Genomic DNA, 72,089 nt, shown 5'->3' with positions numbered 1-72,089 from the left:
TAGTGGTGAAAATGTTTAAGCTCACCGAGAAGGACGAGGCAGACATCAATCCGGAGGTATGGCACTCTAAAGGAGAGGTGGGGAAACTAGAAATAGACCCCATTCACATCATAATCGAGAACCCCGAGGACCCTATACGAGTCAAACAGTATCCCATTCCCTTGGAAGGGAGAAAGGGATTGAAACGGGTAATCGATGACCTTTTGAAGGGAGGAACAATAGAGCCATGCATGTCCCCCCATAACACCCCTATACTGGCTGTGAAAAAGGCAGATGGAAGTTATCGGCTAGTTCAGGATTTGAGGGCAGTGAACGCTCGAACCAGGACTAGATTTCCGATAGTGGCCAATCCATATACTTTATTGAATCAGCTCACGCCCGAGGATGTGTGGTATAGTGTAATTGACCTAAAAGACGCATTTTGGACTTGCCCCTTGGATGAGAAAAGCAGAGATTACTTTGCTTTTCAGTGGGAGGATCCCGATACCAACAGAAAACAACAGTTAAGATGGACAGTGCTTCCCCAAGGATTTGTGGAATCCCCTAATCTGTTCGGACAGGCTCTGGAGCACCTCTTGACTCAATTCACCCTGAAGGAAGGGACAAAACTGTTGCAGTATGTGGATGATCTGCTAATAGCTGGATCCTCTGAGGAAAGTGTGAGGGAATGTACTGTGGCATTGCTGAATTTCATTGGAGCTAAGGGTCTGAAAGTTTCAAAATCCAAACTGCAGTTCACGGAGCCCGAAGTGAAATATTTGGGTCATTGGCTGTCCCAAGGGAAAAAGAAATTAGACCCTGAGAGGGTCGCGGGAATTATAGCATTGCCCGCTCAAAAACTAAAAGGCAAATACACCAAGTGTTAGGGCTCCTGGGATACTGCAGGCAATGGATTGAAGGTTTCAGTGAAAAGGTGAAATTTCTTTATGAAAGGTTGAACACCGACAGAGTGAAATGGACTGAGCAGGATGAATTGGATTTTCAAAAATTGAAAGAGGTCCTCATGACTGCTCCAGCACTGACCCTCCCAGACGTGAATAAGGAGTTCCAATTGTTTGTAGATGTCAGTGAGCAAACTGCACAGGGATTCCTGACTCAGGAATGGGCCGGAAAAAGAAAACCCATAGGATTTTTATCAAAAATCCTAGATCCTGTGAGTCGGGGATGGCCTACGTGCTTGCAGGCCATAGTCGCGGTGGCGCTCCTGGTAGAGGAGGCGAGGAAAATCACCTTCGGGGCCTCTTTGATAGTTTACACCCCTCACGATGTGAGAATTATTCTACAACAAAAGGCAGAAAAGTGGTTGACCGACTCCAGGCTTCTGAAATATGAAGCCATTCTGATCAGCTCCCCGGGATTGGAGTTAAAAACCACCTCGGCACGGAACCCTGCACAGTTCATGTTTGGAGACCCCTCCGAGGAACTGTTGCATGACTGCGCTGAGATCGTGGAACTCCAGACAAAAGTAAGACCCGATTTGGAGGACCAGGAATTGGAGGGGGGAGAAAAATGGTTCGTGGATGGGTCGGCAAGAGTAGTGGAAGGAAAGAGAAGATCGGGGTATGCAGTGGTGGATGGCAGAACGGGAAAAGTGGTGGAATCGGGCCCCCTGAGACCCGAATGGTCGGCCCAGGCTTGTGAGCTTTATGCTCTCCTAAGGGCTCTCAAAAGGTTGAAGGGAAAAAGGGGGACCGTATTCACTGATTCTCGGTATGCGTTTGGGGTGGTTCACACTTTTGGAAAAATTTGGGAAGAGAGAGGTTTGATAAATACAAAGGGGAAAGGTCTGGTCCACAGGGAAATGATTCGGCAAATCTTGGAGGCAATCAGGGAACCCAAAGAGATTGCGGTAGTCCATGTGAAAGGGCATCAGACCGGACTGCAATTTTAAACCCGCGGTAATAACCTGGCTGATCAAGAGGCGAAAAGGGCAGCATTGCTCACGGTGAGCGTCCCCGAGGTGATCGGGGAGGAGGACTCCGAAATCCAAATATGTCCCTCAGAAAAGGACATTGAAGGATTCAAAGAGATAGGAGGGGCATTGGAGATGGGAAAGTGGAAATTGCCAGATGGGAGGGAATTGGTCTCGAAAAGTGCAGCCAGAGAGATCCTGAGACGTTTGCATGAACAGACTCACTGGGGAACACGGGCATTGGCTGACCAGTTCTTGAAGTTTTTCGGGTGCAAAAGAATTTTTAAATTGGCAAAACAGGAGGTACAAGGGTGTGTGATTTGCCAGAAGGTGAACCGGTCCAGATCCAGACAAACGGCCTGGGGAGGTCGTCCTCTTTCATATAGGCCGTTTGAAAGGATCCAGGTGGATTTCACTGATTTACCAAAGGTCGGGAGATATAGGTACTTATTAGTAATAGTAGACAAATTGACACGTTGGGTAGAGGCATACCCAAGGGCAAAAGCTACGGCCCAAACTGTTTCCAAAGTATTATTGGAAGAAATAGTCCCCAGGTATGGAATCGTGGATTGCATAGATTCAGACCAGGGGACTCACTTCACCTCAAAAATCATAAAACAATTAACCGAGGCTTTGGGAATCAGATGGCAATATCATACTCCCTGGCACACTCAAAGTTTGGGACAAGTGGAGAGAATGAATCAAACCCTAAAATCACAACTGGCAAAACTCATGCTGGAAACAAAAATGTGTTGGGTGAAATGCCTTCCCCTTGCTTTGCTAAATGTGAGAACCATGCCACACTCCGATACGGGGCTGTCCCCCTTTGAAATGTTGTATGGGATGCCATACAAACATGGAATGCCGGTGGGACATCCCCGAGTCGAAGATGTGCAATTGCAACCTTATCTCATCACTATAAACAAAAATTTACAGGAGCTTCGAAGGCGTGGACTCATTCCCCAAAGTGCCCCTCTCGGATTTGCAATCCATCAGATTCAGCCGGGAGACAAAGTGTTGATCAGAACTTGGAAAGAAATCCCTCTCGCCCTGCAGTGGGAAGGACCATTCCTGGTGCTGCTAACCACTGACACCGCAGTTCAAACCGCAGAGAAGGGTTGGACTCACTCGTCAAGAGTGAAAAAGATCGAAGACCCAAAAACCTCAGACTGGAAGGTCACCACTCCTCCAGGAGAACTCAAAATCAAACTCCGGCGTCAACCTAAATGACCAGTCAGATAAGTTGCAATACCCCAGACTGTGAATGCTTTCCTTTTATTCATCTTGAATGTGTATACTGTAAACAAGTTTGGGTCACCCATTGTTGGGGAGGGAATCAACCTAGGGGTTTGTGTACTAACTGTCTAATTGAGGAGCACAAGCCATCTCTTAATACTTGCCACTCGGGCCGGACTTTTGGAGTTAGACTCTCCTGAGTGGTACCAAATTTACAGAAAGGGAATAAGGGGAAAATTGGACGCTAAAGCAGAGGCTTTGGCAATTGAGTGCCGGAGGACCATCAAAGTACCTTGCCGAGGGGACACAATCAAATTATCCTGGTGGGCAACCTTCAAAAGAATGTTTGCCATCAGGACCACACGGGCCCCTGAAGCACACCCTTGCTGCCGAGAAGATGGTTTACCCCGCCGTATGTTTACATACGGGCGAAGGGCAAGGCAGAGGGGTATTTCGGTGGGGAATCCTGACGGTCCTGAGTCTAGCCATGTGCTGGACCAAGGGGGCCCTTCCAGGGGCGCTCCTAGGGGAGAATCCTCCCGCGAAGTGTGAATGGTGCTTAACAGCTCCAGAAACCGGGCAGATAATGGATTGTCCTCTGGAAAGGCAGTTGGGTGATTGTTGGGCCAATGGCACTCGATTTCACCTTTGTGAATTGGAAGGAAGGGTCCAGTGCCAACACTCAGGGGCAAGTCCTAAAGGCGGATCGTTCAGGGACCCTGCTCACTCACTCATTAGACAGAGGCGCGAACACAAAATTCCTTACCCAGTGCAAACATGTAACCAATGTAACAAAACTGTATGGGTGGGAGGAAAAAGGTAATCTACCTTCCTTGCCTATTTCAAAGTGAATCCCCTGTGCTACGACAAAACGAAACTGAAAATATGTAACATGGGCGGAAAATTCTATTGGGAAGGGAAGAATCTCAAACACGAGGAAATAGGTTCCTTTAATACTGAACCCATCGTTTTCGACTTATTGCCCCCGGGTGATAATCGCGTGTGTTTACAGTTTGATCAGACCTTTTGTTTTTCAAGGGACGAGGAGGGGATGTACCCTGAGAGTAAAATGAAGCAGGTAACTTTGGAACTAAGGAGACAGGAAGCTGAGGCCAGAAAGAGGAGGATTGAGCAAGAAAGATTGAAATCGCTCAGTGAACAGTATGAGCAATTGGAGAAACAATATAGTGATGGGGGATTTCCGGCTCCTAACCAAAACCTCTTCATAGAACTAATGCAGGAAATAGCCACTGAATTAAGACTGACAAATTGTTGGATCTGTGGGGGATTAAAGTCAGCCGAAAGGTGGCCCTGGAAAGGAGAAGGATTAGCCCCGGAACAACTCCTGAAATGGGAGAGTTCAAAAATATCAAAAATCATAAAAAGACCGGAGGGATGGATTTTGGAGAAAAGGATAGTCGGCACTATCTGCATTAGCCGGGAAGGGAAGGAGTTTACCGATCTGGTAGGTTATACTCCTTGCATAAACACCTTAACGGTAAATGATAAGACAAGGGTCTGGCAACCCGAACCACCCTCCGGATCTTGGAGTAAAATTCGAGAAAAGGATTGTGAATGGTTTGAGACCATGGGACTTTGTTGGCATAAAAGTCCCGGGGCTAATCCGTTTCAGGCATTAGTGGGTCTGAAAGAGTACTGGGACGAACCAGGCAGAACCAATGTAGACTGGAAAGCACCAGATGGAATATATTGGATTTGCGGAAAGAAAGCTTACAGTGAACTTCCCAGGAAATGGAAGGGGTCCTGTACCCTAGGCATGATAAGACCCTTTTTCTTTACCTTGCCCAGGGCCAAAAGCAATTTGTTAGGAGCACCTCTCTTTGAAACAAAGAAGGGAGATAAAGCGAGAGCTACCCGTAGCTGGAGGCAACCAGAAATGGGGGGAGGAAGAGTGGCCCGCGAAAAGAATCATTAAGTATTATGGGCCAGCCACCTGGGCGAACGATGGTAGTTGGGGATATCGGACGCCCATTTACCTCTTGAATAGGTTGATTCGGCTGCAAGCAGTGGTAGAGGTGGTTTCAAACCACACCTCAGATGCCTTGGAACTCCTGGCAAAACAACATTCACAGATGAGAGCTTTTGTGTACCAAAATCGGCTTGCCCTAGATTATCTATTGGCTGAGGAAGGAGGGGTCTGCGGCAGATTCAACGAATCAGAATGCTGCATTGAGATCGATGACTATGGGGAAACGATCAGAGGACTAGCCCAGGAAATTAAAAAGGTAGCTCATGTGCCGGTCCAGAAATGGAATTCGATCCATCAAGCTTCATGGTGGGATCAGCTATTCGGACAAGGGGAATGGTGGAAAAAAGTAGTGTTTTTCATAACATGCTCCATTGCAGGCATCATTTTCCTCCCGTGTTTGATCCTCTGTTTCATCCGACTGATTCATTCAGTCGTCCAAGGGATGCAGATAGCCTCCCTTCCCATGGACCCAGAGGCAGCACAAGGGAAAACTGTGTCCAAGATAATGAAGCTTGAGGAAGAAAAGGGTAAAGGGAGGGCTGCAGCAGCCCTGAGGAGATTCGAAGAGGGACAGAAACTTCAACCAGGTGATGAATCCTCACAGGAGGACTGGGAAGAGTGTGATCTCAATTGGAGTTGAGGTCAAAATAAATAAAGGAGACGAATTTTTAATTTGATGAATTATTAGGCGGGGGACTGTGATAAATTTGGGGCAAAAATTTGTGTATGAAACAATAATAATCCGATGTATAATAAGAACAATGTTAATAAAATGTAAAATCCAGTAGGAAGCAAATCGTTCCTCCCCAGCCTGCATGGCTTCAGTTGCAAAACAGGACAAGGATCATCAGACTGGACAAAGACGCTAGCCAGCCCCGATAAGAATCACTTCCTCGCCAATGCAAGGAGAATTCCTTCTTGACGACAATGCAGATTCCATCAACGCCCTGGCACAATATGCAAACTGAAATCAACATAAGACTGACCTGTATAATTGGCATAAGAAAGACCCTTCCCGGAATGGATTAACGGGACTTGACAAGATCCGGGAAGGCCATCGAAAAGAAATTCGGACTATTCAGCCCACCCTGGACACCTGGACTGCCTAAGGGCAGAAAAATCCTATAAAACGGTGGACTGAGAACCGCACAGCGTGGATTTGGGCGTCTTGTACCCTGGTGTGCAGACCCCTATCCACCCGGCGCGGCGCTGCTATTTTCCTATTTTGTGGTTTTCTCTCATTTTGCTGGTGTTTGATATTGTGTTATTAATAAATTGTCTTTTTATTAATCCGATATTTGCCATTGCATTTATAACATACACAAAGTGCTTATTCCCCTGATCATTTTTATCTGCTACAGGATTAAATTCCATAGTCTAGATTCAACTGCTATAAAAAATTTGTTTCTTGCATGTGTGACTGTGCTCTATTATGTAGCAGCATGGCAGGATGTTGAAATGCTGCTACCTTCTCGAAGCATCTCCTTCAGAAACCGCTCAGAGTGGGCCACAGGAACATTCATTTCCAGTCCATGCAAAGACACACTACAGATAGCTCAGCGAAGGAAAGACAGGAAGGGCCTTTATGATGAATTCCAGTCAGGGTTTATTATGTTTACCATGCCAAAGGGATCAAGGACAAAAGACAAGGACCATGCGGAGCTCAGTGGTGTCGTGGTTTGAAAGCAAAATGAGTGAGAGGCTCCAAGTCAGAAATACAATTTAATAGGAAAAAAAAAGGTAAAAAGGGTAAAAATAAAATAAAATAAAATAAATGCAATAACACAAAGGACTACTGACAGAGTCAGAATACAACCTTGAGCAGGATGGTGGAAGCAGTATAGATGAGGTGGTTTTCTTGAAGCAGTGATTCTGTAGAAAGATCTGGTAGCTTTGGTTTTTTGGGAATTTAGTAGGTAAGGGCTGCTTGCACTGTCTCAAATACCAGCTTATATCCAGGTGGGAATGCTTGGCTCCTCCCCCTGGGCAGAGCATCTCACAATGGGATGATGAGTTGTGAAGTGGGTCCTTGATGGCCCATTAAACAGAGATAACTCCTGGAGGGAGTTACCTGTGAGTCATGGGCAAGGCGTTAATGGGCCATTAGCAGAAGAGCCCAAAGGAAGGGGGCCTGGGAAAAACACTGCCCCACTTGGTTTAACAGTTCATGAAGATGGTGATAGAATAAATACTTTGTGTACATCCTACACTGCAACTCAGGACATAATTCACCCCTTATTCTATTACCATCTACATTATATTCAAATCAATACATTCTTACAAAGATATGCATACACATAGAGAATAAAACGTTACACACTGTTCTTACTTAAAATTAATTCTCCTTGTGGTACACAATGGGTTTCCCCATCTTTCTGCATTACCCACCAAGTGTGACCAGGTCCTTGAGCAAAGACAATCCCACGGATGGGTCTGCCCTTTCCTGAGGTGGGATTAATCTAAACAGTCTTTCCTAAAATGCCTTTCATATGTACTGCAGGGACTTTATCTCCATCCACTGTGTACAAGGGTTCAGACTGGGCAGGACTACTTCAATTGATAGACCCTCGGGTGTTGACTATCTAGGTTGCTTTGGCTAAATTCATTTCCTAATTCTTGAAGGTTCCCCCAGCAAGTGCCTTCAGGACAGTCTCTAGTAGTCCATTGCACCGTTTAACTTTCCCAGCAGCTGGTGCGTGATAAGGGATGTGATATATCCATTCAATACCATGTTCTCTAGCCCAGGTGTTTATAAAGCTGTTTTTGAAATGGGTCTCATTGTCCGACTTAATTCTTTCAGGGGTGCTGTGTCTCCACAGGACTTGTTTTTCTAGGCCCAGGATGGTGTTCCGGGCAGTGGCATGAGGCACAGGGTAGGTTTCCAGCCATCCAGTGGTGGCTTCCACCATGGTCAGCACGTAGCGCTTTCTTTGGCGAGTTTGGGGAAGGATGATGTAGTCAATTTGCCAGGCTTCCCCATACCTGTACTTCAGCCATCGTCCACCATACCACAGAGGCTTCACTCGGCCTGTTTGATTGCAGCGCAGGTTTCACAGTTCTGGATGACTTGTGAGATGCTGTCCATAGTAAGGTCCACCTCTTGGTTACGGGCCCATCGGTATGTCGCATCTCTTCCTTGATGACCAGAGGCATCATGGGCCCAGCGAGCTAGGAACAGTTCTCCCTTGTGCTGCCAGTCTAGATCCACCTGTGATACTTTCACCTTAGCAGCTTTGTCCACCTGCTCATTGTTGTGATGCTCCTCATTAGCCCGGCTCTTGGGTACGTGCACGTCCACGTCCACATGTCGAACCTTCACGGTCAGTCTCTCTACTTGGGCAGCGATGTCCTGCTAAATGTCAGCGGCCCGATGGGTTTTTCTCTGCGCTGCCAGTTGGCCTTTTTCCAGCGATTCAGCCATCCCCACAGAGCATTAGCTACCATTCATGAGTCAGTGTAGAGATAGAGCCTCAACCATTTCTCTTGTTTAGCAATGTCCAAAGCCAGCTGGACAGCTTTAAGCTCTGCAACTTGACGCGACCCACCATGTCCTTCGGTAGCCTGTGCAACTTGTTTTGTGTGGCTCTAAACTGCAGCTTTCCATTTCTGGTTAACGCTTACAATTTGGCAGGAGCCATCAGTGAAGAGAGTGTATCGTCTTTCAGTCTCTGGTAGGTCATTATATGGTGGGGCTTCCTCGGCACGTGCTACTTGCTTTTCTTCTTCTTCAGATGATAATCCAAAAGTCTCACCTTCCGGCCAGTTTGTTATAACTTCCAGAATTCCAGGGTGATTTGGGTTTCTAATACGGGCGTGCTGTGTAATGAGAGCAATCCATTTGCTCCATGTGGTGTCAGTGGCGTGATGCGTGGAGGGAACCTTTCCCTTAAACATCCACCCCAGCACTGGTAATCAGGATGCCAGAAGCAGCTGTGTTTCAGTGCCAATCACTTCTGAGGCAGCTTGAACTCCTTCATAGGCGGCCAAGATCTCCTTCTCTGTGGGAGTGTAGTTGGCTTCGGAGCCTTTGTAGCTTCGGCTCCAGAATCCCAATGGTCGGCCTCGAGTCTCCCCAGGCACCTTCTGCCAAAGGCTCCACGACAAACCATTGTTCCTGGCTGCAGAGTAAAGCATATTCTTCACATCTGGTCCCGTCCTGACTGGGCCAAGGGCTACTGCGTGAGCAATCTCTTGTTTGATCTGAACAAAGGCTTGTTGCTGTTCAGGGCCCCAGTGGAAATCATTCTTCTTGCGGGTAACCAGTTAGATAGGGCTCACAATCTGACTGTACTCAGGAATGTGCATCCTCTAAAAGCCTGTGGCACCTAGGAAAGCTTGTGTTTTTTTCTTGTTGGTAGGTGGGGACATGGCAGTGATCTTGTTTATTATCTTTGTGGGGATTTGGCAATGTCCATCTTGCCACTTGACTCCCAGGAACTGGATTTCTTGAGCCGGTCCCTTAACCTTACTTCGTTTAATGGCAAAACCAGCTTTCAACAGAATTTGGATAATCTTCTGTCTTTTCTCGAAGACCTCCCCTGGGGTGTTCCCCCATACGATGATGTCGTCGAGGTACTGCAGATGTTCTGGAGCCTTACTCTTCTTCAGTGCAGCCTGGATCAGCCCATGGCTGATGGTGGGGCTGTGTTTCCACCCCTGGGGCAGTCGGTTCCAGGTGTACTGCATGCCCCTCCAGGTGAAAGCAAACTGGGGCCTGCACTGTGCTGCCAAAGGAATGGAGAAGAAGGCATTGGCAATGTCAATGGTCGCATACCACTTTGCTGCCTTGGACTCCAGCTCGTACTGAAGCTCCAACATGTCTGGTATGGCAGCGCTCAGTGGTGACGTGACTTCATTCAGGCCACGGTAATTCACCGTCAGTCTCCATTCTCTACTGGACTTAAGCACAGGCCATATTGGGCTGTTGAAAGGTGAATGAGTCTTGCTGACCACCCCTTGGGTCTCTAGTTTACGAATCATCTTGTGTATGGGAATCACAGAGTCTCTCTCAGTGCGGTATTGGCGGCGGTGTACTGTTGTTGTGGCAGCTGGTACCTGTTGTTCTTCGACTCTGAGCAGTCCCACAGCAGAGGGGTCATCTGAGAGACCAGGCAAAGTATTCAACTGTCTGATGTTTTCTTTCTCAACTGCGGCTATCCCAAAAGCCCAACGATATCCTTTTGGGTCTTTGAAATATCCATTCCTGAGATAGTCTATGCCGAGAATGCATGGAGCCTCTGGGCCAGTCGCGATGGGGTGTTTTTGCCACTCGTTCCCAGTTAAACTCACTTCAGCCGCTAATACAGTCAGTTCCTGGGACCCTCCTGTCACCCCAGAAATAGAGATGGATTCTGTTCCTACATACCTTGATGGCATCATGGTACATTGGGCCCTAGTGTCAACCAACACCGTATATTCTTCTGGGTCAGATGTGCCAGGCCATTGGATCCACACAGTCCAGTAGATCTGATTGTCCCTTTCCTCTTCCTGGCTAGAGGCAGGGCCCCCCTATTCCTGGTCATGGCATACATTGTTCTCCTCCTGTACGTATGTTTTTGAGGTCCTTTCAAGAGGATCAGTTATATTATCATTCCTGTACCGTCTGCAGTTCCGAGAGACTGGGGCAACATTGATTCTAGATGGGCTTCTTGTGGTAGGTGGTTCTTTTTTCAGTTCACGTACCCGAGTCGCTAAGGAGGAGGTGGGTTTTCCATCCCACTTTTTTATGTCTTCTCCATGCTCTCGAAGAAAAGACCAGAGGTTACCTCGTGGTGTGTATCCTCTCTCCCTGGCTGGGGGACGCCTGCTCCTAATGGCAGAGACTCTCATCAGCTCTGGTGAGATATGGTAAATTTCTTCCTTAAGTTCTTTTTTCAGTTTCTGATGGCCTTCTTCAATCAAGCTCCAGACTTGCTCAGCCAGTCTTGTTTCCACAGATGAGACATGGGTACGAACTGGGGCAGTGACAGTGTCCTCGTAAATTCTTAATTTATTAGCCAAGACACCCACCTTGTCCTCATGTTCCCTCCATTGCAGTGTTGCCAGGTAATGTGAGTACATCTCTGGTCCAAGCCATGCAAATCTCAACCACATCCGTGATGTGAACTGGACATCATCTGGGCTTTTAGGAAATCTCCCGTCTTCTGAAGAAATGATCTTCAGCACAGCCAATTCCCTCAGGCATTGGATACCTTGTTCTATTGTGCTCCATTTGCCTTGGTGCACTTGGAGGTCTTCTTTACAAAGGTATCTGTCTTTCACACTTGTTAGCAGTCGCTGCCAGAGGCTGAGAGGTTCTTGGGTTTTCTCAATCCCCTTGTCAATGACCATATCCCAGGACAGCGATCTCAGTTGCCTGGCCTCAATTTCATCCAGAATGGTGTCATTGGCTGTAGTGTCCCAGATGCGGAGCAGCCAGGTCAGGATGGACTCGTTGGTCTGGCGGGTAAATTCCCTTCGCAGGTCACGCAACTCACCCAGAGATAGAGAGCGAGTGATGATCTCTATCTCTGTCTCTTCTGCTGGCTGTGAAGGTCCTGCTGCATCCTCGTCAGTCGCTACATGGACTGATTTGCTCCTTGACTTCTTCTGAGTGGTGGCAACTGCTACTGGTTTAGGTGATTCCAGTTCAGTGACAGTTTGTGTGGAGATGCTGACGGCACCTTTGGTTCCTTTCTCCTCTGTGACAGTCTGGGTAGATGCTGATGCTGTTGCTTTGCTTCTCTTTCCCTCTTCCTCTTCCTTAAGAACACGCTGCATCACACCATGTAGTGTTTTGATCCTAAGCATGGTACGGGCTGTGCAGAGAAGACAAAGCAGGACTAACAACAACATCATACTGTCCTTGGCATCCAGAGGGTACTCAATATTTTCAAAAACTGCTGTGTTATGTCTTAAAAGCTGGAAAAAATCATTCTTTACTCCTCCCTACAGGGGCTGGGTGAGATTGTTGAGGCCCCTAGACCAGAACACGAATACAAAACTGGGTATATATTCTGAATGCTGTTCATTCCCTCAGAGTTTATCAAGCAATGGACATAATAGACTAATAAGGCAATTTTAGTACCATACCCTGGTCTACGCAGGAGCATTAAGACTGGCAGATATTGCCCCATGTGTGGAAAAACATAGAGAGATAGGTATAAGACACATGTAAGCATATTGAGCATCATAGCGAACAGGTGTCTTCTTCAATACAAAACCGTAATTCTGACTTTTCTCAATGCCTCGTGCTCCACGTTGGGCACCAAAAAATATGTCGTGGTTTGAAAGCAAAATGAGTGAGAGGCTCCAAGTCAGAAATACAATTTAATAGGAAAAAAAAAGGTAAAAAGGGTAAAAATAAAATAAAATAAAATAAATGCAATAACACAAAGGACTACTGACAGAGTCAGAATACAACCTGAGCAGGATGGTGGAAGCAGTCTAGATGAGGTGGTTTTCTTGAAGCAGTGATTCTGTAGAAAGGTCTGGTAGCTTTGGTTTTTTTTGGAATTTAGTAGGTAAGGGCTGCTTGCACTGTCTCAAATACCAGCTTATATCCAGGTGGGAATGCTTGGCTCTTCCCCCTGGGCAGAGCATCTCACAATGGGATGATGAGTTGTGAAGTGGGTCCTTGATGGCCCATTAAACAGAGATAACTCCTGGAGGGAGTTACCTGTGAGTCATGGGCAAGGCGTTAATGGGCCATTAGCAGAAGAACCCAAAGGAAGGGGGCCTGGGAAGAGCACTGCCGCACTTGGTTTAACAGTTCATGAAGATGGTGATAGAATAAATACTTTGTGTACATCCTACACTGCAACTCAGGTCAAGTGGTTAAGTAAAGGGTCAGCGGCCAATGACCTGAGGACACAGGGGCGATACAAAGGGCAGGGCAAAGGGCAGCAACCTATAGAGGGGATGAGGGATGAACAATTGGGGTGGGCAGAGTCAACTGGCCAATGGGGGAAGCAATCTAAGGTAGATTGGCAATAGTGCTGCAGAGCACCATGGGGGAGAATCTTTTCTTTCAGCCTAGGTGGGGAAACTCTATGGTAGATCTTTCCAGGGCAAAGCCCGGGGAGTTTCCCTGAGGGGTTCATGGGTTTCCACTCTACTAGATGAAGGTTTCACTGCTGCAGGGTGTCATGCAGCCAGTCCCATAGAGGACCTCAATTATCAGGGTAGATACTTTAAGTACAATGCAGTAGGTAAGGTAAATAACATCTATATACAATAGACATTATTTTAAAACAGTCTAGCCTTTGACAGATATGCAACAAAATTAAGACTGAAATCCTCAAATTATTTAGGTGTCTCATTAATGCAATGGAGAACTGGATGTCTGACTGTTTAGGGACCTGAAATTAAATCAGAAAATAATGAACATTTTGAGGAAAGTATTATCAAAGATTAATATAGATCAGAAACATCTTCCTTTAAGTCTCACCATTTTCAGGATTCCTTACAGGTTTATTTGTGTTAAGATTAAGGGTAAATAAGATCATAAAATTCAACGTTCATTTTGATATGTGAAAAGCAACTGGTTGCATAACAGTCGAGTTATGAAATCTATATTTTTGTCCTTTGCATTCTGAATATCTGTGGCCTATATTTAATTGTAGTTTTCATCTTCAGGTTGAAGAAACAATGTTTAGCCTGAGGAAAAAAGTGATCTTTGTAGTGAAATCAGCTAAATAGTGTGGCTGGGTGTAGTGGTTTTGGTTCAAATCTCGGGTTTCCTGGCCAATGCACCATTTATGTGGTGGTTTCACGTTTCCTGAATTTTGTTTGCCAACTGGGAGATAGGATTTTGGGAGAAAAAGGCGAAAAAGGCTCAACTTAAAAGAAAACAGTTTATTAACACACAGTAAGGAAAGAAAAAAAGGAAAAGAAAATGAAACTTTCAAAACCCTTCTCCTCCCCCCACAAGTGTTCACTTTCCTACAAACAACATAGAGACAAAACCTGTGACATTCAGTCAGTTTCACCATTTAAATATAGTCTTTTATCAATTCTTCAGGAGAGGAGTCTCTTGTTTACCATGGAATTTTCCTACTGACAACCTAGAAAAGTTCTCTTGTGGGTTGGAACTCTCACAGAAACAGCCGCCCGGGGAAACCAGCTTCCATGTGGTCTCCTCCCATTAGCAGTTTCCCAAGCTGCTTATGGGTCATGGAACTCAGGCATCTAGGGTGTCACCTTTTAAAGATAAGCAACTTCAAGGCAAGGGATTCTTCATCTCAAGGAACAGAGATGTCTTCTCACTTCTTTCACTGGTGCAAGAGCTTCTCATCTCTCTCTCTCTTCAGGCATCTCATGGGACCATACAGTCCATCACAAACACCTTTGCTCAAAAATCCACAAATCATTTCCCCAAATGCATATTTTTCTATGATTTAAAGGACAATCTACCTATAGAGTTAATTTCTGTGATAGATGTAGTGTATAAATTCGTGTATAAAATATTATATTAAAAGTTTGGACTATTAAAAGCTATTCGGGGGCGTCTCCAGGATTCCAAGGCCCATTGTGCAGCTGTGAAACCACAAAATTTGCAACAGAAACGACAGGGCCTGGCTGGAGATGGCCCATTCATCAAGGATGGACTTCTACTTGACAGCTACTCAAGACCTGATATCAATCTTGGTGGAGGATCCAGAGGATGATCAAATCAGCACCTCAAAGGAAGAGTCTGGGAAGACTCTTGAGACTTCTTTCATACTTACGGGGAAACCCTTTCAAAACCTTACTTGGGAATAAAGAAATGCATGAATATTCAGACTTTCAATAGACTTAGCCTCTGGACAGAAAAACTGTATAAAAGCTGTACACCAAGACCCAGCATTTGTGGGCAAGGTTGGATGGCACCGTTGCTGCTGTTAACCTGTCCACCCAGCATTCGATCAATGTTGTTTGATTTTTTTGTGGCCTTTTAATTTGATCTTGGAAAAATGCTAAATAAATTCTTGTATTTTGGATTGGCTTTTAATCACTTATAACAATTTCCATAGCTCAAACAAGAAAGTCCAGCCACCAGGCAACTCCTTCATCCTTCCTCTAATTAATCCTTTTCTCACTCTCTCCATCTGACTGTTATGCTAAGTCTTCTCTATGCTCAATTACTTTGTTCTCACTCTGGGAAGAGCCAGTGCTTTGGAAGTTCCATCAGCTGGCAGGAAAGAGTTAAAACATGCCCAGACCTGCGGTGGTCACGTGAACTCTTCCAGACGGCAGCCAGGATTTTCAAAAGCTCAGGCAAGCAGATCTCAAAGCAGCCCGGCTGATGAAAGGCTCCTGCCCCCACCCCTCGGTCTCATTCAGGGTGGGCCCAGCTTGGAGTGGCTGCAGGCTCCTCTCCCCCGGCTGGAGGAAAGGGGCCAGGCCCACAGCCAGGCCTCGGGCCAGCTCCTCCCCATAGGGGGAGCGGCAAGGTGTTTCCAGCTGCTAAAACCCGATCCATTCCGGGATGGGGGCGCATCATCCCCTCCCCCAGCCTGGGAGTCACCGGGCCAGGCGGGCTTTCCATGAAAGCCCAGGCCCGGGCAGGCCGGACCATCCTGGCCCCTTCAAAAAGAGAGAGCCAGGCCAGCCTTACCTCTTGTGAAAGCGGAAGACAGAGAGAGAGATCCCAGGCTTCCTTCTAACTTTTAAGGCTGTGTGTTTCCCAGAGGTGTATCCCTGCATGCAATTGGCTATTTTGGTTGTCAGTTCAAAGGAAATCACCAATTGCTCCTCACCATCTGTGCTAAACAAACACACTGGGTCTCACTTGCTAATGGAAAAGGCATTTTTATACATGTTCTAACTTAGAAATTTTATTCATTTGATAGTTTAAATACAGTTAAGACTACTCTGCTATTCTAAACAATGTGAAGAATGAAGATATTAAGACATGGAGGGATTGTACCTCAAGAAGAACAGGTGCATAAGGATAGAAACATGGGGCCATACTGCAGCATTATTTTTAAGCAGAAATCTCTACTGATTCTAGTAGGAAATAATTCTGGTAAAATATTGATGAAATGATGTGATATGACCCATAGGCAGGACATAAGGAAATGTGCAATGTAAAGCAAGCCAGTAGAAGTAGGGAAAATAATATGAAATGAAGAAACAAAAGGAATGAGCAACTTCAGAAGTAATACTCCTGAAAAGTCTGGAGAATTATATAGAAAGAAGATTTTACATAGGGTGGCAACATGATAGTGTCATCACCTTTCCCTCAGCAGTCCATACAGCCAGATAGCTTCAGCCCAGATTTGCAGCTGTGATCTGTGTTTTGCAGTTGGTCCTTATAATGGACTGGATGAGGTTTCTATTTCAGTCAGTCTCCTTTTTTTGACATGAAATTCAAATCCAAATGTTAATCTGCATTTGTGACTCAGAAATCTCTAAGTGACATCCTTACCAAAGAAAGAATAGATGGAGCCCTCATGTAGAAATAGAAAGGTGATGTTTGAAGGATATTTCTTAATTTTTAAAATGCAGGTAGTCAAGAATTTTTGAGATGTTTGTGTTCAATTTGCTTCCACATTATTGTAGCTGTTAAATTCAAGGTCTCCATAGGCTACTTAGCCCATGTCTGAGCTGCAAATCAAGCTGTCTGCAAGTATACACTGCTGAAAACACAGCAGGTTAGGAAGCTTTAATTTAAAAAAAAAATCTGTTGTTAGATGTAAATCTCAGGTTTCCTAGATGCAATCTTGAGGAGAGATCTTGAGGTAAAATGACAGTTTTCTCTGAACACAATATATTTCTACAGAGGTAAGAAATTCTTAACTCCAGTTTCTGCCTGCACATCTCAGGAAATAGCTAGTTGGTTTGTCTGGCTTGGGATGGGCTGTTCAATAATGAGGTCTTGTTCATAGTCATGGCATTAAAGAGCCTTATTGACGAGGTGTCCCAGTTAACTGAATTGAAGGTGGACATATTACCATCTGCTATTAAAATGTAGCTTCTTATATTCTGCCAGAGACATTATAAGCATTTTGAGAGTTTTCTAACACATTGCCATTCATTTCCCCAGATTGGATCTGTAGATTGAAAAGGACACAAAAAAGGAACCCTCAAACATATGCCAATAACACATGCATATTCATGCAGCCAGCAGTTCCCTTGTTTAAGGAGAATACTCAAATAATTAAATGTCATAATTTTCTGAGATAGAAAAGACATTTAAAGAGCATCTGTGGATTAGTCTAAATAAGTTTGTTGTGTGAATTGCTTGAAAAGAAAACAGACTCTTCCTAGGTATTGCAACAAATCGTTCCCAGCACTTCAGCCTAATACAGTAAATGAAAATTCAGAGGAAGCAGCACAATATTGGATGAACCTGCTTCAGAATATTGGCTCAGGCCACAAAGCAAGTAATTAACAAGCTGAATGAAGCATTTAAACCCACGCCTTATCATTTATGTAACTAACCTTTGAGTTTTGGACGCACTGGTATGCTGCAGTGAAGCCTACACAGTGTCTCTTTTATTTGTGTGTATTGAGAAAATGGGAAATGCATACCCTGCCATTTGTTTTTCATATTTTCAGCACTTATCAGTGTTCTCTGGCTGAGTGATCTTATATTGCAAAAATGTACGCCTCTTGGTCCTTTTTTCTGTAGTGCAGTATGAATCTAGACAAACCTCAGCCTTGTTGTGTGTGTGGGGATGTATTCTACTTTTAAGGGTGCTTATGAGTTTGTTTAAAGCACCATTAGTAGCACTAGAAAAGATTTAATTGAATGACACTTTTCACCAAAGAAGTGAGCAACAAAAAGGGTGACGAGGATTCTGCAAAATCCTTGTTTAGGGAGGCAGCCTTCAAAAAAATCTTTTGAAAACAAATAAGAAATGCTGTGAACCAATGAGGTCTCAAAAGATGTAGTTTCCATCCTTGTCACATATCTGTTTTTCTCATCCTGAGAAATACTAGGCATGTTAGGAATGCTGAGACTGCTGATGACAACATTAGTTTCCTACAGAGCTCATAAGATAGAAGTGGAGTTCCCTCTGCACTTGGGAAATGAGTCATTTTGCTTATCAATGCTCTCACTTTTGTCTCTCCCTCCTGTTCTTTTCTCCATCCCTTTATAACCTGACTTCTTTGGAACACTTGTGAGACAAGCACCATTTCTCCTTGGCGGGAGGAAAATAAAATAGCATATTTAACATGGTTATATAACACACTGCTACACATGCCTAAAATTAGGTCATTTTGATTAATATATTTATCTGGTGTGCAGCTGCCACAGGACATGTAATTGTGATTAAAAGACCACCATTTTCTTCAGTCTCTTTGCAATAGCCTTTGGTTTTTGTAACTAATATCACTGAACCTGATGGGAGTTAGTTGCTGGTTATATCATTATTTGTGTCCTTGAGCTATGGTCCTAGCCTTCCAAACCTTGGAAAATTGTAGTGTGGAAGTGTAGACGAAGATGATGACTCAGAAGGATGTTGAGATATCAGGCAGCTCTTTCAAATGCTGTTTATTGCATAGATGGTGTAACAGCAGTCCTGGGTCATGGGTGCCAGAGCCAAGCCTATAAGCTGTCAGCATCAGCTTATAGGTGACACCTGAAGCCCCCTTAGTTCTCGTTACAATGCATTATATATTTTTCTTTACAGAGCATCTTAATACATACAACCAATCAGCATCATACACAATACCTTTACCATACCTTCTAACCTATCCCAGCTATTATCATTACCATACAATAGTTAGTACTACGCAATCACAAAAGTTAGTATGTTACAGTTTAAGCTTAAAGTTGTTTTTTCTGTTTTCTGCAGTGGAATATTCCTAAATCTTTTCTCTACTCGCTACATCAGCATGTCTGTTTACCTATGGTATCTCCTGTTTTTCTTGGGAATTGTCTTTACTTGGTAAAAACATCTTTGTGGTCAAACATACCTTTGCTCTAGCTGAAAAACCTCCTTTCAGTTCGACTTAACCTTTGCTTTCTTGGGTTATCCAGTAACTGCTACTTCAGCAGTTTCTAGCTTGAAGCTTCTTTTATTCTTCTATATCAAAACTAGCTTTCATTTCTAAAGAGCCTTCTGCTAAGCATTCATTTCTGTAAAACTTTCCTGTTAAACTTTCATCCTCTCCAACATGGAAGCACAATTTCCTTCCTCTCTTCTTTCCTCTGTCAGAAGTTCGGTATTAATTCTGCATGAATCATGTTTATTAGAAGTAATCCAGCAACATATGCATGGAAGGAGGAAAGAGAACAGGGCAAACTGTGGAATTCCTTAAAGTTGGAAATGTTGCTGGATGATGGAGAAAGTAAAAAGATGAGATAAATGATAAAGCCAGTTACAGAGAGCCAGGAGAAAAAGTGGAGCAGCATGCTGCAAATGTCTCTAGTATCATCTGTGGGAAAGAGAGAACCGGTAGAATCTGCTTTTGGAATACAAGCAGATGCATTTTTCTTTTGGGATGTTGAACTGCCATTCTTCAAAGTTCTGACGCATCTGGTTCTATTTTGGTTTGATGACTCCTAACTAGACATGTTAGGTGGCTGCTGCTCAGAAGCCAGCATTTAAAAACACTGTTTTTTTGTTTGACTCTTTCTGGAAAAAAGCTCATTATTCAAGTACTTGCTCTAACCTTTAGTTACCCTGGTTGCATAACTGGAAAGCAGCATCCCACCATGCACTTCTGTGACCCAGTTGTGCCTTTCCAGTAGTGACTGTATGAGTTATGAAAGGTGTGTCTGCCACATTGCTACAGAAACATTTACTCTACTGACCTTGATTTCCTAAATATTATATAGTCATTGTTCACTAAGGAGTAAAAAACAATGTAAAAGCATGTGGAAAAAAAACCCTAATCTATCGCCACCCGCCTCTGCCTCCGGCTAGCTCTTCTGAGGGCAGCGACCTTCCCTAGCGAGTTGCCTTGAGTAAGGCAGCCTCAGCCCAGGTGGCGCAGGGCACTTCAGCAGATTTCAGCTCTTTTGTGAAGTCCAAGACTATCAGTCCGGACAAGGCTCTAGCTGTTGGAGGCTGCTCTTCCTGAGGGGGTGATCCCAAGCGGCGCAGAAGGAAACACAGGAGCCAGGGATGGTCTCCGTGAGGCTTCTTTACTTCATCTCCGCCGACAGTCAAAGACCCCGAAGGGCTTGGCTGTCAGGGTTTTATGCACCTACCAAAGGGAGTGGGGTTTTACCAACAACCAATGGGGTTAGAAACTGAGGAAACAGACCAATCAGGGAGAACATTAATAAACAAATTAGAGGATCGAAACTTGGACCAATCAGGGGAAGGATACAGAAGTGACCAACCAGGGAACAGAACTGGGGTAGCCAATCCATAGCTGGGGGGTGCTCATGCACTATCTGCTCTCCAAGGGAGTGCAGGGTACATGACTCTTTCAATGTCCTCTTCGGAGGCAGGGGCCTCCACACTAATCCACTATGTTGAAAATCTCTGTTATGGTCTTTAGCCTTGATAGTGTTTGGACTTCCCATTGATAAAAAAAAATACTTGTAGAACCAATTTTAAAATCATTAATGCTTCAGTAATCTTTCAGAATGAATTTTAGATGGTACATTCAGTACTAATACTCACAGTACAAACCATTGACTCATCCAAGGAAGGGAAGAGCCTGAATAACAATTGCTTTGTTGAACTGATTTGCAGTCTAAATTGTCATGTGCAGCTTTCACATTTTCTAGACTGTCTACAGACTTGCTAAAATCCTTCCACATTATCATATCATCTATTATCCTGTATTCTATTCATGATAAAACCTCCCTGTGGATGAGAATGAATTTCTAATGTCACATAGAGATAACTGTGTATTGCTAGCATTACTTTTACAAAATCTTTCTGTAGCTCATAGAAAACACAAGAGACGTGGTTGCTTTTCTTTGCCATCACATAATACAGCATAAGTCAGTTATATAAATAAAGTCACTTTAGCTTAATTCTCCTTTCATTTATATGGAATTATAAATTAAGAGCAGATCTACTGAAACAAAAAATGTTACACTGGCATAAAAGCGGTATTGACAGCATGTGCATACTTTCATTATATAGATTCTTTCAGCCAGTGATTTTAACAACTTGAAAATCATCCTATCCAGAAAGAAGTATTTAGTATGTGTCAGATGAAGGCTGGTCTTCATAGATAAGCTTGTTCTTTACATCAGTTTTCTAGTAGCCTCTGTATATTAATTTTTGGTATCAATTTTATCTGCATAGTTAAAATATAATATTACTCTTGTCTAGCAAGCATGATGTAACCAGTTCTTCTGTTATGTAGGTTTTAGCGAACCTGATATTAGTGACTGATGACAAAAGCCTGTTTGAAAATCAGAAAGACCTTTAAAAACCTATCCTAGCCCTACAATAGTTTAGTAAAGAGTAAAGCAGTTTCTAGTCTTCTTTCATCTGTTCATGTGGCCAAGAGGCTGAGGTGGCATTCCTTACCTTGTCCTTGGTTGTGAGAAGTATGGAGCAAAGACCAGGCAATCCATGGTTCCTACAGTAGAGGCTAAAAAACTGTTGAAACTAAGAAGTCAGCACCTCTTTTGAAGATAAAAACTGTTACCATTATAGCTTTCACCCAGTCACACAGAGAACCACGGCACATTAAGAGATGCTCCAGGATTTTGTGGTATCTCATTCACAGAAAAAAAGCATGTTACTGACAACATTTCAAAGCTGTGGCAGGTCACAGCCAGGAGCTGTCCCATGCCATGCCCTTCCCTTTGCCCAGTATGGCACAGGGTCCTGATCCCATGCACAGCAAAGTGAGTACAGGGTCATGTGTCAGGAAACTGGGGAGTAAAGGCTGACTGGAAGCAGTGGCTTTCCTTTAACTGCTTTACAGGATAGAAATCATCCAAAATTGCTAATGATCATTTTAATATGAAGCATTATGTAAATGTAGATGACTTTAGCATATTTCAAATACAATTGGAATCAATCTGTATAGGAACACATAAAATGAGGACATAGTGAGAAAGTAGTTGGGAAATATTTTGCTATCCTATATTTGGGTTAAATTCTGTTTCATATTACATCAAAATCCCTCTTTTTTATAACCACTCTTAAAGCTTTCAAAACTAAAGTTATGACTTAAAAACAATAGTTTAAATCAACACATTCCCAAGAAAAGGTCCAGTTCTGACTATTCACTATTTCCTGATGAAAATGCACTTCAACTAAAACTTCCTCTGATCAGAGACAAATATATTTTGTTACAGATGAGGCCTTGTCATAATGAGTTGTAGGCTCACCATAGGCCTTAGCCTGTGCCCTGGATTCTAAAGTAAATGCAGATCCTGAACAAGCTTACCTAAGAGGCAAGCAAGGCAACCTCTGACCCCAGCAGTGGCTGGGGCTTAGGCAGCAAGTCACAAGCATGCCACATCTTGCTTAAATGACAAGGCAAAAGAAGCAGCCCATACATATGTAACTTGCAAAAAAATTTCAAATCTTCATATTTTTTGTAGAATAAACTCTTAGTATTAGGTTTATGAATAAAGGTATTCTCTAGCTTTCTCTGTGAAGTTGAGTTTGATAGCCCTATGGAACTTCTTAAGTGGTCATCACTGAAAGCAGTCCTTTCATCACCACACAGACAGCTTAAATGTGGTTGGTTCCTGCCTGAGACTGTAAATGAAAAGGTATCCTGGTCATAGGTTTAAATCACAGCAACCTGTAAAGCAAATAGTAATGCATCAGAGGCACCAAAGCCCAGAGAAGTGCAGGGTAGAGCAGTAAGTCAGGCCTTCTTCAGCTCCCATTCTTTTTACTGCAGCAACAAAGGAAGAGAGGAGGGGAAATAAAACCAAGCCTCAAAAAACCCCAAAAACCAGCAGCACTTGCTGTTCTCTTTTACAACATCTGAGGTTTGAAAAACTTAATTTCTATGGTTTGGCTTCTTCACTTCAAGTGTTGTTGTGTGACTGCAGGATATAGGAGTTGTTCTTTGTTCCTTTATCTAAAACACCTACAAAAAGCAGATCTCGTGTAATATTTGTTCACCTCTGTAGCTGTTATGCAGGCCAAAGAGTAAAGAAGACAAATATTTTAATTAGGAAACAACTCTCTACACAGACTTTGTTGGTACAACATAGTTATAAGTACATCTACAAACACATACAGATTCTTTGGACTATGAGTTTTAAAAATATATTTTATATGACAATGCAAGCAAATCCAGAAAAAACAATTTACTTCAAACTTACATAGAGGTAGCTGAACAGTACTCTGTCCAGTGATATGAGAGTTTAATTTAAGTTTCAAGTTCATTACAGTGCACAAAATGATGTTTTGCAAACAAATGGAATATACAAGTCCACAAAACTTTTTATTTAAAATAGCTTGACAGATATATTTCTGTCACTCTTGTAACCACATAGCTTGATGGAATTAAATTGGACAAGTGTACGGTTCCAAAATAAGACATCTTACACATATAGTCTTTTGCTCCTCATTTTTGTTCTTCTCCCATTCCTTATCAGGGAATTATAGAAGCTATTACATTGTTTTTGCTACACTTCTGCTCTGTAAACCTTTGTTCTGCAAATTTAATGTAAAGATTAAAAGGTGCATATGTTTTATATTTATAAAATATATGGCTATGACTTAAAAAACTCAAAAATGGCAATAACAGAATACAGGCACTTCTATGTGAGGGTTACTTTAGACCTTATGAAAATCCAACATTAGTAAGCACTTCACATGATACCTGGATGAGCAAGTCAATATAATAGTTCAGGTTTTTATTATCCACCATTTTAATCCTCTCTAAGCAGATCAGTTTCTTTCTTCTTTCAGACATTATTTATTTAGCAGAATGTTTCAAGAGAGTAACTTTGCTAAAGCTACCATTTTGCTATAGCCATAAGACTTCTAATGATTTACTGGGCTTTGGAAATAAACCCCAGCTCCTAAGCTACATGCTGCACTAGTTACAGTTTCAGTTGTGAATTAAATGAGAACTAAGCAGGGGTTCAAAAGACGGATTGTGTTCATCTGATGTAGGACTTGGGGGAAATGGGGAGCACTACTCAAAGTGCATATAGGTCCATGGGGTTTTTATGCACAAAAACTCCAAGTTAATTTTCACTTTCTTTTTTAAATAAGTGTTTGTGAACATGTTCTCCATTCCTAAACATTGCATTAAAATACAACTCCTGTCATTGATTTAAACACCAGTAAAACTTCAGCACCAAGTAGAAATCATTAAAATTTTTCACAATGAGAACAATCAGCCATTGGAATAATCTTCCCAGGGAAGTGTTGGATTTCCCAACACTGAACACTTGTAAGATTTGGCTGATTTTTTTTTTCTAAGATTAAAACAATCTTTGGATTAATAAATCCATGGTTGAGGTGTTCTGTCAGTAAGCAGTCATACAGGACAGAAGGATGGACCAAGCAACACTTCAGCCATTCAGTCTGACAGCTGGTATCTCTTATTGCTACATTGTAATGGAAGATAGCAGCACTTAAAGTAATTACAGAAAAAAAGCAAGAGGAACTTTTACAACTAACACCAGAATGTCACTTAAGACTTAGCATAAAGGCCTATCACACCATTTTATCATTTCATTATTAAAACTACTGAACTACTCTTAAGCAGCCTATGCATTACTTATGCCTCCAGAACGATTAATCAATATTTCTGACCACACAGGAAATTCAAGTTTGAGTCATGATTTGGTTTGTTGGTTTTTTTGTTTTGGGCAGATGAGCAAGACTGGTTATAAAACTGTGGGGATGCTGGAATTGTTTTATAGGTTTTTAGTTATAAGTTTAGTATGGCTTGGACTTTAACCCTAGCTAGATAAGAGCCCCTGTCCTGGAATTTTTTTATCAGAAGTTGATAAGAGTTTCCAAGACAACCTAAGCCTCTGCCTGGAGACTGATTTTCCCATTGTCTTTTCCCCCATCCCAATGTATCTTCTCCCCCCTCTTGTCCATCAATCTCCCAGGCCTAAGACCTTCTGAGAGGTGTCGGACAGTGGTTGGTGGATCCCCCAGAGACCCCACCCCAATTTACCTGATTTGTTGATGTTTGTGTATTGCAGTTGGCATTAGCCACCTTGCTTTGTTTCATTGGTTTACAACTTGTACCCAGCCCTGAGACTTCTGTTGAACAAAGACCCATTGCAGACCAGGTCCTGGGTCACTCTCCTGAGGCACAGGCCTGGGACCAGGGACTGCCCCTCTGATCCCCGAATAAAACCTTTGTTCCTCGAGCCTCGAGAGTGTCCCCTCTTTCGAACCACGGCTGTGACAGCAAAGGTAAAGGTGCTGCGGAGCCAAAGACCCACGCAAAGGTCCTGTTGAGGCGTATCAGAGCTAGCAGGGTGGTCCAGCCAAACACTGGGCTGGCCTGAGAGACAGATACGTGAAGCAACATAAAACCAGGTTTGGTGTCTAGAAAAATGTGAGCAGCTTAAATAAAATATTACCGCAATTAGTATTTTATCTGATCAATGCTATTTCTATAATTTAACTGAAGGAATTTTAAAATCGGTTCAGCTGTTTATTCATGCCTGTGATAAATGTTGCATTTACATCCTTGTACTTATTTATGCAACTGAAAAATCAGCAATAGTGTGGCATACCTAATTTTTTTTGTTTGTTTGTTTTAAACATCATTACTGAAACTTTACCATCTCATCATAATGAAGGCTAAGGGTACTCCTTGTCCAGTTTTTCCTGGACAGGTTTGTGTTCTTTAGCATATATCCTTCTCAGTATTGGTTTTCATTTCTAATGGAATTCGCAGACTTTAGCCATTAATCTAGGATGTGTGGACATAGAGTAGCCCCAGAGAGAATGCTACTGTACCTGTACAGATGGAATTTTGATTTGTTGTGCATATGCAGATCACTCGCTTGCATTACATGCAGTAGGTCCAGTGTTTCCAGGCTGCAACAAATGCACTGGGTGTTCACGATGCAGGGCATGTACACAAATCTCTGCTTGGAAATTCTGGCAGCTTTACTCAAGGCTAACAGAAAAGACAATATTCATCTCTAATATCAAGAATTCTTTCCATGACAGTTTCTAAAACAACAAAATAGGCAGAATGAGTATGTAGAAAATACAGCATGCAGGATAAAAATATAATTACATCAGTGAGAAAACAGTTTAAATTAGTATTTAAGCTCCTTTACTCACAGATAAGAGTAACAAAAGTGGAAGCTTTTTTCCTGTGGGAGCAATATGAGACACTTATGCTCTGCAATAGTACATAATGATTTGTGGAAGCATTGCATTTAATGCAGCTTCACTTCCAAACAAATAGAAATCACTTTGTTGTTGACTTATGAAGACAAAATGCCATAGCAGGTGTCAGCCACCATCACTTGGTACTGTTCAGAACATGTAGGTGTTTTTATACATTGTTTACGGCATGCTAAGTACCACTCATGGAGGAAGTGCAGCAATCCAGCAGTATGGAAGGATGTTACAGCATTTCCAAATTTGCTCAATGCAAACAGGATACAGATTCCATGTGCACAAGGGTGAAACATGTTTGTGTTCCATTTGTTTCTTTGGTACCCTCAAAAAAAAAGTTCTACAGAATTTAACAAAAGGGGAACAAAGATAGCTATGTGCAAACTACTTTTAACTAATAAATATTTCTGATGAGATAATGGAAAAACATGCAGAAAATGACATTAAATTCTACTGCATTTTTTTTTCATAAAGGCATGAAATGGCAGAGTGCTATCCTGCATTAAAAAAACCCAAAGAAATTTATAGCATTCCATAACATTCTCACTTCATTCTAGTTTTTGCCACTGAAAAGGAAAACAGTAGCTTAGAATATAAGGCCCAGTTCTGCTCACATTGAAATCAGTGAAAGTCAAAATCAGATGGAGGTAAGAGCAGTCCCAGAAAGTGGTATACTGTAAGCAATAAAAGCAGCAAAAGAAGTATATGAATTGTTGATTAAAAAAAAAACAAAACCAAGATACTTCCTGTTTTCATTTCTGCCTTATTTTTACCTGCTTTATAGCTAGAAGTAATCACGCTAAAATTCACTTGCTTTCCTTGGGAGATAATTATTATTAGCAACACTACCCAATCTTAAGAGAAAAGCAATGGCTGGGTAGAGACTTGAAGCTAACAGAAACCTGAAGATTAGGGTGAAATAAATAGCATTTAGTACAACATATTCCTTCCTATGTGACACAAACTACCTTGAGTCCTACAGTTCAAAATAACTCCCCCCTCCCATACACACACTCCAAAGCCAAATCCCACCAAACAATTAAAAGAAATAAAACTCAACAGCAACAAGAGTTGATGGGGGGAAAAAAAAAAATCTATGTATTAACCCACAATGAAATGACACCAGTACTTCCATTTTTTTCTAGGATAAGCCACTTTCCATATATTGCAGCTTTCTTCGCAGTTGTTTGTAGCCATTGTCCATTTTTGCAAGAAAGAGTTCAGATATAAATTCAACTTCAAGTTATTCTGTTCTGTAAAATATTAGGGGATAGATCCTTCTCTCACCACTATGGTCAATTCCCACTGACATCAACCATCAGTACTTGAATTTACCCAAGCACCTAAACACAAGCAGGTGCTTGACTTTGGTTGTATCAGGAACCTCGCCAAAAGCAGAGGATGAACCTTCAACAGCTGTGCTTGAATTAACTCAGACAATCTGTGTATTCATAGACTTCAAGGCAGGATGTTTTGGGGGCATTCTTAACCTACAGTAGAACTAGGGATGAGTAGAAAAACATTTGAAGTATTTGAACACAAATAACTGAAAAATTATCAAAGCAGTTGCTTGTGCACTGCTAGAATCATCATTTTTGCCCCAGTCATAAATACAGAGTAAAAGACTATAAATAGAGCAGCTCACTTTCCTTTAGTGAATGAACACATAAATATTATACATTTTGAAACAAAAAAAAAATCATAGTGCAAAAATAAATTATCAAACAGAAGTTGTGAACATTATTTTACACAATGCTATATAAAACCTGAACCATTTGAATAAGACTTTGCAGTTCACTGAAATAATGCATTAAACTTATTATTTCTGCTTCACATTAAACTGCACAGTTTATCCTTTATCCACTAAAAAATAAAAATAAAATAAATTTTATAAACCTTTAAGATTTTTAAAAGGTTTATGGCAAACAAGATCACTTTTTGTTCTATCACATTTGTTATTAATTTAGCAGTGCAGTGATTGAATACTCGTCTCAATTCCAAATGGAAACTATTGAAGTATCCATAAACATCCCCTGCTCTTTATAACTCATTCTCTTTCAAATTCAGGTTTGAAACATCCTGACACTCAAATCTGTAAGACATTATTGCAGTTAGATGAAGTTACAAGACAGTCTGCAGTCAAGGACTGTGGGAGACTCCCCAGCTCTGCTCCTCACCGTCACCGTGATCTCATACGAGACATGAATGTAAGGACACGTCTGATGCCATTCAAGCGGTCTTTGAGGGATTTCATAGCAAGGAATGGGAGCTGAGCTCTGTTCTCAAGTGGAAGGACAGCTAGGACCCACCAGCACCAGGCTGGCCCATTGGGGTTAGCCTGCAGTCAGGGAAAAAAAAAATAAAATTAGAAGTCAGGATTCATACAGCTGGTAAGGTCCTGGTTTTGAGGATTTAACTCTGAAAACACAGTTTTTGATAGCAATGTAGCAAGTATATAATTTCATTGCCAGCCTAATGGCTTGTGATTACAGGTTGGCCTGAAACAGATTACAAACAAGTGGCACCTTTCCTAAAAATAGGATGTTAAAGGCATTTCTATTACTAGCAACAATTTATAGGCTGGGCCTTCTGGATTTATTTAAATCTATTTTTCCCCATGTTATTACTGACCCAGGTCTTTAGGATTCCTGTCTTCCTTCTCCATACTTTATGATACTACCTCATATTTAGCTCTTGTTGTTATATTCTGTTATTTTAGGACCCTGCCATTTGCAGTCCTTTAACAAAAGGAACAAGTTTCCAGTTGCCTATTTACTCTCAGTCATTTAATTGGGGAAGTAGAGCAGCCAAAAAGGCAGTTCAGTCCCCTGGGATTAATGCAGCGAGATAAATAGTCTCAGAAAGTTATCAGCTTTAAATATGAGCTTTTTCTTTGCAACTGTGCTACCACTGGAGCGTGGCAAGAGAATTTAGAGGCTCATCTTACATGGGGTAAATGCAGAGTATTCATATTTTCATCTTAAAACACAATGCCTGCCAGCTTATTGGATATCCCTGCTATTTCTGTCTCTAAAAGTTACATAAGCCACTGATTCTGGATACCTGTGGTTCAGGATCCTTAGCTGGCATTGGACCAAAATGACTAAGAATTCGACTTTTGAGTGCTTGCTTGAGGGAGTTAAACCACATATAAGCCTGATCATAGACAGAGTCATGGAGAACAAGTAATGCAGCATACTCTTGTCCTTGCACCTGAAATGAGAAATGAGAGGGGGAAGGTTACTGTTAGTTCAGCCTGCATGTTGGGGAAGGCATAGGATTTTCAGGGTTGGGTAGGTGTAGAAACATCTGATATCAGGAACAAGGTACTCTGCAAACCTGAGATATTCTAGAATATGTGGTTTTATTGCAAGGGTCGTGGGTAGAAAGGGCCTTCCCTTCAGCCACCAGCCTCGGCTGAAGGGAAGTCCCAGAGAGAGAGAGGGAGAGAGAGAGCAAGAGGGTAAGCTGGCAAGAAGAGGGGAGAGAGCTAGAGAAACGTGGCAGGGGTCAGAGTGCAGGGGGAAGAGAGAAGAGAAGAGGGGCGAAAGGTAGGAGAGCCAAGACAAGAGAGCGAGGTCCTGGTTACAATACCTTATATCTCCTTTTGTGATGAATATTCTAATTTACAGTGACCAACCAATACAAGACACAAAACCCTATAGAATCTACATACAGCCTATAAGAACTACTACATTACCATGTGTTATATTTTAAACTAAAAACTACTCTTTAGACTTTTCTGTTTTGCTACATTGACCTTTGGATCCCTTAGCCAGCAGAAAGGTATTGTTCAATCAAAAGGGATTCTCCTTCAGCTGGCTAGGCTATTGTCTTTAGGTTATATAGTAACTAAGACTCGGTATCCTACAACTCAAAGTACGCTTTCATTTCGATTACAGGTTTCATATTTTCAGAATCTTTTGCTAAGCAATCATATTTATAAGGTTTCCCTGATTCATCTTTCCCAACAGGTAGGGGCAAGGAAAAGGAAAAAAAAAAGCATACCAAAAGAGTTCCGGAATAAATACTGAGAGCTCATTTGGTGTTTCCCCTTCTGATGCCCCTCCCCTATCCAAATTCTTCATTTTGACTGTATTCTAAACCAAAAATATCTATTTGTAGAATTTGCACTTTCTGTATTGTTGTATGAAAAAAACTTTACACAAACACCACACAAAAATGGAAAAAAAAGATTATGCAAAACTTAAAAAAAAAAATCAGTAAAGCCTTAGAGTAGACATTTTATCTTCCCATTACATACCAAAAGCTCTTAAGAATTAACGCAAGCAATTTTGAAGGGTATGGTGCACCCAATCCTGCTGCTTCTTACCTGAATAGGGATTTTCTAACTGGCTTCCATACAAATGATGTCAGGTACCCTCTTATAAACTGCAGTTATTCTGTCTAGAAGAGCAGTAAGATCTCATCCTGGATTCACTTAGTCTTGTCCTCTGATAAATACCTCCAGGAAACACTCTTCAGTACATGGGCAGTGATTTGCGGAAAAAAGACTCCGCAACTATTAAGAGTTAGTTGAAGAGTAGGTATGTATTTCTGTTGGCACCGAGCACGATGCGGGATCTTTCCCAAAGGCATGCGCAACTCCAAAGACCCACCTTTCTCTATTTATTCTCTAAAATGTTACATATGCATTAAGTTGTCTATATATATTTATCACCTAACCCTGCCTATTCTTACTTTGTATTAAAATGAGCTTATCAGTCATTTGCGCCTGCACAATGCCCTCTGGTGGTCGTCAGTGGTCTTCATGATAAAGTAATACACGTCTTCCTCTCATTTGAACTTTTTACCCCGTCCTCTTGTGCATGCTCACTGGCTTCTTGGTCACAGTTTGAGCTGCAAGGCTAGTCTTGGTCATAATAGTCTTTCTTATCACCACCTCAAGCAGACAGTTTCTTTCTTATCCACTAGCCTCGCATTCTTTTCATCTTGCTGTTGCAAGCAATGGCCTTGCCTCCTCTTGCAAGCCCAGCAAATGTTGAGCGAGATACATTGTTCAGACTATTACCCCTAATTGATCACCCTTTGACTTTTAGCCCCTTTGTTTCAGGCAGTGTGTGTGCATGCTTGTGCTAACTATTATGTGCCCCACCTTTACCATGAGCAGTTATTAAATACTACAAATTTGTTTTATTAGAAACTTCTGCAGAAAAAAGAACTCACCAAAAACATACATACTTAGAATGTAATATGGTTTAAATGAAATATTTCTAAATTTACCTTTTGATCCTCAATGTACTCAATATCTGCTGTATTATATCCATCACGCTGGCTGTGCTGGATCACCTTAAATCTCCTCTTGCCAATGCTGTCTACAACAGAGCGACCATCAGCAAAGAATTCAACATTTCTTATCTCCAGAATGCAGCCATAATCTGCAAACCTATTGAAATCAGAACAAAAGCAAGCAAACAAGTCTTATTCTCTCCACCCTGAGTTCCACAGAGCTGCCATACAGCCAGTCCCTACCACAAAGGTATTTACCAATGTCAGCTCATTCCTATTGTTCATAGCACCGACCTGTTGTAGTTCAAATTATTCCACAATTGTTTGCAAAACTATCAGGAAGATTCAGACTGTCTAATCTGATTAATGTTAACTGGATGTTTTGGAAACTGAAAGATATACAGATCAGAAGCAAACTTTCTCCATAATCCTAATATGTTCAGTCAATTTGTACAAAAGGACAAGTGCAATTCAGAATATTAGCATTATGGGAGGACTAGGAAATCTATGAAGAAAAAGGTTTTTGCACAATTTCAGCAGATTTTACTTTGCAGGTGGGTATTCTCTGCAAATCATACTTTTCACAGAGTATATGTACCCAGTAGGTTTATAGCATAAAAAGAAGGGAGAAAAGCTAGAGTCAAATGTTGAAGTCAAATTACCCAAGATTGACTGTAAATGGCTCAATGTAAATGCTCAGTCAGTTCTTATGAAGGTCCTGTTACACCTCTGCAGCCTCCACTATATTCAGAACAGTGAGGCTATAAACATATCCCATAATTTAAGGCAATTTAGCCCAAGAACACACCTTACTGCTACTTCAATTTCTTGTGCCAAAACATTCAGCAGATTTGAAAGCAGGAGAAAAATACACTTTCTTTTCATATATTACAGGAGGTCTGCAGCTCAATCATGTTACACACATTCAGTTAAGTGTTTTGAGAGAACAGGCCATCATATTTGTCAGAATCCAAGTTCTCAAGAGAAAAACTTCTGTCTCCTCAATGTCTTTAACCTGCATGATTAGGAAGAAACTTTTTCTACTGGAAAACTACCACAGATATTACAGCCATGGACCTTTCTGCATCTCTCCACTGGCTCCAGACTAAGTGGGTACTTCACATGGTCCAAGCTCTTCACTCACCCCTTGACAGGGTCGCTGATGCACATCCCAAACTGTTTGGTACCAGTCTCCATGCACCTCCGGATCATCAGCCGATAACATGGCTCAAAGATGTGCAAAGGACATGGGACTGTAGGATAAGCCATTGTGCACACAAATATGGGAACATTCTTATTTAGGCTGTAAGAAAGAAAGGAAAAACCAGATATGACATTTTACCAAGCTACTGACACATAAGTCTCATATTCTTTAAAATTATGACATCTTTAAATAGAAATTATAACATCCTTAGAATAAAATTCTTATTAGAATAAGTAAAAGCCAAAATTATTTTCCCTTTAACTGACTAAATACTCTGGAAAATTATATACCACTTAATAGCAGACATTTTTCATTAAGCTTTCTGGATTTGCTAATGAAAGCATCACTGTATCTCTAGTATTGCTTTTATTTTTTATTTCCCTTAATCACATTTCTTCCCTATCTAGTATATTCCAAACCCCATCCTGTCAGACTACTTCTACCTATTGTCTCACTCTGTGCCTTTCATAGAGGCCCACTGAAAGCAGACACATTGCTTTGTACTTGGTTTATAAAGCAACCTTCTGGATTTCTTCTACTTCTCTTTATTCTTTAGCACAGTCTCTAGTTTTGATGCTCACTCAAGCACAGTTTCACCTGGATTCTGTTCTCTGAAATCACATGATATAGAGAAAGAAGCTCCATCAGCATCTCAGCTCGTGTTCCACAGCAGGCAGAGCCTTTCACAGCTAACAGCAGCAGAATTAGAAATGGGATTTTACATAAATGGATTACATACTTTGAAAGCTCTGCTATTTCCTCTTCATAAATCTTTCTCCTTTCAGTGAGTTCTTCTGGAAGATATCTGGCTATTAGCTCCTCCATTAGCACTGTTTTACAGTATTTCCTCATAGCCAAGCACTGCAGTAAGAACACACAAGCAGTTAGAGAGAACATCCAGCACCTCACAGAGTATGGTGCCTGTGCAAAGGGCATCATCCAGTACCCCCATTTTCTGATGTCTGTCATTCTATCATCTGTTAAACTTGCCACTGAAGAGTTGTTTTTTGAACTATTCCCTGTGTTACAGACATTTGCTTAGGAAATCTGGAAAGTAAAAATCACCTAGAGATTTTCTAAGTACAGGCCTGGTCCTAAGGTTTGAACGGAGACTAGCCATGCTTCGCAACTCACAAGAGCATTTAAAAAGTCACATTCTTCCTGAGTTATGCAATATTTTTTTTGTGTTGGGAAATATTAAGGCTGTCTGAAGGTGAAGTTGTTCCTATCACTTGCACTTGAACTTATGCTGAAAAAATCCAAGGATTACCTCTGAGAGCCCTTCTTTGCACAGGGGACATTTTGGGTTGTGATCCAGGCATCTCTCCAGACATTTGAGACAGAAGGTGTGTCCACAAGGTGTAGTGACAGGTTCATAGAAGAGCCTGGATTGGAAAATCCAAGAGCAAAAAGACAACAATATCGTGTACTAAAGTAAAAGAAAAAAGTTGCTACCGAAAAAAGCTGAATTCATTCACTAACTTAACTACTGACTACTACAGGGATAAAGTTGCTTCTTGCTTTTAATTTCTTCAACCAACTTTTGTATTTATTCAGCTTACAGACTTTTTTATTGCCACCCAACATGAAAGGCAGCCCATGAACTCTGACTTCAGTGAATGTGAGGGACAATACTGTCACGAACTTCCAACAAGTCAGCATTTAATTTTCCTCTCTGTGTGCAATAAACAGAACCAGAAGCTGGACCATCAGACTTCACTAATGAAATTGAGCAATACTTGCATAACTATTACTGAAATTTAGTGATTACTTGTATGTGTAGAGCTAAGCACAAAATACCTATTTGCAGTAATAGCCCATATCAGTAATTGCAATAAACTGGGACTTGGCAGCTCTGGAATAAATGGTGGAACTCAAAGATCCTGGAGGTCTTTTCCAACCTAAACAATTTTATGATTCTATTAATGCCGGCTCTAATGGGTGCTCATATTTTTTTTTTTTTTTTTTTTTTAATTGAGTTTTTAACCTTTAAGTGACTGCTTTTCTGGAAAATGAGTGATAGGAGGTTCATGTTTCATATATATAAGGCCAGGTCTTCAAAGTATCATGGTACCTATTCTTTACTCATTTCAAGGACCTCTATGACACCTATTTTCATGTAAAGATTTTTTTTCCTTATTATGATTATGTGATATTGCAAAGTCATGCTTCCTTGTCAATTGAGACCTTAAGGAGACGTAAATAATACAGATTTTTTTTTTTTTTAAATAGAAACAATTCAAATCTAGAAACTAAATTGTCTGGAATATACTGTATTTTACAACATACTGTCTAAGTTTTTTAAGGTCTTAAATACTAGCCTCATTATAATTTAAGTGAATGAATAATTTTTCTTTAAAGTATTAGTTTATCAAACAGTACACTATGTTCTATTAAACGTGGAAATTACATGTGGAAACCCACATTTATTAGCATCTTTGACAAGATGAGTGTATTTAAGAATGCAATTGGCTTTTAACAAAACTGCTATAGAGAGCTCATTAAATGTCATTAGTTATTAAAAACATTGACATTTAAGCAATGGAACATATGAAATAGTATCTAAAATGCCCCACCTATCTTATTGCAACTTGATGGTGTAATTGAAAACACTTGTTAACTGTTTCATGAATAGAAACCTCACTTAAACTATGTGAAACACTGAATTCTACCCCATGTTCCAGTAAGCACTGCATTGCATATGTAATTATTTGGTAGGGACTGACTTCATCTGAAATGTAGCATAAAGACAAGATACTCCTGTTAAAATTCCTGAGTCTGCCCTAGTTCTCACAAAAGCCAGCATCAGCTTTTCCTAACAACTCTAAGAGGACCTGGACAAGCTCCATGACTTGCAGAAAGAAACACTACACACCAAGACTTCTCATGACGTTACTTTGAGCAACTATAACAGCACAAACTAAATTGCTGTAGATTAACGCTCCTTTTCTCACCAGTATGTGTCGCCCTGATCTTTTCCAGCCTTCTGATGTTTGCATTTTTGTAGTGGAGTTTCTCAGATTTTCATGTAAACAAAGTAGTGTTATTGTAAACTGTTATTTTTGTTTATCATTCCTCTCTTGAGGAGGGACAATTGATGGACTTCTAGTTGGACCAGTGTGGTTGGAGAGGTGTCAACCTCATCTTCCAATCCGTGGTCATTGTCCAAAATCTATATAAATCGAAGTAGAAAAATAAACTTTCCTTTTTTTGCCCTGACGACTTGACTGCGTGAGTGTCATTCATTTTGTGTCCTATAATGACATCTGGTGACCCTGAAGTGGAACTGCAGCCTGCTGACCATTGGGTAAGTGCTGTGACCCCCCCCCCCCCACCCTCCCCGAGCTAAACGAGGGTGGCTGTGAGCCTGCCCGTCAGGGTTTGTCTGTAGCCTTTGTAAAAATGATAGTTCCTGCATTCTCCGGCAGAAGATGCATTGGTCTTGGACCTTTGGTCGGACCTGCTGGAGAGGAAGTGAGCTTCCGCCTCTGGGAACGATTTTCAGCGTTTATATTTTTATGGAAAGAACCAAGGTTTCTTTCTCAGTGCTGAGAGAGCATTCTCTAAGGAAACTTGGTGCCTATTAGGTGACCATTTGCTTCATATTTTGTCTGCAGACTACGGTGCAGACGTGCTGAAGTTGGTGCTATGCTGGAAACGGTTTGACATGGTTTTACAGAGCTATGGGTCCTCTAGTTCTGAGGTTTCTGCAGATGCACGCAGTTCTCCAGGGGACCTCACCGAGCCGGACGGTGAGGCTGAGGGGGAGGATGGAGCTAGCTTTCGAGGACACCGATGTGTCGGAAGCCGAGGCAGATCTCGGGTTTCAGTGCGTGGCAGAGCCCACTCCTCCCCCCCAAGCCGCTGTGCTGGGGGATGTTTCCATCCCTGATCGCGGGTTTGGTTCCCCAGGGGTGGATTGGACTCCCAGCCAGCTGATCTCGGCCGACTGGCAGATGGGTGGGGACCTGCGGGCTTCTGGGGATCCCGTGGAGCCGGCTGTGCCGGCCACGCCCCTCTCTCCGCCCCGGAGGCGGAGGAGCGGGGGGAAACTGCCCTCCCTCCATGCCTTCCCGGCGCTGGGGATGTGGGGAGTCGCTGGCTCAGCCCGCACCTCTGCTGGAGCCCGATTCTGTGATGACACACTGTCTCCATTGTGGCATTACTACGAAATACCCCCTTGGGGCGGCGGGCGTGGAGCTGGGTCCGTCCGACGGTGGAGCGGCAGCCGGTTCGCCACCGGGGTCAGCCGCACCTGGCTCTGCACCACCCGCCGCACCTGCGCAGGCGGCGGAAGCCCCGGAGGGTGGGGTTTTGATTGATCTTCTGTTGGACCCGGTCCCAGTGGGCGGGTGGCCCATCCCGCTCCGCACGGAGTGGGCGGTGCCCGCTGTGGGCTTCTGCGTCACGGGCGGGACCCTGCTGGGGGTGGTTTCGGCCGCTCCCCTCCCCGCGCCGCCCCTGCTGGACACGGTGGGTGGTGATGCTCGCGGGGCAGGGGCTGGCCCGGGCACGAGTGGCCTGGCGCTGCTTCCTGCCCCCCTCACGGTTTCTTCCCCTCCCGTGCTGCCCGCGCCAGTCCCCCCGCCCAAGCCTTTGGCGGGGGCGCAGGGCGGTGCCGTGGCTTCGCAGGCCATGCCCCTCCCTGCGTCCTGTTCCCTCCCAGCGCTGGGGGAGGGGAGCCCCGAGCCGGCCTTGCTCTGTCCCACACCAGGTTCGCATGCCCTGCCTAGACCCGCGGCTGTCGCAGGGTCCTCTGTCCGGGCTGCGGCGGCCAGCGCTTCTGTGCTGCCGACGGGCACAGGCTCTGCTGGGGCTAGAGTGCCCCTGGTGGTGGCTGGTCCAGCCCCGCCACCGCCGCCTCCCACGAATGCAGGGGCTGCAGCAAGTGCAGACTCTGCGGTGTTCACCTTTGGCGCAGGTGGCGACACGGCCATCATGAGGCCGGTGCTTCCCCGGGGCAGAGGGTCCCAGGCTGGTGGGTCTTCGTCAGCTGGTTTGTGGACTTTACCCCCGTGTCAGGTGACTGTATGTCCGAGAGATCATGCGCGATTCTGAGGGGATGTGAAAGCCAAGGTCGAGGAAATTGGCGATTGCGACTTGGCACATCGCCCCCTGGATGGAAGAGATGGATTTTCTAGCCCTGCTGGTGCTACAGGGACTGTGATATCGGGTGGTGTTGAGGTGGCTCCCAGTCAGGCATCTGTCCCTGTCCCTGTGGAGTCCACGGGACAGGACTTAGCAGGTGCTGCCGCCTTACCAGGAGGTTACCAGGCTTTCCCTGTAATTCGGGGTGCTACCCATAACACCCATCAAGTTTTATTGTGGAAAACCATGATGGACCTCCGTGATAAGGTTGGAAAATATGGCCTGAGGTCTATTGAAGTCATCCAGATGCTTTGAGTTTTTAATGCTGATGTACTGCCACCCTATGATATCCGGTGTCTGGCTCGTGTTCTTTTTCAGCCTGTCAAATACGACATCTTTGAATCTAAATGGACTCAGTTGGCAGCCAGAGTTGTAGCGCAGAATACTACGTTGGGTCCACAGGATCCTAGGTGTGTGATTGGAACGGATGAGCTGCTAGGTACAGGCAATTTTGCTGATCTTAACAGGCAGGCTGCCTTTGACCTTCTTGTGCTTGACCAGTGCCAGAAAACAGGCATGGCAGCATTGGTTCAAACTATAGAAATGGCTGCTCCAAAGGAGTCTTTTGTGACTGTTGTCCAGGGGCCTGAGGAACCCTTCCTGCGATTTGCAGAGAGGCTGACTGCCTCTGTGGAGAGGCAGGTAGATGATCTGGCTGCGAGGATGCTTTTGCTCAAACACCTTGCGAGAAGTAACTGTAACACCAATTGTAGGAAAATCATTGAGCCCCTTCCTGGTGATCCTTCTGTACTGCAAATGGCTGAGGCCTGTGCAAAGGTAGGCACCACAGGTTGTAAGGTGGCTGCCGTGGCTACTGCTCTGCAGACGGCCTGGAAATGGCCGCAGGGCGGGCAGCGAAAGCAGGGAAATGCTCAGGCCAGCAAGAAACAGGGAAAGGAAGTACAGAAAGTGACAACTCCCTTGTTTTTGTGTGGTCAGTGTGGAAGGCCGAACCATACTGCAAATGTCTGTAAGGCGAGAGTTCATGCTAATGGTCAGCCTTTGTCGAGCTCAGGAAACGGGAAGTGGAGCGTGAAGGGGAGATGCGCCCAGACACAAGCCTCTCTCCAAGCCCTGGAGCCAATGGAGGTCTGCTTGGCTGGCTTACAGCCAGCACCTGCGGCTCAGCAGGTCTTGATGTCTGCACAGCAGCAACTGTCGTCTTAGACTCTTGCGAAGTGCACAAAGTCCCCCTGGATGCCTTTGGTCCCGTGGGTGAGGGCATGAGTGCTCTCCTCATGGGGAGATCTAGTGCCACCATTCAGGGTATCATTGTGTATCTGGGACTCATTGATGCAGATTTCATTGGACAACTTTATGTCATGGTTTCCACACCCACCCCCCCATCACTATCCCCGAAAAGACCCAAATTGCTCAACTTGTGCCTTTCAAGTCTTCTGTTCACAGGACAGAGACCCGGTCACGAGGAGACAGCGGTTTTGGATCCACTGGGCCACCTCAGGTTCACTGGACCACTGTCCTGACCAAAAACTGTCCTAAGATGCTGTGTACCCTGTCCATTCCTGGTGCAACACCGCCAGAGATCCGCCTCCACGGGCTCCTTGACAGTGGCACAGACATCACAATTATCTCCCTTGCCGCTTGGCCCCCAGAGTGGCCCTTGGATCTGGTGGAGATGCCCGTCGCAGGATTGGCAGGAACGGCGCAATGCTACGTGAGCCGGCAGCCTGTGGTGATCACAAACCCAGAGGGACAGACAGCCATTATTTGGCCTCATGTCACTGCAACTATTGCTGATCTCTGGGGGAGGGATGTTCTGGCCATGTGGGGGGTGCGCAGTGGGACAGATTTTTGATGGAGGCCACTGCGATGAAGGGTGAAGAGTGTCCTGTGCCTCCTATATGGTGGCTGGTGGACAAACCCATCTGGGAGAACCAGTGGCCCCTCCCTCAAGACAAACTAGTCGCCCTTCGTAACTTGGTTCAGGAGCAATTGGACCAGGGTCATCTGGAGCCTTCTACCAGTCCCTGGAACGCTCCTGTCTTCTGCATCAAGAAGAAATCTGGGAAATGGAGGTTGTTACAAGACCTCTGGAAGGTCAGTGCTGTGATAGAAAGCATGGGAATGTTGCAGGCTGGTATGCCATCGCCCACCATGCTTCCCGCAGATTGGCCGGTCCTCATTGTGGATCTGAAGGATTGTTTCTTTACAATTCCTTTGCATCTTGATGACAAACCAAAATTTGCCTTCTCGGTGCCAGCAATTAACAATGCTGACCCACACAGCGATATCAATGGAGGGTTCTTCCCCAGGGTTCTTGGAACTTGCCAGCCATATGCCAATGGTATGTGGCCTGAGCCTTGTCTGGAGCTTGCAAACAGTTTCCTGGTGCTCATTTTTATTACTATATGGATGACATATTGGTGGCTGCATCCACTCAGGAAGAGTTGCTGAGGATACAGCCTCAGTTGCTCAATGCTTTGCATTCTCATGGGCTGCAGGTGGCTCCAGAAAAGGTTCAGCAACAACCTCCTTGGAAATATTTGGGGGTCAAAATTTTGGAACGAATGGTCCAACACCAAGAGGTGCAATTTGTGCATTCGGTGAAGACACTGAATGATGCCCAGAAATTGGTAGGTGTCAACACCTGGTTGCGTCCATATTTGGGACTGACCACAGCACAACCATCTCCTTTGATTTGTTAAAGGGAGACTCTGATTTGAAGTCGCCTCGCACATTGACCCCTGAGGCACGTCAGGTGCTGGAGGAGGTTCAGCGAGCTGTTTCTGCTCACCAAGTCTATCGCATTGACCCCTCCATTGTTGTCACTGTTTTCATCACCACTCCAGATTTACATCCCATAGGTATCATTGGCCAATGGAATGACGAATGGTCCGATTCCTTGCACATCTTGGAATGGGTCTTCCTGCCCCATCAGCCGCAGAAGATGGCAACAGCATTGTTTGAGCTGATCGCTCATTTGATAATCAAATGCCAGCAACAGTGTTTGCAATTGATGGGTGCGGATCCCACAAAGATTGTACTCCCGGTACAGCGGGAGGACTTTGACTGGAGCTTTGCAAACAGTATTTTTCTGCAAAGTGCTCTGGAAAACTTTTCAGGGCAGATCACTTATCATCTGCCCAGCCACAAGCTATTGCAAGTGGCAAAATTCACAGAGATTTCTTTGTAGCCCAAAACTAGTCAGGAGCCAGTGCAAGGACCCACCGTCTTTACTGATGGTTCGGGAAGAACAGGGAAGGCCATTGTTAATTGGAGGGATGGATCTGAGTGGCAGGTTCTGGAAGGTCATGATGATGGGTCAGCCCAATTGGTTGAATTGAGGGCTGCTGTCATGGCATTTCAAAAATTTTCCCAGGAACCTTTCAATTTGGTCACGGATTCTGCCTATGTGGCCAACATAGCACAGCAGTTGGGTCATTCAGTTTTGAAGGAAGTCAGCAATGCTGCTTTGTTTCATTTGCTGAAGACCCTGTGGTGTGCCATTCAGGCCTGGGTTCATCCGTATTGCATTCTGCATGTGAAGAGTCATACCAATTTGCCAGGGTTTATAGCGGAAGGTAACACAAGGGCTGACAAGTTGGCTAGCCCAGCGTGGGTAGCACCTCAGCCTGATACACTGCTGCAGGCCAAGGCATCGCATGGGTTTTTCCATCAGAGCACACAAACCTTGCAGAAGCAGTTTCAGTTGACGCCAACTGAAGCCCATGACATTGTCGAGTCGTGTGACGACTGTCACGCGCTTGCTGTGCCTTTGCCAGCAGGGGTGAACCCCAGAGACCTTAGGGCCTCGGAGCTTTGGCAGACTGATGTCACTCAAGTTGCCGAGTTTGGCCGGCTCAAGTATGTGCATCTCACTGTCGACACCTCCTCTGCGATGCAGGCTTCTGCTCACACTGGAGAAAAGACTCATGATGTCATTGCCCACTGGAGGCAGGCCTTTGCTGTTTTAGGCATACCTTCTGCTGTGAAGACTGACAATGGTCCTGCATACGCCTAGCAGAAGGTGTGGCAGTTCCTGCAGTTGTGGGGTGTGTCACACAAGTTCGGTATCCCTCATTCTCTGACTGGTCAAGCTATTGTAGAATGCACTCATGGTACTCTAAAGTGGGTTCTTCAAAAACAAAAATGGGGAATGGAGGGTGAGACCCCACACAGTCAGTTGGCAAAAGCTTTGTATACCATCAATCACCTTACGGTGCCGCAGAATTCTAATACTCCTGTCATTTTGAACTATCACCTTTTGTTACAGGCTTTGGACGAGACGCATCAGCCTCAAGTGATGGTTCGGGTGCGGAATTTAGTCACCAGTGGGAAGGTCCCTATGACCTTATCGCTTCGGGGCGTGGGTATGCTTGTGTATCCACAGATACTGGGGCACGCTGGGTACCTGTAAGGTGTGTTCATCCTGACCTGCGACTGCAAAGGAAAAATCCGGCAGATAGGCAAACTGGAGACCATGACCAAAATGAAAGTCATGAAGTGGATGAACCATCGAGTGATGGCTCAGATGCAGATGACACGAGTGATCACTCCGATGGTCCCTCCACAAGCAGACACTGAACACTGTTCATTTTTCCTTTTTCTTTTTTTAAACGGAACAAGGGTGAGATGTCGCCCTGATCTTTTTCAGCCTTCTGATGTTTGCATTTTTGTAGTGGAGTTTCTCACAGATTTTCATGTAAACAAAGTAATGTCATCGTAAACTGTTTCTTGTTAATCATTCCTCTCTTGAGGAGGGACAATTGATGGACTTCTAGTTGGACCAGTGTGGTTGGAGAGGTGTCAACCTCATCCTCCAATCCGTGGTCATTGTCCAAAATCTATATAAATTGAAGTAGAAAAATAAACTTTCCTTTTTTTGCCCTGACGACTTGACTGTGTGTGTGTTGTTCATTTTGTGTCCTATAGTGACAAGTATGTTGCTTTGACTAGTTTGTATTTTCTGCTTGCTGCTGGAGCAAAGGTAGATCAAAAACATTTTGGCCACTCCATCAGACAAACAGGTTAATAACAGCTCCTGCAGGAGTGAACAGGTCAGTAGGTTACTAGGTAATTAGTCCAAAGTATCTCAGGAACCAAATCCTCAAAACACTTCTGAAGAACATGGCAGGAAATAATTATAATTGGTCTGCATAAATAACAAGAAAGATCTTAAGAGAGCATTCCTGAGCACAAACCTTCCTTGTGCAGTGATGTTACAAAGCTAACATCCTTCTGAAGGCAAGGCCTGCAGTTGGGACTACAATTCCAAGCGCAGCACCTATACCATCCTCTATACTCTAAGGGAAACAGTAATCCCTGGGCTAATTCCTTTACAAATGTATTGTAGTCTGGCTGTTTCTGATTTAACATAGAGGATGAGAAAGTAGGATTAACTAATTTTATTGAAAACACCTGAAAAAGGCTTTGTGGACACCATGATAAACAAGCAGAATCACTAAACCATCTAAGACTAATTGTGTGGCTTTCTGTTAGAGGAAAGTTTTGCTCTTTGCACTACAGAGTGTTTTGACAGCTGCATTAACTTTTGGAACATATTTTTGCTGCAGACAGGCAGAGGGAGAGGGGGCAGATCTGATTTATTCTAAGCAGAAGCAAATCAGACAGTACAGCAGTTGGTCTGCAAAGCTTTCAGTTTGAAACAAATTGAAGCCTCCTCTTCTGCATACTGTAGAGAGCAGTTTCCCCAGGAAAAACGAGAACCCTGGAAAAATGCCTTGGGAAACCCCATTCTTAGTGCCATAAGCAGAAGGCTGATTGACATGCTCTCTTATGCTAATTGTTACCAGAAAGTTCTCAGTTCCCTGTGTTATCATAGGTTGATTTTTGGTGCAAGAATTGTAATATTTCTAATCATTGTCCCCTATTGGACCCCTCCCTCAGGCCCCACCTTAACTCCTCACACACACCAGAGTGTATAACTACCCCTCTCTGTCCCTGGACTCCGCCTTTGGCCTTGTGCCTTTTGCCCCTTGTACTGCTTTGTCCGGTTCGGTCCAATACTGTGGATGCCTTATTGTTATTTTTGTATTATTAAAAGTACTTTTCAGACAACTGGATCAAAGTTGTCTCTCTCCGTTCAAGTTGCCATTGGGCTGAGTCCTGAGGAAACTCAAAGGGCCAGACCCTGGGAAGTTTCAGCATACAAACAACAAAATCCAGATTTCTCAAAACACAGGCCTTCAGAAGTAAATCCCTAAGAGGCTATCTGCTATTTAAGAATTAAAAAATATTGTGCAAAACTAACCCCAACATGAATTATAGATAAATCTGGGTAATTAAAAAAACCAAACAACCTAAGCAACACTCACTGCAGCAAGTGAAACACCTTCCCAATATTTCTAAGTCACTAAAAACCCTCCACATAATGTATTTGCCAAAGTTAAAATGTCTTGTACAAAACAAGTAGTAAAATAGATGCAGTTGACAACTCCTACTTGTTTTACTAAGCCATTGCTGTTCCCAAGAATAACTGTTGTTTAACTGAAAGAAGAAATCTTCAAGCAAATGGAGTGACTGCCTCAGTAAAGTGAGGAACAAACCTCTTAAGCAAGAGAGTTAAAACATACTCTTGTTTACTCGCAAGATCCTCCTATTGCAATAGCAGCAACACAGTACTTCACATGCAAACTCAGAATATTCATTGGATGTGGTCTCTTTAGGTATTTTGTGTTTTTCGTGCCAAACAGCTCTACAAATTCCCAGATGACAAACTGCAGGTTTGTGCACTGTGCCACTGGCTGGGTGGGTATCAGTGGTGAGAGCAAATCCTTCAGACACCTTCACTAACATGCTTAACTCTCATGTGACTTTGTGTGCCCTTTCCAAAGCAATCACTAGCCCGAGAAGATCAGAGTCCCTATTCATCAATAGTGCCCAGAACGAAAGGTCTAGAAATGCATCACTGGAATAACAATCACAGTAAAAGCTAATTTCATGTTACAGGCAAAAATAAGTACCAAGTAAGCTAGAAAATCTCTAGGTCATAAAAGGAAGATACAACTGGAAAGCTATAGATATCTGTGAGAAAAGAACACACCTCATACACAGGGAGCAGTCCAAATCTGATGGATCCACAACTTCAAATGAAATATGTTGTCCAGTACTATTTTCCTTTCCAACTATGTCTATCAATAAGAAAAGAAAAATGTCATTGAACAGAACTATAGGAGCACAATGCTATCTTATGTATTTATGCCAACATCTGATATTTAAATGTGTGTTGTATATACTCGCAACTTACTGAACCATGAAACATCATTACAGTAATTTCTATGCAAAGCTTCAAATTCAGCCTTGGCACAAATCAGCATATTTCCCCTTAATTTTGGTCACATTATACCCACTTACAGAGGGTTCAATCTGGCCTTGCATTAGCAATCAATGTCAAAACACTTTTTCTTAGTGCTGAAAATCCAAAGTGAGACAAATTTTTCTCTCATACCATTGTAAATACATCCCACAGCATGAAAACAAGGTCAGATATCAAGAACAGAGTTTGCACTTTTAAAATTGTTATAGAAAGTGCTAAGACCATGTGCAACACTGATGTTCTTTAAAAGATTCAGAGCTCTTCTGGGTAAAGCACATGACCCAACCTTCTTTGCCCCTTTTTAGACTTTTTTTCTCTCTACACACAGGAAAGATTCCACAACATGCATGCCTTGATTAGGCAAAAGAGAAAATATAAAAGGCAAAGTGTAATTTGGTCCCTCTTTGTCTGAATCTTACAAAAGAAAAGTTTCCATGGGTTGCATGCCATGGGACCTGTCCTGTGTGTAATTAAACATACCTTTCTTCATCAGTTTGCAAGGCACCTCAGCATTTCGCATCTCTTCTGAGCAGCACTTCCTTTTCGGGAAGCTGCATTTCTCAGAGATGAGAAAGGTAGACTCTGGCATGAAGGTGAATGTGTTCTCCTCCTCTGAGCAGTCCTTTTTGCTCTCTGTAATTTGTATAGATTTCCTCAAACTACCAGTAGTTACATTTGGTTCCTCTTGAACGGAAAAACCCTTTTTCTGTTCCACATTGACCTGTGTGAAGAAAGGACTGACATTAGACCAATCTTCCAACAACTTGGTAAGGAAAAAATCTCAGCCTGTCAAAAATATTTAATATTATGGATCACCAGGAAGGACTTTGTAGGTCAAGAAGCGAGTCTGAGAATTGCTAATCCTAATTAAAAAAAAACCCCAAACCCCAAAAAGCAAGCAACCAACAAACTTGATTTCCCCTCCCCACCATTGAGTATTTCCAGCCCTTTTGTGTGGCTTTAAAGCTTGAAGGTTGTGAAACTGGATTCAGGCAGATATGTGGCTAGATCTCATGTTAAATGTATTGTTACCACTGAACCTATGGGAAAATGCATATTGTTTATATCATGGTGACAGTATCAACCAACAGAAAAACCAAAACAACATCAGTTCATTTTAAGGAAGCAGTAAAAACACACAAAATTTATAAGAGAGAAAATGCCCAGAGCTTCCTCTTGCAAGGCAGATTCCTTTCTCAGAGGATAAACCATTCAGGGTTTATCCCGTTATGGCCGCAGGACATCCTGTGAGCAGCCACTACACAGGACATCACCTGTCAGCTTTGTAACATCACCTCCCAGGATGGACCCAAAAACAGACACTGGATTGTGATGCATAACATGCAGGAAGATCAGTGAACTGTCCCTTGAATGGCTTTGTGAAAGTCATACAAAAGTGTTTCTTGTCAGAATATCCTAATAGCCTTTGTATGGGGCAATGTCACTGATTGTTTCTTATCAGTCTCAACAAGGTAGCTCAAAACCTACCACTTTTGTTTGTAAGGACTGGCCAAGTTTTCAATATATGCAAACTCCATCCCAAAGTTCAGGTTTCAGTGAAGCAGAAGTGATCCTTACAAACCTATGAACATAAACCTCTGCAGCCATCTCCAAAACTACAGCTGCAAAAACGAAGTTATGAAGTAGCTAATATATCTTATGTACCTCTACAATAACCTCTAAGTATTGTACAGACTGAGTATAGAATGACTGTTACTGGCATCATCAGTTATAGCTCAAGTTGAAGCTCTAGATTTTAGCATTTGAGAGTAAATCCAATCTAGAGGCCCTTTTCCACTACCAACTACTTGAAAGACCTAAAGAATTACAGTAGAACCAACTCAATTCTGACATAAAATTTATCAGAACAACAGAGGAGTTCTATTAAAGAAAAAAGGTCAAATAAGGAGACTTCAGTAAGTTAACAATATTTTGTATGTTCTGAAACGCAGTAACAATTTGAGAAAATGTACCCTCCTATCTCCCAGAGGCAAAAAGGAGAGAAGGCTTCCCAATGTGAACACAAAACACAACAAATTAAGAACCACACATCAGACTTGATCTTTACCTTGAGCAACCTTTGTAGGTTATGGCTGGTGCCTCCAGATCCCACTGAATTTAGGAGATTCCCCTTTAATCTAGAGTGACGTGACAACAGCTGCAGGATATCAGGTATGTGTTCCTGAGCATTTCCCGGAATGAGTGAAAACAAACTAAGTAGAAGCTGTGATATAAAACAGAACACTTCACTGCTTAGTTCCTTCCTTGCAACCTCTAAATGAAAAAGCAAGTAAGGGAATAGCTGAAAGAAGCATCCAGGATTTTGTTAAAACCATTTAAAGAGCCCTTTAAACTAGAGTAGGAACGAAAAGTGTAAGAGCTAATGCAATACAGGCCAAACAGATAGCAAGAAACATTTTCAGAGTTAAACAAGCCCACAGAGTTATTAACCATTCTCTGTGATGTGACACACACATGCCTTTGTTGTCTTTGTCCTGCAGTTCAGGGCTCACCAGAAATTATTAACATCTTTCTTAAATGTTTTGGGGTTGGGGGTTTTTTTGGTTGGTTAGTTGGTTTTTTGGGTTTTTTTGTTTGTTTTTTTTTTTTTTTTGCTGCACATCATCTTTCACTGGAGTTTACTAGTACACAAAGCACTCATCTCACAGGCTTAATCCAAGATCAGTTGGGTAAATGTGTCTGATATTGTAAGCTGTAGCTATTTTTAATTCACTTATGTGAGAATACAAAAAAAGGTAGGCAGTAGAAAAATGCTATTTTTTCATTTGCTATAAGAAAATAAGTGAATCTGTTTCAAGTAGCAGCTTGAAGTCCCTTGTATGGCATAGATTATCAGATGAATATTTAAGGAAAGAAACAGAGCTGAATAGAAGATTTACACTTCAAAAACTAATTTCAACATATTACTGAGGTCATCCTGCTGATGCCTGAGGAAGCCACATGACAGCTGAGATTTCTATTTAAAGCCAAAAAAGATTTCACAGGATCACACTATGTCCAAACTAACAAGCAGACAGTCAATACAAGCAGAACATCACAACTGCACCCAAAGAATTTGGTAAAACATACTATGCCATTGCTATGTGAACAGCCTTGGAAATGACTCAGTAAAATATTGCATCATGGATGAACTCTGTCTGATGAGTGCATGAGTAATTCTTTCAGTCATAAGAAGCCTAGTTTTTCTCAGAACCCCACTGCTCAGAAATTAAATGTCTTGGAAACGGCTATTTGCAGCCAGAATTTAGAAACATATCTGCTTGTTTCTGGTCTTTTTGTTCTAGTTCACAGAAAGTCTTCCAGCATGACTGTGAGCACAAATCATGACATAATGACAATTAAAGACTGCATGGAACCCACTGGGGAAAAAAGCAAACAAAATCCTCAAACATCAGTGACAAAAATTCCTCAGAGGCTGAAATCTCAAGCATATATAAAATGAGATAGAAATTTGATTTCACTACAACCACTCAGGTTATACTCTGTTACCTTCATGAATAGAATTTTACTGTAAGAATTCTACTGTGCTTTTAGAAAGCCTTATGTGCTACAGCACGTAAAAACCCTAATGTTCCCATCCCACCAGTGATTGAGAATGGCATAAATACACTGCCATAAAGGAAAATAAAACTATTATATTTTTATTGCCATAAGTAATCACTGCAACACTGAGCCTTCTAACTACGATAACAACAAAACCAAAATGATCCAATGTCAAAATACTGATTTACAGGATATCAGAGATTTGAGGGGTGGGTATAACAGCAGTATTCACAAAAGCCATATAAGAATTCACACACATTGTAGGTTGCAACTGAAAAAAGCCTCACTGCAGATCCATTTTTTTGCTTATTTAGCATTAATTATTAGCAACCCTAAAAAACTGTTTTAAAACTGCTTTTCCTTTGTTGACTGCTTCCTCTTGCACACCCTGACACTTGGGCAGCATGACTGGCAGTAGGAAGAAAACTGCCGCTCCCAAGTGGAGTTTGATGAGCGCTGCGTGTTGTGTTCTGCCAGTCGTTGGCCTAATACATCATTCAATAGCAACTCCCCCTCTTCTACACTCCATCATTGATAATAGCTTGCCAGGTTAGGAATCAGATTAGAAATTTGAGAATCACAATAGTCTGTGGGTGGCAAATATTAACAACTCAATTTTCCTTCAAATTTGTTGATGCTAACACTGTTTCCACTGAATGGCTGCAAAGTATATTTTCTTGCTACCTTCCTATCTTCAGATCAGCAATACATGACTCAAATGTGAACAACAATCTGGATTTGTTTCTCCATCCAGCTCTCTGCAATAAGGAGAGGAAAAGAAAAAAAATCTTATCCTCCTTTGAGAGACCACTGAAAATAATTGTGCAGTTCCTGATGATTTAGGGAACTCACCTTTTGTGCCTCAGACTTGGCCATCTTGTTCCCAGTATCTAAAGCAAGGCAGAGTAGAAACTCCCTTAAAGCTTCTTCTGTTTTCCCCAGATTAGCTAATGCTTGTCCTTTCCTTAGGTGACCCTTCAAGGAAACACATCCACAGCTGCAGCTTTTGTCAAGAGAATGTGCAATAAAACCACAGTGAAAGTACAAAAGATCTTTCTGAAGAAGGAAAAGTTAGACAGGAAAAAAATCACTATAACCATGTCTTACACCTAGACACCACCAGTGTGTCTGGGTTTCTAAACATAACAGTCCTGAAAACTACAAGCATAAACAGGATAGTCTTCCACTCATGCAAGTATGATTCTCACAGCACCTGAGTCCAACTGATATTGGAAACATCTACTTCCACTATATCCACCTTTTAAAATAGTCATTTTATCCTTAACATTCAATTTTTAGAGAGTTCACAAAAATTGATATTCATCCAAGTCAAACATAATAGCCTCAGCTCATTCTCCAGGACTAGCACTCTCTTCCTTCACCCCAAGAAGCTCAATAATATAATGGTTAAATGTCTGTAAATTGAAGGAGTCCAAGAAGTTAGTCTCCTTCAGATTCCACTGTCTGACCATTCTAACCATTTCTTATTAGGGCAGTATCAAGGTTTTAAAAAAGTACAACTGGAGTCAGAACTTACTTTCAACCAGTATGGCTGGAGCCTGCATGCTGTTTCTGCATCGTGCAATGCATCTTCACAAGCTTTCAAAGTAGAGTTAATCTGGGACCGATTGCTATAGAGTAAGTGGTCATTTGGAGCTGTAGGAAATAGAAAAAGTGGTTGATTAGGTAAATATAAATTAGTTACATAAGCTTTACGCCTTAATTTTTTTTTTTAAACACGTTGGTGCTTCCAAGTTGCACAAGCCCACAAAACATCCAGTTTTTAAATAACTATGTACTAAATTAAATCTGGAAACCTCTTTGGACAACTCCAGACAAAATACCAGCTATGTATTATATAACTGCAGAGAACATTGCATAAATAAATGCTGAGATGCTCACACAATAAATTACCAGCACTGAGTATCAGATGGTTGGTAAAGACACACAGGAGACATTTAAGACAGCAGGAGGAATGCTGTCACACTGTAGGGACGAGTTTCAAAATTGGTAGCATCAAAGTTTTTAAGTGATAAATAAGGGTCTTTTCATGCCAGAGCTCAAAACACAGGAAAAGAAGGAACAGCATGAAGAATCATGTAGCGCTACAATGATCACCGAGTTACGCACACTGTAGCATCAAGACAACGTGTGCTAGGAGAAGGCTGGGCACTTTTCTTAGGAACACTTTCATTTAAGTGAAACGCCTCCCTATAATACCTTGCCTTTAACTTCTACTTAGTGCTTGCAGCGTGAGTCACTTTTCCTCAAACTGCATAAAAAGGACCGCATCAAAAGTTCTCCCTGCACAGCCCCGCAGGCGCTTCCCGGCGATAGGGAGGGAGAGCGGGGCCGGGCCGGCCGGGGATCCAGGACGCGCCCACAGCCTGGACATGCATGCCTGCCGCTGCCTTCGCGCTCGGCTGCGAGCGGCTGCTTCGCGCACGGGGCTGGTCGACGGGGATCCTCCCCCCGCGTCCAGAGCCCTTCCCGGGGCGCAGCGGGATGCCCAGGGCGCGGCGCTCCGCTTCCCCCCCCCCCCCCCTCCCCGGCTCCGCCGCTTACACAACGGCGCCGGCCGGGGGGAGCCCAGCCGGACCGCAGGCTCGGGCTTACACAACCACTGCTCTCCTGACCCAGTTTCACCGGGAGCCGAAGAGCCGAGAACCCTCCCTGGGGCTCCCCTCCAGGCCTCTCCCGACACCCGCCCCAGGGAGCCGGCGGCGAGCGGGAGCGCGTCCCCGGCACACTCCCGGACACCAGGGTATCCCCGGCCGAGCCCACGGCTCGGCGGGACGAGAGGCGCCGGAGAGGCCGCCAGCGAGCCCCGGACAGTGGAATGTTCTCCCCCGGCTCGGAGCCAGGGACCAGCACCGGGGAGGGGGAGCCCTTACCTAGGTTGACTGCTTCGTTGTACTTCTGCAGGGCGGCTTGGAGTTTCTTCTCCTTGTAGAGGAGGTTCCCTTCATGCCGAAGCTGCGAAGCCTTCACTTGGCAGGGGAACCACTTGGTCAGCAGGTTGCTGAGGATGACATTGACCCGCAGTTGCCCGGCCGCCGCGCCGCCCGCCTCCTTGCACAGGACGCAGCGGGACTCGGGCGTCCGGTCCCTCTCCAGGCACTTTTTGCAGAACGTGTGTCCGCAAGGCAAGGAAACGGGCTCGAAGAGGAAGCCCTGGCATTTGCGGCACCTGAAGACGTCCCACTCGCGGGGTCCCGCGGGCTGCCCGGCGGTGGGCAGCCCCTCTTTGATCCGGACGCTCTGCGCCAGGCACTCCACCAGCTTCTCCAGCTGCTCAGCGCGCAGCTGCTGGTGGCGGGACGCCAGCTGGTACAGCGGCAGCGCCTCGTGCAGCCGCCCGCCGAAGGCCAGCGCGTCCGCCCGCCCGAGCAGCACCTGCCACTCGGGCCCCAGGCCGCCGCCCGGCGCCTCCAAGTTCTGCGCCTGCAGAGCCCCGGCCGCCAGCTGCAGCACCAGCTGGGACTCGGGGCGCGGCGGCAGGTGCGAGCCCATGGCAGCAGCTCTAGCGCGGCGGGCGGCGCGGAACACCGGGCGGCGCGACTCCACTAGCCCATAGTAGTGCCGCCGCTTATATAAAGGCGGGCACGTGACGGCGGCGGCGGCGCTCATTGGGCAGCATCCGCAGGTTGTTACAAAACCAGGCGGTTTTATAACGCTCAGGCCCGGCCCCCACTGGGAGGGTTTTTTCATCCTCTCGGACACCCTGTCCCGGCGGCGCTTCCCCTGGTGCAGGGTGGTTTGCGCCATGCGGAGAACTGAGGTGCTGGGCTGTGGTGCGCTGTCCACCGGGCACACCGTGCGCGGAGTTGGGTTTGACCCGCTGGTCTGCACGGGCACCTCGGTGAGACACGGAATTCGCTCCAGGGTTCGGTGTTTTGGTACCTCCGGTAATGTTAAAGAAACATCGGCTCGAAGTGATTTTGAAAAGCGAGAATGCCATTTCCTGCTAAATCTCGAATCGCGAAGCTTTGTAGCTAATCATTCTCTTTAAGGGAATCTACAGAGTAGCGAAGCTATTTTAACGTCATGTACTCCTGATTTTAGAACAACTAAGGAAAACATTAGAAGCAAAATGTTGTGTTTATTTAGTTTTGCAGTGTGGTATGTTGCACAGCTCTACCTGTCCGTGCCAGATTCTAGATGAAAAGCACATGGCTTCTGATGAATCTGTTTTATTTAAGAGCAGCTCTGTTGACCGTTTCAATTTGCATGTTCCTACCAATTCTTGTTAGATGAGGTAGTTGCACTAGTTGTGTAACTGTCTGTGCTAAATGTAGTCTAGAGAGAAAATCACCTGTGCTACTAGAGAAAATAAGCTGTTCTAAAAGAAGTTGTGTAATGCTTTTTGTTTGCAGCTTTATGCATATTTACAGTTACCAGAAATGTCCACATTATATATACATACACTTACATTCTAAAAATAGAGCACTTTTCACACTGTCTTAAAATCCACTGCAGAATTTGAATTTTCTGGTGATATTACTGATATAATCAGGCCTCTTCACAAAGCTCAAGAGAGGGGATGAAGGAATTAATTTCCATTTTCTTACTTGCAGAAGTGTCTGGACTCCCCAGTTTAGACTGTGTGAGCTAAGCAGGTATTAAGGGACAAGCCCTGGCTGTGGAGCTTGAATGGACAGGAGAAAAGATGAAAGAAAGGAGAGGCAACCTGAGTTTTGCAAGACCTTGTTTAGGGAGGATACTTGAGAAAATTCAGATGACCTTAGATTTAAAGAGAAAAATTAGTTTAAAGCTGCTTAAAATCTGGATTTTAACTTTTAACAATACACGCTAATTTTGTGATGTTTGTATCCACGTGCAGGCAACATTATGCTTATACAGAAAATTAGATATGTACCTGGAAACAGAAGCCAGCCATCAGACCCTTCAATTGTCTTGATTCACAAATCACAATTGTGATGTGAAGACATTTTGCATCTGCCAAAAATATGGCCCTTGTCTCTAGGGTTCTTGAATCTTTAAAAAAAGGAAAGAAAAAGTTTAACATCTAACTGTTGTTCTCAAGCAAGTCCTTTAATTAGAAAAATAATTGAATAAGCACTGGTTTCAGTACTTCTTTCTGCCATCACTTAAATCAGACAATAATCCAAAGTATGGCACAGCCTGCCAGCAAGTAATCCAAAGAAAGGTGGGACAACTGAAGCACTTAAAATTTCAGTTAAGCAATGCTTCAGAAGAGTTAGAAAGAATGAGCATTTGTGCTCAGGAGTGTAGAGATTTCCCTCCAGACTTCAACTTGCTAACATAGACATCTTGTTTTCCAAACTTCCATGCAAGAAAATCTCATGCTATAAAAGAACAAAACCCTTAAGAAAAAGAAGAAAAATGCTTTCTTGTAGCCCTGAGGTCAACAGTTGTCCCTATTGCAAAACTATAGTCTCGGCAACCCCTCAGTGTGTTATTTTATAACCATTGTCCTGAAAACCACTATGAGTCAAAGCCTATTCAAGCAAGGGAAAGTGACATAAACACTGGTTACCAGTAGCAATGCAGTGACAATCTCTATCAGAGATACGCCACCAGTATTTACATAGTTACATAGCAGAGACTTAAAGAGAAGTCATGGTATAAAGGGAGGGTTTCTAGCAGCACATGAATTCGAGATAGGGAAGGGGAATAGATTTATCATTGGAAATGCAATCAACATTTGTGCTCTGCAAGGAACTTCCACAGTTCCTATTCTCAATGTATGAAAGCATCTGCAGAACTGGCTGGCAGTCTGAGCATTCTGGACTGAAAGGAGTCTCAAAAAGGCACTGAGAAATGCACTTCTGGGAATTCTCTTCTACCAGAAGGACATGGCTGAAACATTTCAAGGGAAAAGAGCAGCTATGCTTATGAACTACTCCCCGTGGTGGGAGCTGTGTGCTTAGGAGGGTTCAGAACACAGATCTTTATCCCAAGCCTGCAAATAGTTAAGACCTTATGACAGATGGCCCATGGGCAACCACTCGGTGACTTTTTAGGGGAGAAACCAGCTGGCTCTGCCTCTCCTAGTTCCTGGTATGTGTGGTGTTTGGTAAATATTAGTACTTGGTGGGATGTGACAGGTACAGAGTGAGCCGTACAGTCACTAACAGCAAAATACTTTAAAGCCAAGATACTAATTTACTGTTCACTAGAAGTCAAACAACTACTAAATATTTGATTCTGACATCAGGCCTGGCTCTGCAAAGGCTTTTTTAGCAAAAACAGTCGTGTGAATTGATCATACATAATCTAGATATGATGGGGTGTTTTTATATAACACATCCTGAAAGCATCAAATTTTCATACATTCATACATATATTCATGGATTTGGAGCAGCAGTAGGTCATGAGGTGTACTTGATTAGAAGGCAAAAGAAAAAACGAAAAAGGAAAAACAGCACCCTCCTGCCTACCTGCATTGTTCATGAGATCAAGAATGGATTTATCCTTTACTTAAACAGAAAGTTAAAGTGAAGAGGTGACTCACTGCAAAAGCACATCTCCCTTGTATGATTTTTCTGCATAGGGAGGTTTAATTTCTTCCTTTTAATGAAAATGAGCACAATACTGATCTTCTTCCAGCAGTTAATGGCTGGCATAACAGGTAGCATGAGAGCATGACTACATTCTTCAGCCTTCTGAATCTATAAACTGCATCAGGCTTTGAGACCACAAAAGCTACCAATAAACCTATGTCTTTTCCCTTTCAAACACAACTAACCCAAGTGTGAAATTCCAAACCACCAGTCATGCTGACAGAGCTCCTTCTCTAGTGGAAGAAGAGATGTGAAGTCACATCACAAATACAGCCACAGATGGCTTTTTATTTCCATGTGCTCTGCACGTGTTGTAATAGTCCATAGTAAGAACAGATTTGGACCAATGGCCCAGGCAGTTGAGGCAATTTCAAAAAAGCACCAAGCAGGAGGCCTGACCATTATGTCAGGAAGCTGCACTAACTTATGCATAGGGAACAAGAGGAGACGTGTGTTCTTTTGTGTTATTTTGCCACTGGACCTCTGAATGACTTTTGGCAACTATCTTTACCTCCTTTTGCATTCTGCCTACAGTGACTACTCCATGTTCTGGGCTCCCTTACTATCATACACACATGATTTACACTGAGAAACTATGAAGTCCAAGTTTTACTTTAAATCTGTTTAAAATTAATTAATCTTGAAAGAAAAAGCATGATGTTCTGTGCTCTATAAAGGAAATTAAAGCAAAGGTGTAATGGAGAAGTTTGTTCATATGTCATGGTTAGAAAATCACTACAATTAAGACACAAATACATGATCCAGTTTAAATAAATGCAAGGCACCAGTAGAGAGAGCAATGCTATCACAGGGTGTTGTTTCTCAAGGAAAAATACCAACACAGTCTGCAAAAGGTTCTTGTTACCTACTGGTCCATGAACTGTATAATAATAATAATAAAAAAAAAAAACCCAGCGCCCTTCCCACATAAACCCCTGCCTGCCTAATTGATGACTGACTAGTGATCAGCTTGACAAGACCTCAGGACCAACAAAGCAAGCATCTCACTCAGGCTGTATCTCTCACTGTATGATACTGAAAGGGGGATTCACAATGTGCCCTTGAAGCGTAACCAAACCTAGAGTGACTTGGACAAAATAATTTCTGTTCAGCCATATCCAGATTCTTAGAAGGTTACTTTTGTTCTGCATTGGAATGAAAGGGCTACAGCCAGAAATTCAGTGAAATTCAAATTCCAGAATATTTTAGTTGTGAAGGAAGAAGATATTTCAGCATTGAACAAATATTTAACAAGTAATTCACTATGAATTCTAAAAAATCTAACAAAATTTTGAAGACTCTTATTTTAGCAAAACTGAGGAACTATCCACTATGCACTCCCACTAACCATTTTGGTGACAACTTCTGCTTTACTAATCTCTCAGGAGGAAAGGCCAAATTAATTCTTAAGTACAGAGGAATGAACACCCCAAGTTTTCAAGCACCCATCAGCATACATGGTAACCCTCCAATTACAGTAAACTGCTGCTTAATGTGTGGCAAGACAAACTCAAGACTAAGTGGTGCAGAGAACATGACAAATCTGGTCAAGAAGCCTTTCTATTCCTGGAGAACATGAGCAATTGTTGTTACAGAACCACCAAATGAATACATTCTGTCTAGAAGGTATTCATAGATTCCTCTGCTCTGACCAGTAAGCATCATGCTTTTTCTTTCAAGATTAATTAATTTTAAACAGATTTAAAGTAAAACTTGGACTTTGACCTTAGTTCATGGGAAAAACTGCCAACACTTATGGATGAAATGAGAACAACAAAAATTTAAATTAGATAGTAGTTTAGTTTGTCACAGGGTGAAAATTTGTAGTTTTTCCCATAGACTAAGGTCAAAGGCAATGCTTTCCTGGGGTCCCAGCAGGGGTCTCAGACCCCCCAGGGCAGTTTGGGGGGTTTTCCCCGTGCTCCGGACTCCAACAAGAAAGGAATTGAGACTTGAGGCAAGAAACTTGACAGCAGCCGCAAGAGCAAATGGCACTGGACACTACATGTGAGGGGCAAAAGATTTAGGGTTAAACATACAAAGCATTTTCAACTGTGGTTGAAAATGGTACAGAACACACAGAACAGACGATTTGGGATACAAGCATCATAGTCACCCTAGGACATTCCATCCCTTATCACCATATCGTCAACCTACCAAAACTAATTGAATTCTAACTCTACAAACACACACATTATACATGCATATATCATATAAAAACAATATACAGCTATATACAGACAATGGCAGTGACATTCAACAAAAGGTGATATTTACACATGGTTCTCATCCAACAATCAGATCTCCCTGAGGTACACATCGTGTTGTTCCATCTTTTCTGCATTACCCATCATGTACAACCTGGTCCCTGAGCAAAGACAATCCCATGGATGGGTTTGTCTGTACTTGAGGCAGAATTGATCCAAACTGTCTCCCCTAACAAACCTCTTACATGTACTACAGGGACTTTATCTCCACCTACCGTATGCAGGAGGTCAGACTGGGCAGGGCCTGCTCTGTTGGTGGAACCTCAGGTGTTAACTAACCAGGTGGCCTTTGCCAGATGCTGCTCCCAGTTCTTGAAAGATCCCTCACCCAATGCTTTCAAGGTGGTTTTTAACAGTCCATTGAATCTTTCTACTTTCCCAGCAGCTGGTGCATGGTAGGGGATATGGTACACTCATTCAATACCATGTTCCCTAGCCCAGGCGTTGATAAGGCTATTCTTGAAATGAGTCCCATTGTCTGACTCAATCCTCTCAGGGGTACCATGCCTCCAAAGAACTTGCTATTCAAGGCCTAGAATGGTGTTACAGGCCGTAGCATGAGGCACAGGGTAGGTCTTCAGCCACCCCGTCGTGGTGGCTTCTACTATTGTGAGCACATAGTGCTTACCTTGACATGTCTGGAGTAGTGTGATATAATCAATCTGCCAGGCCTCCCCATACTTATATTTGGACCACTGTTTACTATACTATAGGGGCTTCACCCGCTTGGCCTGCTTGATTGCAGCAAATGTGTCACAGTCATGGATAATCTGAGAAAAACTGTCTATGGTTAGATCCACCCCTCGGTTTTGTGCTTACTTATAGGTGGCATCTCTGCCTTGATGACCTGAGGCAATGTCCTAGGGTGAATATGATGCTTGTATCCCCAATCGTCTGTTCTGTGTGTTCTGTACCTTTAAGACTGGTTCTGGAAGTGAGCAGAGAAAGAAGAAGCGCGCAGTTTGTTTTGAAAAACTATTCAATCCTCTGCACTTTTTCTTCATCCTTGGACGGTGAGTTCATTGAACGCACGGACAGCGGTCAGATTTTTTTTTCCTTTAAGTTAGTCTAGCTAGCTGGGGCAAAGAAGCTTCCTAGACTGTTTTTTTTTTCCTTTTTCTTGGAACTGTTTAAATCTGCTCTGGACTGAAAAACCCAGAGGAGCACCAGGAGCTGCACCTGTGGCCCACCGGGGCCTGGACCTCGGCATTTTCCAGCACCAAAGGGACTGGGACTGATAAGAGACTGAGAGAGCTGAGCTAACTCCTGGCAAGGACTTCTCTCAGTTTTGCCATCTCTCTTCAGAGCAGTGAGAGGTTTTATTGTTTCATATTATTCATTCCTTATGCTTGTGGACAGTTTGTTTGTTAAATAAATAGTTTTTTCCACTTTTCTCTGAGGAAATTCTTTTCCCGGACCGGCTGGGGGGAGGGGCCATTTGGGTTTGCCCTCCTGAGGAACCCCATTCGGAGGTTTCCTCCCAAATTTACCCTAAACCAGGACAGACATCATGAGCCCATTGAGCTACGAACAGGTCTCCCTTGTGTTGCCAATCTAAATCTATCTTTGATACCTCTATCTTTGCAGCCTGATCTACCTGCTCATTGTTTCAGTGCTCCTCAGTAGCTCTACTCTTGGGGACATGGGCATCTACATGGCGGACTTTTACAGGTAGCTTCTCTACCCGAGTGGCAATGTCTTTCCATTCATCTGCAGCCCAAATTGGTTTTCCTTCTACGCTGCCAATTAGCCTTTTTGCACTTCTTCAACCATCCCCACAGATCATTGGCTACCATCCATGAATCAGTGTAGAGGTAGAGCTTTGCCACTTCTCTCTTTCAGCAATGTCCAGGGCCAATTGAACAGCTTTGTGTTCAGCAAGTTGGCTTGACCCACCTTCTCTTTCTGTAGCTTGTGCGACCTGTCGTGTGGGGCTCCACACAGCTGCTTTCCACGTCCGGTTCATCCCTACAATGCGACAGGAACCATCAGTGAAAAGAGCATAGTGTGTTTCTTCTGCTGGCAGTTGGTTGTATGGTGGAGCTTCTTCAGCCCTTGTCACTTGTTCCTGCTCCTCTTCATCTGTGAGACTAAAGTTTTCACCTTCAGGCCAATTTCTAATTATCTGCAAAATCCCAGGGGGATTCAGTTTTCCAATATGAGCGTGCTGTGTGATGAGAGCAATCCACTTACTCCATGTTACACTGGTGGCGTGGTGGGTAGAGGGAACCTCTGCTTTAAACATCCACCCCAGCACCGGTAGTCAGGGTGCCAGGAGGAGTTGTGTTTCAGTGCCTATTACGTCTGAGGCAGCTTGGACTCCTTCATAGGCTGCTGAAATTTCCTTCCTTGTTGGAGTGTAGTTGGCTTCAGACCCTCTGTAGCTTTGACTCCAGAATCCCAGTGGCCGACCTCGAGTCTCCCCAGGCACCTTCTGCCACAGGCTCCAGGACAGACCATGGCTCCCGGCTGCAGAGTAGAGCACATTCTTCACATCTGGTCCTGTCCTTGCTGGGCCAAGGGCTACTGCGTGAGCAATCTCCTGCTTGATCTGGGCAAAGGCTTGTTGCTGTTCAGGGCCCCGGTGGAAAGTGTTCTTCTTGCAGGTAACCAGGTAGAGAGGGCTCACGATCTGGCTGTACTCAGGAATGTGCATTCTCCAAAAGCCTATGGTGCCTAGGAAAGCTTGTGTTTCCTTCTTGTTGGTTGGTGGAGACATTACTGTGATCTTGTTGATGACATCAGTGGGAATCTGACGCCATTTAATTTCCCACTTAATTCCCAGGAACTGGATCTCTTGAGCAGGTCCCTTAACTTTGCTCTTCTTGATAGCAAAACCAGCTTTCAGCAGAATCTAGATGATCTTCTCTTTCTTTCTCAAACACTTCAGCTGCAGTATTCCCCCACACAATGATGTCATCGATGTACTGCAGATGTTCCGGAGCCTCACCCTTTTCCAGTGCAGTCTGAATCAGTCCATGGCAGATGGTAGGACTGTGTTTCCACCCCTGGGGCAGTCGGTTCCAGGTGTACTGCACACCCCTCCACGTAAAGGCAAACTGAGGCCTGCATTCTGCTTCCAAAGGAATGGAGAAAAATGCATTGGCAATGTCAATAGTGGCATACCACCTCGCTGCCTTGGACTCCAGCTCGTACTGCAGTTCCAGCATGTCCGGCACAGCAGCGCTCAGCAGTGGAGTCACTTCATTCAATGCACGGTACTTCATAGTCAATCTCCATTCTTCTTCAGATTTATGCACAGGCCAGATGGGGCTTTTGAAGGGTGAGTGGGTTTTGCTGACCACCCCTTGGCTCTCCAGCTCACAGATCATCTTGTGGATGGGGATCACAGCATCTTGAGTTGTTCTGTACTGTCAGCGATGCACTGTTGAAGTGGCAATTGGCACTTGTTGCTCTTCCCCCTTCAGAAGTCCTACAGCAGATGGGTTCCCTGACAGTCCAGGCAAGGTGTTCAATTGCTTAACACTTTCTGTCTTTACAGCCACTATCCCAAATGCCCATCTGAGTCCCTTTGGGTCTTTGAAATACCCATTTCGGAGGTAGTCTATGCCCAGAATGCATGGGGCCTCTGGGCCAGTCACAATAGTGTGCTTCTTCCACTCATTTTCAGTCAGACTAACATCAGCTTTTACCAAAGTAAAATCCTGTGATCCCCCTGTCACACCAGAAATAGAAACAGATTCTTCCCCCACACGTTTTGATGGGAGTACTGTGCACTGCGCACTAGTGTCAACTAAGGCCTCATATTTTTGTGGTTCTAATGTGCCAGGCCAACGAATCCACACAGTCCAAAAAACATGGTTTTCCCTAGCCTCTACCCGGCAAGAGGCTGGGCCCCACTAAGCCTGGTTATCTGTCTTTCCATGGGTAACTGGAGCTACTTCTTTCTTAGTGGAACTTCCTCTCTGAGTCTTGCCATCCAACAATTCATGCAGCCATTGTGCCAGATCATCAGTAGATTTTTTATCTTATCTTTTTATGTCCTCTTTACAATTATGCAGGAGGGACCACAGCTTACCTCGTGGGATGCCCCCTCCCTCTCTATCTGGGGAACGTCTGCGTTTGGTGCCAGAACCTCTGACCTGTACCGCCGAGATTTGGAGAAAGCCCTCCTTCATCTCTTTAATCTCGTCTCTGAGTGTATGGTGATTCTCCTCTATTTTGTCTTCTAATTTCTGCAGACGGGTTTCCACAGCTGCGATTCTGGCATGTGTTGGGCCATGCGCAGCATCTGTATATGTTCAAAGTTTCTTTGCCATATCCAGCACGCTCTCCCCCATGTTATCCCGCTTCATTATTGCTAAAGCAGAAGAGTATTCTTGTGGCCCAAGTTGTACAGGTTTTTGCTACATCACGGGTGTACATGGTACCAAGTCTGGGTTCCTAGTGTTTAGGTCATCTGAGAAGACAATCTCTGCCACTGCCATTTCTCTCAAGTGTTGAATCCCTTGTTCTATGACCTTCCACTGGGTTTGCTGCATGTAGAGATTGTCTGCACACAGATATCTTAGTGCCACACTTCCCAGGACCCGTTCCCAGAGACTACAAGGGGTAGCCTTCGTCATTCTTTGGTCGATAACTGGATCATGTGACAGGGATCCCAAATGCCTTGCTTCAGTGCCGTCCAGAATTGTAGCCTCGCCTGCAGCATCTCAAAAACAGACCAACTAACTATAGATTCATCCGGTCGCCAAGTGTAATTCTTTTTTAGGCCTCAAAGGTCCTTCAGGGAAAAGGACTCAATAGTGGCTCCTGATCTTGTGCCAGCTGGTTGGGCTCCTGATTTTGTGTTAGTTTGGTCAGCTTCTGATTGGGTGTCAGTTGGTTGGGCTTTTGATTGGGTGTCGTTGGGAGGCATTGAGGGTCCTTCACTTGCATCATCATTTACTGGTTGATCTGTTTTTTGTGCATGTTTCTTTGCTGGGACAACTGCCAGTGTCTTAGACTCACTGTCTGGTTTAGCTGCTGACTTAGGCTCACTGTTCTGGTTCAGCTGCTGTCTGAGTGACTGGGATAGCTGCTGATTTATGTCCCTGCCCCCCTGCCTTTATCTGCTGCCCTACAGTATTTAGCAGCGTGCAATAAGCATATGCTAGGGCCCAGCTTATCGCAATAACTTTTTTGTCCTTGGAATCTTTCTGGCACTTTTCTTTCAAGTATTTCCCCACCACAGCCGGGTTCTGAATGTGTTCACATGGAAAGTCCCAGGCTATAGGGTCAGAAAATTCCTTCAGGGTTTGGCCCATATCCTCCCATTCTCCACATCACTCAGGGTTTTCCACAGCTGGGCCTACTTCAGGGCCAGGGGTCTCATCAGCCCTTCTGGAAATCTCAGACCTCACTCCAGACAAGCTGCAAAACATATAGAGGAAGCTCACCAGATGAAATACCAGGAAGGTGGTATTTTTAACATTCAGGGGACACTGAACATTTTTCAAAAGTGATGTAACTGATTTAAAAGATAAGAGGGACAGGAAAGACTGAAAAGCTTCATCCCCTAGTCTTCCTCTAACAAAGTGGGTGCAATTATTCATAAATCCCCAAAACACGTAGCTGGAACTAGGACGCAGGGTAGGACAAAAAAACTAAACATACCCAGCACAAACTCCAGTACCTGTATAAAATTTTTATAAATCATGATTACTGAGCTCAACAAAATGGCAATCCTAATTTGTGAACTTCTAGTGTAAAAGCTATGTGTTAGGGACAACACAAGCTAATTTTGGATAAGAAAACAAGCCTAGGGACTAAAAAGGTATTAAAACTTTTAAAAAACTTAGGGAACAGAAATACAGCAAGGGCTCTATTCCAAGTGACGTTAGGAATTCAAGGAGCAACATGGCTACTGACTACTTTATCCCCACACAAAGTATAACTAAAATGCAATCAATAATCAATACAAGTTTTTTCTACTTTCTCGAGCCTCACAGTTGGGCACCAATTAAAAATGTATTGTCCTGGTTTAGGGTAAATTTGGGAGGAAACCTCCGAATGGGGTTCCTCAGGAGGGCAAACCCAAATGGCCCCTCCCCACCCAGCCGGTCCGAGAAAAAAACTTCCTCAGAGAAAAGTGGAAAAAACTATTTATTTAACAAACAAACTGCCCACAGGCATAAGGAATGAATAATATGAAACAATAAAACCTTTCACTGCTCCAAAGAGAGATGGCAAAACTGAGAGAAGTCCTTGCCGTGAGTAGCTCAGCTCTCTCAGTCTCTTATCAGTCCCAGTCCCTTCAGCTCTGGAAAATGCCGATGTCCAGGCCCTGGTGGGCCACAGGTGCAGCTCCTGGTGCTCCTCTGGGTTTTTCAGTCCAGAGCAGATTTAAACAGTCCCAAGACAAAGGAAAAAAAAACAGTCCAGGAAGCTTCTTTGCCCCAGCTAGCTAGACTAACTAAAAGGAAAAAAAAACTCTCTGGACGCTATCTGTGCATCTGATGAACACACAGTCCAAGGACAAAGAAGAGATGCAGAGGAGTGAATAGTTTTTCAAAACAAACTGTGCGCTGCTTCTCTCCCTGCTCACTCTCAGAACCAGTATTAAAGGTACAGAACACACAGCACACACAGAACAGATGACTGGGGATACAGGCATCATAGTCACCCTAGGGCAAAGCCTGACCTGAAACAGAGACTGGACAGAGCTAGAGAAGAAAGTAGGTATTTATTGAAAGGCCTCCAGGATCCACCTAAGGCAGGACAGGAGCCTGACCAAGGCTGCACCCAGGGTGGAGTAAGAATAGTCACAAAATGGCTGCCCGGTTACGAGATCTTACATTTTTATAAGTTTGGGTTCATTTGCATTTTGGGGTTTAATTGTCCAATTACAGCTTCAGGTTGTGAGGTCTCATCCTTTATGTTTTCTCTCTTCAGTCCACTGTTGTATATGCTGTTGGGCTGAAAGTTGTCCTTGGTTCTCAGCAGGAAAAGGATTTGTTTTGTCTACCTACTCTGAAGAGAGCTTATTGGCACTTAATATGAGGTTTAGATCTACATCCCTAGGCAGCAAAGAATCTGCAAATATGAAAGCTAATTCTTAAGGCATCAACACGAGTGCCCAGTGCAGTCTGGCTGGCCCCACACAGTCTGCCCAGCACTGCCTAATTTACTCCTTTGACTGCAATGAAGACAGCAGTTCTTTTGGCAGAGACCCTTGTCATCCTTCTGCCCACTGTAGCACAGGTACCAATTATATGAGAGGAATCCAAGACCTGATTTGCATTTTCCACACACATCAAGAATGCATAAAAAGGCACCACGTCCTTTTCCCTTTTGACATATATACAAGACTCAAAATGCTGCAATTCCCACTGCTTTAAAAAAAAAAACCAACTTCAGTCAGAAGTCACACTGTGATTAAAATACCAAATGGAGGCCAAAGAGAGTAACTTCTCCCTGTGCTATACACATTTTAAAACTGTTCACAACAGAATTATTTTCTGGACTTACCATCTTACGTAAGCCCCGTTAGTTAGCAGGACATTCTGAATGTGTTCAAATAAAGGAAAACTGAAGATCTGAAGACTATATTTACTTGCATATGGTACCTTGAACCAAAACACAAGTTTATCCCAAAGAGCTACTAACTGTGGGAAAACCACTCATCGGATATAGAAATCCTGTTTGCAGTCACACTCTTGGCATTCAGATCCAAGCAGCAGCAACAGCAAAGAGCTGATTCTAAGAGAAGTACACTGTTTGTTATCAGATATCTGCACTCCTGCATGTGCTGGACAAACACATCTCCACTGCAGAACAACAAAGTGTCTTCCACAGACTCACAATGACAAAAAACCCCACCAAACCCTAAAATCAAGCCAAAACAGTCAGAAGCAATGGATCCAAGACCAACACTTGACATTACATGCCAGGAAATAGTGGGAATAGAGTATAAACTAGATTTAATTCTCACAAGTGAAACTTATCCTGTTCTAAAGGGTTAACCTGAAGTCCGTGGCATCATTTAAGTTCCATGGAAGTCCTCAAATACAGTGTATGGGATGCTCTGAGCTGGACTGCCTAGAGGGGCAAATTTGATCTCCTGTGAAGTGACACCCTCAACAGTTTGCAATGTAGCACAGAATTTATGCCTTCCTCAACAGATGCTTTCTTGCAAAACAATTTAACAGTAAAATCATTCCACCTCTTTCAACCCACAGGGCTTTGGTGCTTCTTCCAGACTACTACTAATGAGAGAACTGAAGCCAAAATCTGTACAGAGTTCAAATGTTACAATGCCTGCTGTGCATTAAATTCCTGTAGGCACCACCATGTTATTTATAGAACAAATAGCATTCCTTTTCAAAAGTTAAAATTATGGAAGAGTTAATGCCATCTTCTGGCAAGCCTTTAGGTACAGTGTCATAAATACTGCCACTGACTAATCCTGTAACAAGCAAAGAAGGATATTTTTACTTTCTAGCAGCCAGAACAGTTCTGAAGAAAAGGAATAAAACTACCTCTGCCACAGAAAAGAATGTTACCATTCTCTCGCAGAAGGTTTAAAAGTGTATCATAGATTATATAAATTACCCTAGTAATTTTCCTGCCCTCAAGAGTCACCATCAGGTCTGAAGGTTACAGTTCATAATAAACCCATAACTTTTAATCAAATCAGATATTATGTAATAGTGCTTTCCAGTAATTAAAATTCTTCTAATAAATTGCAGTTCAGCAGAACATGTGTAGGAACAAGGTATGAATTGATTTTGATTGGTATTTCATTAAATATTTTATGTGGCTACACTGAACATGAAAGATTCCAAAGCAAACCAACCAATGGCAACACACCATTTACAAAAGTTTTAGTATTATAAGTAATAATTCAACTTTCTAAAAAACTAGAAGTGGTTTCCTTACTATTTACTATGGCAATCAGACTTACTTCAAAACGATGAGCTGTCCCATTTGAAAGCTTCATCATCATCAGAATGCATCTCTGGAGTGTATGGGCCAGTGAACTGAAATTATTTACATCATTAGTATTACGGCAGTAGAGATCAGCAGTGTGATGAGTACAGCATTGCACATAAACAATTTTAGATGTTCATGTAGGCTTTAGACAGAACATGAGTAATTTCAGTCACAGAATTTGGCTGGAAACTCCTGAACACAACAGTTCTGTCCAATTTACCTCAGTATTGATACTTAACATTTCATTAATAGTTTAGTAAGCGCAAGTTTAGGAGCACTTTCATTTTTACATAATTGGTTTACTGGAACTACGATAGGGATGAGAGCTGACCAAGTACTGCTAATAATGATGCAGTTTTCTTATGCAGTTTCATTTCTGTCCCTTCATACATTTAACTGCCACCTCATTTGGGGAATCAATGTCTTGGTTTAAGAAGACAGGCGTCTGCCTGGGAAAGCTGGAGCTTTCCTTGGAAGGAGAATGTAAACTCCTCCCTCCAAATTATTATAATTTTGAAATTTAAGGGGTTTCAGGTGAAGATATGGGAATAGGAATAACAGTTCTTTACTAGGAATATCAAAAAATAAAAATGTAGTAGTACAAAAACCAAACAGAACAAAAAAGAGAAAACACTGACAGAGTCAGAATATGACCTGACACCCTGTTGGTCAGGGTGTTGGTAGCAATCCAATTAAGTCCTCCTGGAGTGACAGATGTGGTTCTATTGGAGCAGAGATGATCCTGTAGAAGAGTGTAGTTTCCTTCTGAAGGTCCAGTGGTGATGAGATGGGTTCAGTCTTCCTCTGGGAAATCCAGTGGAAACAGGCTGTCCTGGTGTTCTGAATCTCATGTTTTATCCAGGTAGGAATGCTTGACTCCTCCCGCTGGGTGGAGCACCTCACAATGGGATGATGTAATTTTATCAGTCATGCAGTGAACCTTAATGGCCCATTAACAGCAGATATCTCCCTGGAGGAAGGATGGGTCCTGGAAGAGATAAAGAACACTGCCTCACCAGGTTTTAACAGCAGGCCCATTAACAGATGACACCTGCCCCCTCCCCCCCGGAGTTATGAGGAATGGTTCATAGAAAAGATAAAGAAAAACACCTTCCCAAACAGTTTCAACAGATGGGAATAGAATACATCTTGCATTGCAACCCAAGACAATCAACCTCTTCCAGGCTTCATCCTAAATTTGTGTGTTATTTTATTTGATGACCCAAAGAAGGGAAATGAGTTATTCTTGTGCAGCTTCCATCAACTGACATTGCCAAAGCCTGCTCAGGTACAGACAGGCACTACAGCCCAAAGCTTCCATACTTCCCTGCAGAGGCTGTTGCTGGATGATAAACAAGAAATCCCAGGGGGAAGATTAACTGAAAATAAAACTAAAAGGAAGGAAAACAAAATCTGGTGATGTACTGCTCCTGTGTTTGGAAAACAAAACATAGGATTTGTTTTCAGCTTGCAAGCACTGTACCTGAGGATGTTTATCTGGACATTTTGCTCTCTTATCAGTATAGATTCCTCTTCTACAGAGTGATACCTGTGTGGTGCTTACAGTACCGCACATCAGAAAGTCACCTGAACTAGTAGCTTGTGGCCATTCCAATTTTCTCTTAGGAGCCTTTTTTCTTGATTTCAGGAAGCAATCCCTGATCAGCCATAGGCCTCTGGCAGCAAAGACAGCACTCTCTCCCAAATGCAGGTATTCAGACACGCAACATGAAGTCACTCATGCTAAGAATTTACATTACTAACAAAGACTGGATCATCTAATTTCTTTCAGCTTGGTCTGTCTTGCTTAGAAGTAGACAGAGACCAAACAGCACAGACAACAGGTTTCTGTTTCCTTCTGGCTCTAGCCAAAGATCCATCCCCCACATGCTGCTGTTGTGGCAGATGGTAAGAAGCTGTTCACTGCAGGCACAGGCAGGATGATCTCAAAGGCTTTTACTCCTGTTTTGAAAGAAACTAGGAGGTAGTTCAATGATCAGTTACATAACTATGGCAGTGTAAAGTGCTGTCCTGAAACCTCTCTTTGTAGAAGCAGAGTACATGCAACAAATAATGGTCTGCTTGAGAAGTTGAATAGATGAATACCCTCCCCTGTTCCAGTAAAACTAAGAGCTTGCCTAGCTACTTGAGGCTCAATCTGACTAATTTATGCCATCATCACCAGGACCTGTGGATTTTTATCAGCTCTATTAAGTTTTAAAATAAGAGACTCAAACTTTGAGTGAAATGTTACCAGCAGTAAAGTGTATATACACTGAGTTCTACACCGTTCAGAAAATTCCACCTGTATCTTTCTGTTTAATGCTACCTGCCAATCTCTAATAGCAAGGCACATTTTGACCCCATTAAAATGTTTAAGCAGCACAAGAAATCGGTTTAATCTTAGGGAACTCCAGGGATATGCATGATTATCTTTTATACCTTGTGGATATAGCCACACACACTCTCCACTTGAAGTCCTGGATACTTGGTAGCCAACTTCTTTGTATCAGAGCTGTGCCTTTGGAAATGGGACACCTGAAGAGTGAATCAGAAATAAGAGACTGAAATGCAAAATTCATACAAGAAGAAACAATCTAAAGAGAAAATAGGATTCCTCAGTACAAACCTGTCTAGAATTTGTTTCTCTCCTACATCTATCCTCACTTAAAGAGGTCTGAACAAGTGGAGTTTTTGTGGATTTAAGACAGCTGTGCTCAGATTATCCCCTTTTTCTATGCTTAACTGTCCCGGGTTGCAGTGTAGGATGTACACAAAGTATTTATTCTATCACCATCTTCATGAACTGTTGAAACCAGGTGGGCTAGTGTTTTCCCAAGCCCCCTGCCTTTTTCTGCTAATGGCCCATTAACGCCTTTGGGGTGTTTTCTGCTAATGACTTTTGGGGTGTCTTCTGCTAATGGCCCATGAGTCACAGGTAACTCCCTCCAGGGGTTATCTCTGTTAATGGGCCATCAAGGACCCATTTCACACTTCTCATGCTATTGTGAGATGCTCTGCCCAGGGGGAGGAGCCAAGCATTCTCACCTGGATATAAGCTGGTATGTGGGACAGTGCAAGTGGCACTTATCCACTGGATTCCCAGAGGACCAGAGCTCCCAGACCTTTCTACAGGATCACTGCTTCAGGAAGAGCACCTCACCTGGACTGCTTCCACCATCCTGCTCAGGTTGTATTCTGACTCTGTCAGTGATCCTTTGTGTTATTGTATTTATTTTATTTTACTTTTACCTTTTTACCTTTATTCTTATTAAATTATATCTCTGACTTGGAGCCTCTCATTCATTTTGCTTTCAAACCACAACATTAACTATGGTCCATGTTGAAAAAAGAGACCAAGTGACTGTGTAATTCTAGTAAACTGATGTCACTATAAAGTTTAGTAAGAGTCATTGTTGTGGCTGGCATACCTATTATTTCAACTATATGCAACTGTGAGGCATAGAAAGGGACCTGCAAATATATCTTTACCTTAATGCAAATCCAACAGGAAGAAGCAAGCAGAGACAAGACAGATGACTTAGGCAAAACAGTTGCATAAGGTCACTTCTTCTTCAGAAAAAACCATCTAGTATTGGCAAGCAGCAATGTTTTGAAACATAATATTAGTATATTGAGTGTATTTTGAAGCATACTTAAAAAAACCCACAGTGGTTCTTGTTGATCCAACATAATTTACAAACTTTAAGTTCCTTACATAATTTTCACTGCCAACCCCAGCACAGCCTTCAAGACTTTTGCCTAGTCTAATGTGTAAGAAGCCAAGCATTTAATTTGTTATTCATATTGCAGGAAAAATCAGGCTGATCAAGCCCTAGTTTATTCCTGTGTGGAAATACAGTTAACAGCAATTAAACTTCAGATGGTTGACAATTTTAAAAATTTTAACAGCATCCTAAGTTCTGGATAACTAAATTATAAATCTGATACAAATCCATAATAACCATTCGCTTTTAGATATATATGCAGAAATAATTTCAGAATGAGGTCACTGAACTGGTCCATTCAGGAACTGGACTTCTGGACTTTGTGTTACTTTTTTTTTTTTTTTTTTTTTTCTTTTTTTCTCTAAGCATTCCATGTCCCTGGAATTTATGCTACTCCAGTACTTCCACTAAGGGCAGGATAAGAAACATTACATCCTTTATCCATGGTGCTAGACATAATCTAATTACAGACTGCATCAGAAAGGAATCCTCTCTGAACAAATTAAGCACTGTAGGAATGGCAGTCTAACATCACTACTCAGATTCTTGTGTGCAAGTTACCTGGGCCTTTAGAAACTGCCCAGAAAGATTAATGATCTGATAAGGTACATGGGACTCACAGGCTGAGATCCTCCAAGTGTCCTGCATTTTGCAAAGGTAATTTAAGAAAGAATTTATCTCTTTGGTGAGGGGGGATTTGGGTGGTGTCAGAAGTGACACATTCCTAATACCATGGTAAAGGAATGAGCAAAATAAGTACATCAGCTGGTTTTTACTCATTGTCAGCTCCTGGATAGGAAGTAGGTCACCACAGCTGGGTGCAGCCATGAGGAGCTGGAGTCTAGAACAGTCATTAAGAGGATTAAACAATAAGAACAGGCCTTTCCTTCAGTGGAGAGCTGCTGCCAGAGTATTGCTTAAGTTGGAGACTCCCTAAAAATAGCCACACTGCTACCGTTTCCTTAAGACATGTTAACTCCCATCAATGGAAGTCAGTCCATTCAGTGCAGCACCAGCACTCTGGGGGGAGAAAGAAGTTTTAAAAACAGAGAGATACTCTTCTTAGCAGTGGTGGGAAAGGTCAGAAATGGTGACCTCCCAAACACAGGGGAAGCTTCTGAATATTGTTGAGAGATGGCATTTCTGTGGTCAAACACGAAGCTTTATTTCTGGTCAGGACTGCACTTCTGTACCATTCTCCCAGGAAGAGTCACAGCTTCTATAGCTTAGTTTAAGCTTCTGTCAGGACCTTTTCAGCTTGGACAAGACCACAACAGGAACTGCAAGAATCCTGTAAAGATGACAGAATGTGCATAGTGGCCAACATGCATACAGAAATTACACAGGCTGCTAATCAAGCCATTGATTTCTGAGAGGAATAGCAAAATGGAGCAGAAAAGACTCAATGAATCTTACATCCAAAACCTATACCCTATAATTACATTTTGCAAACACTCTGTGCCAGCAGCTGCAATATACTGTAAGCATATTGTGCAGAAGGCAGAAGTCAGAACAAGTAAAAGACCATGGATCAGGTAGAGACCATCCTAGAGACCATACAAGCTATTGTGGAAAGGATGATGCACCTGGTGACAAGAACATCATAAAGGATGCATCCTGATAAAGGATGCAACTCGAAAGATTAGAGAATTTGGAGCAGCAGCTGATCTACCAATATCAAGACTAAAGACAAATTCTGGATGGTTCCCTATGCACATAACAAGACACACCTAGCAGGCCACTGAACTGGAAGGCTGAACAAACTTGTGCATGTGAAAAGCTGACAAATGGGACACAGAATGCACCCTCCTGTCACAGTTAGG

At 43.2% G+C, this 72,089-nt stretch overlaps 1 protein-coding gene across 3 annotated transcripts; it reads right to left on the bottom strand.

Annotated features, from left to right (window-relative positions):
• Nucleotides 1-22,502: 22,502 nt before the first annotated feature.
• On the bottom strand, nucleotides 22,503-52,302 carry LOC310922060 (LON peptidase N-terminal domain and RING finger protein 3-like; the record flags this gene model as incomplete). Of its 3 annotated transcripts, none has more annotated exons than XR_014592290.1 (13): nucleotides 22,503-22,784; nucleotides 25,934-28,664; nucleotides 29,390-29,539; nucleotides 31,571-31,733; nucleotides 32,721-32,879; nucleotides 33,520-33,641; nucleotides 34,051-34,165; nucleotides 44,953-45,040; nucleotides 45,706-45,946; nucleotides 47,294-47,449; nucleotides 49,642-49,764; nucleotides 50,327-50,445; nucleotides 51,684-52,302. XR_014592290.1 is itself a non-coding variant. In XM_083882379.1 (13 exons), 12 exons carry the CDS (start codon nucleotides 52,300-52,302, stop codon nucleotides 28,506-28,508), a joined length of 2,214 nt encoding a protein of 737 aa, XP_083738505.1. In that variant the 3' UTR covers nucleotides 23,158-26,152; nucleotides 28,504-28,505. The 3 variants fall into 3 exon arrangements, 2 of the variants coding, with proteins under 2 accessions (XP_083738505.1, XP_083738506.1); XM_083882379.1 differs by lacking the exon at nucleotides 22,503-22,784 and having other exon boundaries at nucleotides 23,158-26,152; nucleotides 28,504-28,664; XM_083882380.1 differs by lacking the exon at nucleotides 22,503-22,784 and having other exon boundaries at nucleotides 23,158-26,096; nucleotides 28,504-28,664.
• Nucleotides 52,303-72,089: the final 19,787 nt, after the last annotated feature.

This window comes from Zosterops lateralis (assembly GCF_965231275.1).
Source record: "Zosterops lateralis genome assembly, chromosome: W".
NCBI classification, from domain to species: domain Eukaryota; kingdom Metazoa; phylum Chordata; class Aves; order Passeriformes; family Zosteropidae; genus Zosterops; species Zosterops lateralis.
The sequence above is the reverse complement of the archived record's forward strand: the minus strand, read 5'-3'. Positions and strand labels throughout refer to the sequence as shown.